We start from the raw sequence: 72,089 nt of genomic DNA on the forward strand, positions 1-72,089 counted from the left end.
AGGCAAAAAAGCAAAGGTTTTCTTTTTCACGTGTCCTTGTATGTGGGCTGCCACTAGAAGGTGTGGCACAGATTTCAGAAATGATCTAATTAAGAAAAGCTCTCAAAAATCTGGCTGCACCTGCTGGCCACTGAGCCTCAGGGGTGCACCTGTCTCTGCCCCGCCCTCTCCTCTAGCACTAGGATCATAACCTGCACCACCATATCCAGCTTTTCTAGAAAATGGAGATGGTGAGGATCCAAACTCCTCCTCATGCTTGCCTTGCACAGCAAGAATTGTACTCACTGAGCCATCACACCCGCCTTCCTCTACTTTCTATTAAATTTTTTCCATAACAAAAAAAAAAAAAAAAAAAAAAAAAAAAAAAAAGAAGAAGAAGAAGAAGAAGAAGAAGAAGAAGAACCTTAATTTCAAACTTCATCTTATATTTACTGAAGGTTGGAGGCAAAATAGGGGAGTTGCCTTAAAGGGGAAGGGGACTCACACACCCCATCTCTAACTGAGGAGCTGTTGACAGTGGATGCATTCGGGAAAGGAGAGTCAGTTTCCTTCAAAGGTGTGGTCCCCCTAGGTCAACTGCCCTCCAGCGGGTGCCCTCACACACTGAGGTGTATTGGCAGCACAAAGTGGACTCAAGGGGTTATGAAGAAGCAAAAGAGAACACATAAAATTGGGGGTAAGTAGGAAAGAGTGGGTGAGCCTGGGAGGAGTGGGTGTGAATATGTTTAAATACATTCTATACATTTCTCAAAGAATCTATAGAATGTTTAAATTTTTTATGGAATTATATAATGAAATATTCCAAAGAAATAAGCTACCATTGCTAGTAGTGCTGTCTTTGAATCGGGATATTTTGAATTAATTAATCCAATTCAGCCATTCCAAAGGTATGCGTATTTCAATTAATCCTGAGTTATAATACACGTATACACATTTTATCAATGAAAATGGGGTAAAAAAGCTTGTCTAAAATAATTGTGAAATATATGTACACCAATTCGGATTTCAGACTCAGCTCATTATCAATTTTTATTTTATGACTTTGGAACTGGAATTTCAATATTACTATGAAAATAATTTCTTTTAAACTATTTTTTGGAAATTTCTTATCAAACTGGTTATTTTCCTTTTTCTTCTTTCACTTCCTCCTCTGGCCCCTCCCCTCCCTGTCTCTCTCTCCCTCACCTGCCTCTCTGTTTCCTTCTTAGTTTTTGTTCTTGTTTGTTGTTGTTACTGTTATTCGAGACAGGGTTCCTCTGGGTAGCCTTGGCTGTCCTGGATTTGCTTTGTAGACCAGGCTGGCCTTGAACTACTGTAATCCACCTGCCACTGCCTCCTGAGGGCTGGAATTACAGGCATGAGCCACCATGCCCAGCTGCTTCTTAGTTTTAATAAGCTCACAAGTTCTTGCCATGTAGCCCTGGATGCAATCCTGGAAAATCAACATCCCTTTTGGGGTTTTTAGTCTTGATAAAAGAATTTAAGAATGGATTCAATCAAAAGTGTAAAGACCATTTTACTAAGTTAAAAACAAAACAAAACAGGCAGGAAAGTTACAAATCGTAGCAGCTACCTGGAAGAAGACAGAGATAAGAAAGAAGAATCCGTCTGAGTGAAGCCATCATGGAAAGGGGGTCAGCCACATGGCAAACGAGCACCACATGGTGCGGAGGGGAACTTTGCAGAAAGAGAAAATGCCCAAAGTACCAGAGAAAGCACACTTAGGTTCTGAGCCAAATCAAAAGAAAAACACAAAGGAAAAGAAAGCTGCACCAGGCAGAACCAATGAAATCTTCTCCCACCAGCGAGGGTGTTCCCTTTCTTCACATCCTCACCAGCAGGTGCTCTCACTTGAGTTTTTGTTCTTAGGCATTCTGATGGGTGTGAGATGGAATCTCAGAGTCTTTTGATTGCATTTATGTGATGACTAAGGACTTTGAACATTTATTTAAGTTCCTCTTAGCCAGTAGGGATTCCTCTGTTGAGAATTCTTTGTTTAGCACTGTATTCCATTTTTAGTTGGGTTATTTAGTTTGTTGGTGTTTACTTTCTTGAGTTCCTAATATATTTTGACTATTATCCCTCTGTCAGATGTAAGGTTGGTGAAGATATTTTCCCATTCTGTAGGCTGCCTTTTTGTCCTATTGACAGTGTTCTCTGCCTTGCAGAAGATTTTCAGTCTCATGAGGTCCCATTTATTAATTATTAATATTAGTGCCTGAGCTGTTAGTCTTAGGGTCAGAAAGTTGTCTACTGTGCCATTGTATTCAAGGTTATTCCATTAGATTTAGAGTATCTGGTTTTGTGTTGAGGTCTTTGATCCACTTGGACTTGAGTTTTGTTCAGGGTGGTAAATATGGATCTGTTTGCATTCTTCTACATGCAGACATCCAGTTAGACCAGCACCATTTGTTGAAGATGATCTCTTTTTTCCATTGTATAATTTTGGCTTCTTTGTCAAAAATCAAGTGTCCATAGGTGTGTGGTTTTATTTCTGGGTCTTCAAGTAGGTTCACTTGATCAACCAGTATATTTCTATTCCAATACTATGCAGTTTTTATTGTTTGTTTTTTATTGCTCTGTATACAGCTTGAAATCAGTGGTAGCATTATCTCCAGAAGTTTGTGTATTGTACAGGATTGTCTTAACTATTCTGAATTTTTTTGGTTTTCCATATGGCATTGAAAATTGTTCTTTCAAGGTTTGTAAAGAATTCTGTTGGTGAGTGCATTGAATCTGTATGTTGCTTTTGGTAAGATGGTCATTTTTACTGTGTTAATCATACTGATCCATGAGCAGGGGAAATATTTCCATCTTCTGATACCTTCTCAATTTCTTTCTTCAGAGACTAAAAGTTCTGATCATACAGGTCTTTCATTTGCTTGGTTAGAGTTACACCAAGATATTTTATGACTTTTTTTGTGACTATTGTGAAAGATGTTTTCTGTTTGTTTGTTTGATTTTGTTTTGTTTTGTTTTTCTGGGTACTGTGTTTACAGGCATGCACCACCAAACCTGGCTGGGTGTTGTTTCTTTAATTTTTTTCTTATCCCATTTGTCATTTGTATACAGGAAGGCTACTGATTTTTTTTTTTTTTTTAGTTAATTTTGTATCCAGCCATCTTGTTGAAAGTGTTTATGAACTGTACAAGCTCTGTGATAGAATTTTGGGGTCACTTATGTATACTATCATGTCTTCTGCAAGTAGCGATACTAGGTATCTTCCTTTCCAATTTGTATCCCCCCAATTTGTACTATATTGAAGAGATACAGACATAGTGAACAGCTTTGTCTTGTCACTGATTTTACTGGGACTGATTTAAGTTTCTTTCCATGTAATTTGATGTTGGCTATTGGCTTGCAGTATATATACATATAATAGATTATACACATATATGTATACACACACGTTTTTTAAAAAAGGATTTCTCTGTGTAGCATAGGCTGTCCTGAACTCCCTTTGTAGACCAGCTTGGCCTCAAATTCACAGAGATCCACCTGCCTCTGTCTCCCTGAATGCTGGTATTAAGGGCATGTGTGGCCAAGCCAGGCAGTGTTCTATATATTGTCTTTATTGTGTTTAGGTATGCACCTTGTATCCCTGAGATTGCCAGGACTTTTAACATGAAGGGGTGTTGATTTTTTTTCAAAGGCTTTTTCAGCATCTAATGAGATAACCATGTGGGTTTTTCTTTTAGTTTGTTTATATGGTAGATTACATTGATGATTTTTGTATGTTCCATCCCTGCATCCATGGGATGAAGCCTACTTGATCATGATGAATGATGTTTTTGATGGTTTGCCAGTATTTTTGTGTCAATATTCATAAGGGAGATTGGTCTGCAGTTTTCTTTCTACTTTGGTTCTTTGTATGGTTTAGGTATCAGGGTAACTGTAGCCTCATGTAATGAGTTTGGACATGTCTCTTCTGTTTCTATTTTATGGAACAGTTTGAGGAGGAGTAGTATTAGCTCATCTTTGAAAGTCTGGTAGAATTCTGCACTAAAACCATCTGGCCCAGGGCTTTTGTTGCTTGGGAAAGTTTTAATGACACCTTCTATTTCCTTAGTGGCTATAGGTCTATTTAAATTGTTTACCTGATATTGATTTAATTATGGTAAGTCATATTTATCAAGAAAATCACCCATTTCATTTAGATTTCCCAAAATTGTGGAGTACAGGTTTTCAAAGTAAGACCTAATGATTCTTCGGATTTCCTTGGTGACTGTTGATATGTCCTCCTTTTCATTTCTCTCTCACTCTCTCTCTCTCTTTTTTTTTTTTTTTTTTTTTTTTTTTTTTTTTTTTGGTTTTTTTTTTTTTTTTTTGGTTTTTTGAGACAGGGTTTCTCTGTGTAGCCTTGGCTGCCCCGGACTCACTTTGTAGACCAGGATGGCCTTGAACTCACAGTGATCCGCCTGCCTCTGCCTCCTGAGTGCTGGGATTAAAGGTGTGCGCCACCACGCCCGGATCTCATTTTGTTGATTTGGATACTGAATCTCTGCCTTTTGGTTAGTTTGGCTCAGGGTTTGTCTCTCTTGTTGATTTTCTCAAAGGACCAGCTCTTGGCTTTGTTGATTTTTTTGTATTGTTTTCTTTGTTACTATTTTGTTGGCTTCAGCCCTGAGTTTTATTATCTCCTGCTATCTACTCTCTTGGATGTATTTGCTTCCTTTCATTCTAGAGCTTTCAGGTGTGCATTTAAGTTGCTAGTGTGAAATCTCTCCAATTTCCTTATGAAGGTGCTTAGTACTATAAACTTTCCTCTTAGCACTGCCTTTATTGTGTCCCATAAGTTTGGTTATGTTGTCCCTTTATTTTCATTGAATTCTAGAAAGTCTTTTATCTCTTTGTTTATTTCCTCCCTGACTCAGTGGTCATTGAGTAGATAGTGGTTCAGATCCCATAAGTTGGCAGGCTTTCTATTGTTTCTGTTTTTGCTGAAGTCCAGGTTTAATCAATGATAGTCTGATAAGATACAAGGGTTTACTTCAATTTTCTTGTAACTGTGAAGGCTTAATTTGTGACTATATGGTCGATTTTGGAGAAGGTCCCATGAGGTGCTGAAAAGATGGTATATTCTTTTGTGTTTGGATGAAATGTTCTGTAGATATCTGTTATGTCCATATGATTCGTAACATTGGTTGGTTACATCAGACTGTTTAGTTTCTGTCTCTATGACCTATCCATTGGTGACAGGGGGTGGTAAAGTCTCTCCTACTATTAATGTGTGGTTTGATGTGTGATTTAAGTTTAGTAATATTTCTTTTACAAATGTGGATGTCCTTGCATCTGGGGCATAGATGTTCCAAATTGAGATGTCTTCTTGGTAGATTTTTTTTTCCTTTGATGAGTATGAAGTGTCCTTTTCCATCTCTTTTGATTAATATTGGTTGAAATTTTATATTATTTATTAGATATTGTAATAGTTACTCCAGATCACTTTTTATGTCTATTTACTTAAAAAACCTTTTTCCAGCCCTTTACTCTGGGGTAATATCTATCTTTATTGCTGAGGTGTGCTTCTTGTGTGCAGCAGAATGCTGGAACCTGTTTTCACAACAATTCTGTTAGCCTTTGTCTTTTCATTTGGGAATTGAGTCCATTGAAGTTGAGAGATATTAATGACCAGTGATTGTTAATTCCTGTTAGTTTGATGTTGGTGGTGTTAGTGTGTGTGTTTGTGCATGCTTCCTTTTTGTTTTTGTTTGTGTTGAATTATTTATTTTCTCTGTTTTCTTGATATAGTTAATATACTCAGGTTGGAGTTTTCCTTCCAGTACTTTCTGTAGGACTGGATTTATGGTTAGATATTTTTAAATTTGGTTTTGGCTTGGAATATATTGTTTTCTCCATTTAGGGTTATTGCTGGGTGCAGTAGTCTAGGCTGACAACTGTGGTTTCTTAGGGTTTGTAAGACATCTTTGTAGTCCCTTTTAGCTTTTACACTTGACAAGAAGTCAAGTGTAATTCTGATAGGTCTGTCTTTGTAAGTTATCTGGTCTATTCCCCTTTATGCTTTTGATTATTATGTCCTAAGAGACTTTTCTTTCCTTCTTTTTCTTCTTCTTCTTCTTCTTCTTCTTCTTCTTCTTCTTCTTCTTCTTCTTCTTCTTCTTCTTCTTCTTCCTCTTCTTCTTCTCCTCCTCCTCCTCCTCCTCCTCCTCCTCCTTCTCCTCCTTCTTTCTCCTCTTCCTCCTACTCTTCCTCTTCTTCTTCTTCTCTTTTCAAGATAGGGTTTCTCTGTGTGACAGCTCTGACTGTCCTGGAACTTGCTCTGTAGACCAGACTGGCCTTGAATTCATGGAGAACCACCTGCCTCTGTCTCCCAAGTGCTGGAATTAAAGGTGTGCGCCACCACTGCCTGGCTAAGAGTTTTCTTTTCCTGTCCAGTCTAATTGGTGTTGTGTATGCTTCTTGTACATCTGTAGGCATCTCTTTCTTTACATTGGGGAATTTTTGTCTCTGATTTTCCTGAAAATATTTTCTAGTCTTTGGATCTGGCACTCTTCACCTTCTTCTATTCCTTTTAATCTTTGGTTAGCTCTTTTCCTAGTATCCCAGAGGCCAGCTGCCATCAGGGGCCACTAGAGGCCATCATCCCTCAAGGACCACCAGCTCAGCCTCCTTCTCTGGAAGCCTGCAGTCACCCAAGACAGAAAGAGGTCTGCAGCCAGTAGAGAACACCAGAGGCCTCTGGACATCAGGGATCACCAGAGATGAACAACACCTGCTGCCTGACACTCCATTCTCTGGCCCACAACTCAGATCTCATTACCTGAGTCCTGCCAATAGCAGAGACAACCAGATATCTAAGGGCCAGAGAGAGAACACAAACAACAAGAACCAGGGCAATATGGCAACACCATAATCAAGCTATAATACTACAGCAATCCCAGGGTATCTTAAAACAACTGAAGCACAAGAAAATGACCTTAAATCCAGTCTTATGAAGATGATAGAGGCCTTTAAAGAAGAAATGAATAAATCCCTTAAACAAATACATGAAAATACAATGAAACAGGTAGGGGCCTTTAAAGAGGAAACAAATCACTTAAAGAAATACAGGAAAACACAATTAAACAAGTGAAGGAAACGAGTAAAACTGTTCAAGACCTGAAAACGGAAGTAGAATCAGTAAAGACAACACAGGCTGAGGGAATCCTACAGGTGGAAGACCCAGGGGAGAGCAGGAACAACAGACCCAAGCTTCACCAGCAGGAACCAAGAGCTAGAAGACAGAATTTCAGCTTTAGGAGACACGACAGAATAAGTTGATACATTAGTCAAAGAAAATGTTAAATCTAAAAAACAATTCTGACATAAAACATCCAGGAAATCTGGGATACTAGGGAAAGCCCTAAACTTAGAATAATCGGAATAGAAGAAGCAGAAGAGTCCCAGCTCCGAGGACCAGAAAATATTTTCAACTAAATCATAGAAGAAATTTTCTTCAACCTAAAGAAATTGGATTCACTCTTAAGAGAGCATACTAAAGCCCCTCTTCTTGTAAGGGTAGATTCCACTCTTTTCTGTGTCTGCTGGGCTGGAACTCACTATGTAGCCCAGGCTGACCTTAAATTTATAGAAATCCTTTGGTGTGAGTCTTTTACTGCTGAGATTCCAGACAGGTTAATCCTGACTAATTTTGTTTTTGTTTTTGTTTTTGTTTTTGTTTTATAGTTTTTTGAGACAGGGTTTCTCTGTGTAGCCTTGACTGTCTCGGACTCACTTTGTAGACCAGGCTGGCCTCGAACTCACAGCGATCCACCTGCCTCTGCCTCCCGAGTGCTGGGATTAAAGGCGTGCGCCACCATGCCCGGCTTGTTTTTGTTTTAAGAAAAAGAAATAATGTGGTCACTAAGAGTAAATATCTGTGAGTTAAAGACCCTCCTCTTCTATAAAAGGAGTTCAAGATAGCCAAAGCTACACAGAGAAACTCTTCTCAGGGAAAAAAAAAGAGAGTAAAACTTTTCTGTGCCATTAATTTAAGTCTTTACATTTAAATTTTGAATTACGTTAAATTGTTAATGGTATGTTTTGGATCGTACAAAGCTTCATCTAAGATTTGTGAGGTCTACTTTTTATTTTTACTATCAATTTTAACTCAATATAATATTAATGTAATGCATTTATATATTTAAGCAAATGAACCTATATATCACAGGAGTATGCATTTCCAAATTGCTTTCTGATGAGGTGCATATACATTTAAACAAAAAGAGAGAAAGAGACCAATACCCTAGGAGTCATCAAGCTACCTTCAAGATGAAATACAGCTCTTTTCAATATTCTATTAGCTTTCACAGAAACAGACTCTAAAAACTATATTGAGATTCCATCTTACCCTTGTTAGAATTTCAGTCAACATCACTCACTAAAAAGAAAACTCATAGTGAAGATGTGGACAAAAGTATTTATTCACTACTGGTAGAAATATAATCTAAACAAGCTGTAAAACTAAATTGTATTCTCCTGGCTCAACTGTTATCTAGGAGACTAACCTAGAGGAAAGAGGAGGCTGCTTTTTTTCTGCTAACCTAGGCCAAGTCCTTGAAGCCTCTAGCCTCCATACAATCTAACCTAGGCCTAGAATGTTTTCAGTCTCTGAGACTTACTGCTTGATAAGATCACCCTTACTTGTTCTTTCTGAGCTCTGGGCTGGCTGGTTCAACTCAGCTGTTCTGGCTCAAATTCTTCTCCCAGCTGATTTAGTCAATCTGGCTTCTCTCTTGGCCCATAATTGCTCTGCTTGGCCTCAAACTAATTCAGCAATCTGCTCTAATCTCTGGCTTCTCATTTTCTGGCTTGTTCTGTCTTTACCTGAGTTCTCTCTCTGCAACCCATCTCTCTCTATTACTGTCCTGAAAAGCTACCTCTTCTCTCTGAAAATCTGCCTCTCAAGTAGCTTCCCTTTCCTCTCTCTTCTCATAACAGTTGGGCGTATCCTATTCTGTCAAATCATCTCTGATTCATTACATTTTCTGCTACTCAACTAGACATCACTTTCGGACATGGGTGCTTCCTTCTACAAACTAACTTTACCTCTGTTTGGGATTAAAGACATGTACCACCATGCCTGGATCTAAGCTTTTCTTTACCACATAATTGCTCTATACCAGGCTGGCCTTGAACTCAGATCTGCTTGCCTTTATCTCCTGGATTAAAGGCGTGTTTGTTATTCCAGCCAGATCACACAGACCTAGAAGGTCTTTGCATGTGATCTCTTGCCAGAGCAGCCATGTTCTGAATTAACACTCCTATACAACTAGCCTGGACGGATATGAGTATGAAGCCTTCCAGGAAAACCAAAAATGGAACTGCCTTGCAGGTCAACAACAACAACGACACCCTAGGCATTTACCTGCAGGGCTCCACATCATGCCAACACACAGATACCAGTATATTGACGTTTATTACAGCAATATTCTCAACAGCTGAGTTATGGAACCAAGCTAGGTATCCAACAATGGAGACGTGTATAAAGAAACCGTGGCATACACACACACAATGACATGTTTTTCAACCTTAAGAAGAATAAAGATGTATTGTTTGCAGGAAAACAGAGGTCAGCAATTTCAAGCCAGTCGCACAAAGAGAAGTACTTGTTTTCTCTTATTTGTGGCTCTTAGATTTTACATCTTCACATAAAGAGCGTGCATTTACATTTAGCATGAAAGTAGAAGTGAAGCTGTCCAGGGACATAATGGGGACAAACAAAAGGGCTGGAGGCGTTCCCATACAAAATATATCTGCGTGGAAGATTTCTTTTTCTTTTTAAGAATAACATTCAAGTGTGGTTTGCTTTATTTTGTTTTGGATTTGACAGGGTCTTGCTATGTACCTGACACTGGCCTTGAACTTATGCTCCTTTGTCTCAGCCTCCCGAGTCACTGGAATTGGAGGCATGTACCACCATTCAGCTCAGCTCTTAGAAAGGTTTTAAGCCAACCACATATCGAAGAAGTTGTAGAGTTGAAACATAGTGCATGCAACTAGCAAACCACTGTTCCTTAACTTGATCCTTCGCAGGCAAAAGGTGAAAATGGTTACTGGGAGGAGGGATACTGCCTTTGTATGAAGGCAGGATTCAGGAGAATGGAGAAGGGGCTGGTGAGATGGCTCAGTGGGAAGGCACCAGTGGCCAGGCTTGACGATCTGATTTGTTCTTTGGAACTCACATGGGGGAATAAGAGAACTCTTCTGACCTCTACACAAGATCCATGGCATGGACATATGATGACAGACATGTCCATGGTCACACCAGGCATACACACACAATACATACAAGTAAAAGAATTTGAAAAGAAGTGAGATAATCACAGCATCTCAGGAGGAAAAAAAAAAAAAAAAAAAAAAAAAAAAAAAAAAGGCCTGTAGAAATGTTTTTGTTTGATTTCATCCAAACACATGAGTGTGTTCTTCAGAGTTAATTAGGCCAAAGTATCTTTTCTTTTCTCTGTCTTCAAGTATTATTTTTTCCAGTGATACCTGCACTAACTAATGTACTGATTGGCATCATAATTTAACTCTAAGAATAAGGAATGAATAACCTTGACATTGTTGGCTCTGTTTTTTAACAATTAACCTTTATTACACAACCCAACTAGCTTACACAAGAAGGAAAAAAGGTTAAAGGGACAAAAGAGCGAACCTTCCGGTATCTGTTTCATGGGACAGGTTCTTAGGTGTCTCTCTGGCCCACGTGCTGGTCCGGCCTGTTCGCTGCTCCACAGGCGCCCAAGCCTGGGCTGAACCTCTTGTTCTCTCCTCCTCACCTGCCTGAGTCACATGGGCAGGGCGGTCTCCTTCTCCCGTTGAGGGTCAATCAGAAAAACAATAGCCCAGTTGGGGTTCCCAGGTCTGCTTCCTGAATTTCAGGCCCAGGATGGCTCTACTCAGTCTGTCACAAGGTATTTATGGGGTGCCCCAACGGTAAAACCCACCAAGACTGCTTCCACCTGTGACAAAGCTTAATCTTTCCCACATGACATATTTGATTTTTGAATACAAGAGAAAAATACAGTGTTTCTTCTAAGAACTTTCACTCAATCATCAACAAATCTCACGACAGCAGGGTGAAAATAATCCTCTTTCATCGCGCAAAGAAACCACAAAACATCTGTTTTGATAGCATCTTTCCCAGATTGGAAATGGGGTGACAGCTGCTACATTTGCTATTTTGTGAAGCTATTCAACTATTGATTGACCTCTGTTTAACTTTCATGTGGCTTTATGTTTTGCTTGGAAAAGGAAAATCAGTTTTAGTAACTCCAAGACTGAATTACAGGCAACACACAGAAACACTCATATTAATCAGCAAACTACTGTTTAGAAAAGATGATTAACTCCAGATAAGTGAAAGTGAACAACAACAAAAAAAACCCTCAAACACAGCAAAGGTCCTGTATGAATCATCATGTGTCCATCTTTTTTTTTTAAGTTTTTTTTTTATTAATTTATTCTTGTTACATCTCAATGGTTATCCCATCCCTTCTATCCTCCCATTCTTCCCTCCCTCCCCTTTTCCCCTTATTCCCCTCCCCTATGACTGTTCCTGAGGGGGATTACCTCCCCCTGTATATGCTCATAGGGTATCAAGTCTCTTCTTGGTTACCTGCTGTCCTTCCTCTGAGTGCCACCAGGTCTCCCCCTCCAGGGGACATGGTCAAATGTGAGGCACCAGAGTACCTGAGAAAGTCATATCCCACTCTCCACTCAACTGTGGAGAATGTTCTCACCATTGACTAGTTCTGGGTAGGGGTTTAAAGTTTACCGCCTGTATTGTCCTTGGCTGGTGCCTTAGTTTGAGCGGGACCCCCGGGCCCAAATCTGCCTATCATAATGTTCTACTTGTAGGTTTCTAGGATGCTCTGGATCCTTCTACTTTGCTATTCTCCCATGCTTCTCTCATCTAGGGTCCCAATAGGATGTCCTCTCCTCTGTCCCAGTTTCCTGGTAAGTGAAGGCTTTCGTGGGACATGCCTCTTGGGCTAGTATGCAGATATAAGTGAGTATATACCATTTGAGTCTTTCTGCTTCTGGGTTAACTCACTCATTATGACCATTTCTAGCTCAATCCATAACCCAATTGAGAAATGGGGCTTGGAACTAAACAGAGAATTCTCAACAGAGGAATATCAAATGGCTGAGAAACACTTAAAGAAATGCTCAACCTCCTTAGTCATCAGGGAAATGCAAATCAAAACAACTCTGAGATTCCATCTTACATCCATCAGAATGGCTAAGATAAAAAATTCAAGCGACACCACATGCTGGCAAGGATGTGGGGAGAGAGGAACACTCCTTCATTGCTGGTGGGAATGCAAACTAGTACAGCCACTTTGGAAATCTATCTGGTGCTATCTCAGAAAACTTGGAATAGGGCTTCCTCAAGACCCAGCTATTCCACTCCTTGGAATATACCCAGAAGATGCTCCAGCACACAACAAGAAAATTTACTCAACCATGTTCATAGCAGCCTTATTCATAATAGCCAGAACATGGAAACAGCCTAAGTGTCCATCAGTAGAAGAATGGATAAAGAAACTGTGGTACATATACACTATGGAATACTACTCAGCCATTAAAAACAAGGAAATCCCGAAATTTGAGTTCTTTATACATTTTGAATATTAACTCTATTCAATCTATAGTTGATAAAAATATTTTCCTATTTCCTAATATATATCTAAATGAAATTCCCAAATGATAGCGGACACAGAGCCCCAACAGGACATTTCTTATCACTAAATGAAGCTTCCAGTACCGAGACTGAGGTACACCTAATTAATTGAGTTGTTAGACAAACACACTAGATTCGACTCCATAAACAGACAACAAGGTCCCATTGCTTAAGACAACACTTACACGACCTTTTGAACATGGAGAAGTTGAGCTGATGCCTACATAGAGCCTTCACTTCACCTCTGTGTGCTAGTTAGTGTCTTTGGTACAGGAAGTTACTCTGCAGTGTACCAAAAGAGAAACGTAAACACAAAGCCAGCCACAAACCATTTGATCTATGATGGTGTCCTGCATGCAGAATATGTTAGGTGAAGGCTGGCACAAAGCTTTTGGGAGTAACCAACCAGTATCTGATTTAACGTAAGACCTACTCAGTGAAACGGAACCCATTCCCAACACTGCCTGGATAACCAAGAACCAAAAACCAAAGACTACATAGCTCAGAGACCTAGGGTAAGACCAAATACTACTGCTGAAAAAAAAAAAAAAGGCAGTAAGATACTCTATACTCAAAAGGCAATGAGTATACTCCTATACTCATAGATCAGTGCCTTACTCAGCCCATATCAAAGAAGCATCCTCCTGCAGCAGATGGGGTCAAAAGCAAAGAGTCAGAGCCAGACGTTATGTAGAGTGAGAGACTTCGGAACACTCATCCCCGAGTGGCATGTCTCTACCAAATCCCTCCCCTTGGAACTCAAGGAATCTTGTAGATGAGGAGGCAGAAAGAGTATAGTAGCTAGAGAAGATGGAAGACACCAGGAAAACAAGGCCCTGTAAATCAAAGCTCCTGTGAACTCACAGAGGCTGATGCAGCACGCACAGAGCCGCAAGAGTCTGCAGCAGGTCCTCGGTGTATTTGTTATAGTGCCAGGTTGGTTTTTTTTTATGGTATTCTTGACTGTGTAAACAAGTGGATCTCTGATTCTTGTGCCTTCTCTTGAGTTCTTTCTTTTTCTGTTTGTTTGTTTTGTCCCATTCTGAAGGGTTTGTTTTTGTTTTATCATATTATATTATTTTATATTACATCATTAAAATGGAAAGAAAAAAGATTATTTGATCTTAGTGGTATTTTGCAACTCATTTTTGGGTCCTCCTGGAAGCAGGGAGCTATTTGTTGCTTCTCAAAACACTCTGAAGAATTTTGTTCTCTGTCCTCCCAGTGGTGAGATGACTAGTTCTGGGAAGGAAACCCTCAACAACAGTCCTGAGATGTGTAGGGGTAAAAAAGCAACTTTTATATAGTGCCTGCTCTGGATAGTGATATGTCAAGTTGACACTAGTTGAAGTCACTGTGAGGAGGGAACCTTAATTGAGAAAATAGTTCAACAAGATTAGGTTGTAGGTAGGTCTATTGGGCTATCTATCTCATCTGTCTGTCTGTCTGTTTATGGCTTTTCAATAGTGGCTTTCTCTGTGTAGCTCTGGCTGTCCTGAAACTCCCTCTGTAGATCAGGCTGGCCTTGAACTCACAGAAATTAGCTAACCTCTGCCTCCTAAGCACTGGGATTGAAGGTGTGTGCCACCACAGCCTGCAAGGCAGGGCATTTTCTTAATTTGTGATTGATGTGGGAGGGCCCAACTCAATGTGGTGGGGCCACCTCTAAGGAAGTGATCCTGGGTTCTGTTTTTGTTTTAACAACAACAAAACAACCACTGGCACAACAAAAATAGCTGAGCAAGCTATGGGGAGCAAACCAGTAAGCAGCACCCCTCCATGGCCTCTGTATCAACTCCTGCCTCCAGCTTCCCACCTTGTTTGAGTTCCTATCCTGGCTTCAAGGACTACAATATTGAATTTTTAAGTCTAAAAAACTCTTTTCCTCCAACTTGCTTTTGGTCATGGTGTTTCATCACAACTATAAGAATCCTAGCTAAGACAGTACACAAAGGACAAATACACCCAAAACATTAATACAAATCTTGTGGGACCCTCTTAGAAGGTTGATGTCTAGTGTTTCCAGATAGGCTCTGAGCTCAGTAAATGGTGACAGACTCCCTTTCTCAGTGGGGTCCCTTCTTTGCCTGATTGGGGGAACTCTAGATACCCTAAGAGGTGTCATATAGACCTCAGGGAAGATTACACCCTGACCCTTTCCTAACAAGAAACTTGTTCAGCAAGCACCTGGGGATTCCTGGAGATACTCACCCTATGGTGTCTTTGCTTTCAACCAATAATCTGCAGGTTTCCCCAGCCATAGGATAATTAAGTACTGCTTTTTCTTCTTATTATAGGGTTGTTTTGTTAAATGTAGATTAAGTATGGCACCTCTAACCCCAGTGAATTGGACACCTTCACCCTCAAACCCCTCACCACCGCCCAAGGTTTATAAATCCCTGATTCATGAATAAAGGTTGGTTAGCTTGCTTGCTCTCTCTCATTCCACTCTTTCACCATGACTGTCAACTGAAATTTTTAGACAAGGCCTCATATATCAACTTGTTGGTGCTCTTGCACTTTTGTGATTAAGTTCGTACTTCAGATGAAATATTACAGAACCCCAAGATATACAGGGAGTCTGGGATGCCAGCCTCACTCTTTTTTTTTTTTTGATCTTCTCCTTGAGGGCTTGCTGAAACATTCCACTAAATTTATAATCCATGTCCCTGTGACCATCTGTTGGAAACACAAGGCTTCAAGGGCACTGACATGAATACTGGGCATGAGTCAGCACAAAATGGCTGACACCAGATGTCTCAGGACCCCAAAAGTAATGTGGAATCTGCTGTTTAGGGCAGAGTGGCATTTTTGTGTGATTTTGTATAAAGACTGTGGTAGTTTGAGTGAAAATGGCTTCATAGGCTCATAGGGATTAATACTATTGGGAAGTGTGGCCTTGTTGGAGCAGGTGTGGCCTTGTTGGAGGGAAGTGTGCCACTGCTGGTAGACCTATGCTCAAATCAGGCCTAGTGTGTCTTAGTCTGTCTCTCTGCTGCCTGCCAATCCAGATGTAGAGCTCTAAGCTCCTTCTCTGGCACCACGACCATCTGCACATTTCCATGATCCCTGCCATGATGATAATGGACTAAACCTCTGAACTATAATCCAACCCCAGTTAGATGCTTTCCTTTATAAGAGCTGCTGGGATCATAGTGTGTTTTCACAGCAATAAAAGCCTAACTAAGACAATGACCTTGAAATCAGAAGCCTTTAGTTCTGCTAGCCTCCTGTGTGTGTTTGTCTGAAGCTCTGGGTGACTACTTCCTTGCACTCTGTGTGCCAGTCTATGTGTGTGTTGTACCTGCCTGTGTGGGGCCTGTATGTGAACATGTGCCTGGGTTCCTTCAGGAGGCTGCCTACCTAGTGGTCAGTGTGATGGTGAATAAAATGTTTTATATGCCCAAGACTCTGCACAGTTTCTTCAACTTCCCAGCCTCCCATGACTCTCATCCTTTTTAGGGCATATGGAAGACCCTCACATAATTCCCCATATAAATCAAAGAATTATGTTGTGAGCTCTATGAGCTCATGAACCTACTGATTTACTTAATCACTTCCTTCCCAATATCTAGGATTATATTTAACACAAATTTGTTGCTTTGCTGATTGAATGAATAAATAGGAGATGTAGAAAACTAAGTGACTCAGACAAAATAATTCAGAATATTTGCAAGGCCTGGACTTTGTACATAGTAAGTGAGTAGAGGACGGTGGAATTATCATCAGAATAGGGACAACATGAGGAAGAGATGCTAGGCATCTGGGACACAGATGTTTGAGGAACTCGTAGCTGGCCCGGGTAGACAGGTAAATACAATAAACATAGTCAGTACCCCATCCTACTTACTGAATTGTTTTCTCTGTAATGTATTTTTTTTCCAGTCTTAACAGCATTAGGGGAATGGCATATTTCCTATATTGTCTTCCTACATTTTAGTTTCACGCATTAAATAATGTGTCATTTTGAAGTGGGGATTTGACCTTTGACTTGTAATTCAGCACAAGGCAAATTCTCTTTTCTAAATTTTCCTGGTGATCCTGTCAGCTACTCAGATGCCAAAAACTTAAGAGTTAGCCTGGGGCTAAACATTTCAAGCTAAGTTTAGCAGCTATTAGAAATAATGCAGTAGGCAGGAAGATTCTGGAAGTACTGGAGGTAAACTCAGGACATTTTGCAACATTTGAGCACTTGGAAAAAGCATAAGTTGTGAGAGTGACCTATTTCAAAGCTGGGCACAGGTACGGCTTTTATCCTCAAACCCAGATTGTCCCCATCTGAGAAACAAGAGATTGCTATCAGCAGCACTAGCTTTTTTTTGCTATTGCTGTATTAATTTAAAGAGGTTAAGTACCTCCGGTGGCATCCTAGATGCTATCTGGACTCCATCTTAGGCTGTGATTGCCTACGAGCATTTTATATTTTATATTTTTCTTTCACTCTTCCACACACACATCTTTATGGGGGCTCCTATGGTGGATAGCATGCTGGCTAAATTCCCTTGCTGGCAAGCCTAATGAGCTGCGTTCAATTCCCAAGATCCACATGGTGGAAGAAGAGAATTGCCACTTTCAATTTTTCCTCTGACCTCCATATGCACCTGCCCACACACATGTGCACACACAAAACAGATATTTCAAAAAAAAAAAAAAAATCCTCACAATATTCTTTTATAATCTGAACAAGAAAGAAAATAGCTGTAAGTTAGACAAAGTTCTCAGGTTCGTGGGACTTGATTTTCTCAGGAAAAAAAAAAAGAGACAATAAAGAATAATAAACATAAAAGTAGTACATAAGTATAACTTGAAGATATGGGACAGAAAATACTGAAGCACTAATTTAGGCAGTTACTGATCCTTGAGTACTAAGCTTGAGTGGGCTCCTCTAGAGTGTTACCTGGGTAACTGAATAAATAGCACTTGTTATTAGGCAGAGAAAAGATACCAGCAAAGGGAAAAAGTCAAATATGAAGTATAAATCTGGTAGGCTGAAGAGCTTCACAACCATGAGGCACGAGGGAGGGGGGAGAGCAGAAGAGATTAAAGAGGAAATATCATTCAGTCAAGAAGAGCTTGAAACCTAAGCTGTGCATTCAGATTTTTAAATTTTTAATGTTAGTACAAATATTTAGGATATTTTTTGTTTTGTTGTTTTTGTTTTTCAAGATACGGTTTCTCTGTGTAGCCTCGGCTGTCCTAGACTCCTTTATAGACCAGGCTGGCCTCAAACTCACAATGATCCACCAGCCTCTGCCTCATGAGTCCTGATACTAAAGGCTTGTGCCACCACACCCGGCTATTTAGGGTTTGAAGCAGGAAATTGTCTGAAAAAATTTTTTTTCCAATTCTCCCTTGTGAAGTTTTCCTATTTTCTCAAATTAACATATTCATGAATCTCTTTAAATGCCTAGCTTGCCATCATACTCAAAAGAAAAGCCTTCTGCAGGGTTGGGTCGGTTCTGGGGTCCTGGGGGCTCCCTAACTGTCCTGGGTGTGTGTGTGTGTGTGTGTGTGTGTGTCAATTCTCGGCTTTGTTTCCATTCCTGTCAAAGATGATCTTAGACTCAGGCTGGAAATCGCCCATTTTATCCTGGTCTGACAAGATGAGTGGTGTAAGGTTGGGGGCGTGGCTCAGTGGTGGAGTTCTTGAATAACCTATTAGAGGCCCTGCTTTCGTAAGGAAGGGCGTGGTAAGACAAGGAAGCCTCAAGGGAGAGATACAATGAGGCAGGAGAGCTACTGACTAGTGGAATCTCTCTGCGGAGACAATTCTTAGGCTTTGTGCTCTTTCTCCCTTTCTCATTTTTGGATCTGATGTGGGTCAGGTACAAAATACTGGCTTCTCAGAGAAAAGCCTAAGCTGTTCTTATAAGGGTCAGCTTTGTTTTAGGGTTCAAGAAAGTTGTATGGCCTTACTGAAGGAGGTGTGGCCTTGTTAAGGGAAGTACGTCAGTGGCGGGGGGAGGGGGGGTGTTTGAGGTCTTCAATAATCAAGAATGCCCAATGTGACACACAAACCAGTTTCCTCCTTTCTGCCTGTGGACCAAGATGTTGAGCTCTCAGCTCCTTCTCCAGCACCGTGTCTGTCTGGATGCGGCCATGTTTCCACCACGATGATAATGTTCTAAGCCTCTGAAGCTGTACGCCAGCCCCAAGTATACATTTTTCTTTGTAAGAATCACCTTGGCCATGGTGTCTCTTGACAGCAATGGAAACCCCAACTAACTAAGACAAGGCTTGAGCCAGGTTTAAGGCTACTGTGAATCTTAGAGTCACATTACTTCCCAGACTGCGTTCTTCAGCGTCTTGCCTTACCACTTGTCTTCTCTACACTCTATTTCCCCCATCTGTGCATTTCTCTGTCATAAAAATGCATAGTATGAAAAAAAAATACCAGGCATGGTGGTTACACTTTTATTCTCAGCCTTTAATCTCAGGAGGCAGAGGCAGGTGGAGCTCTGTGAGTTCGAGGCCAGCTTGATTTATAGAGGGAGTTCCAGCAAGCCAGGGCTACACGGAGAAACATCGTCTCAAACCAACAAATCAAACCAACAAACAATACTATTTGCGTCTATAGTACCTTTCTCTAGTACAAAGATATCACTTGTTTTCGAATTTATCTTTTCTACTGAACTATTAATTCCTTCTGAGTAGGACTGTGACTCATAATTTTTCTTTCCAAGACAGGATTTCTCTGTGTAGCCTTAGCTGTCTTGGACTCCCTTGGTAGACCAGGCTGGCCTTGAACTCATAGTGATCCACCTGCCTCTACCTCCCTGAGGGCTGGGATTACAGGAGTGGGCTACCACACCCAGTCTCATTATCTTCTTGTGTACTTAGGTTCCTCAGCAGTGTGTAGCTCACAATAACGTTAAGTAAACAATTGTGTATTTTGTGAAATAATGGAAGAGCTGAGAGTTGAACACATGCATATTGATTTGGGATATCTGAACGCTGTCTAATCATTGTGTTAGTATCCAAGGATTTCCATGACACAACCCACCAGTTTTAACCTGCCAGTGATCTACTCTTGAACCTTGTGTGGCATATTTCAATTATCTCCTCAGGATTTACTTCTGCTTTTAAAACTTCTACTGGATTGTAAACATTTTAATATACAGGGATGCCTGGATTAAATCTTCCTTTAGTTTAATTGAAACTCTTTATGGAGCCCATGTAATAACTTGTCAGTAAATCATATATACATTTTTACAGAGTACTTCATAAATACGTATGCCTATTAAATTGTTACAGTATTATTAGGTGAGGTATTGATGCATCAAATTGAAAGACCCAGAAAACCAGAACATTCTGACCTCTCCCTTAAGTCTTCTTTGTTTTTTGAGATAGGGTTTCTTTGTGTAGCCTTGGCTATCTTGAAACTAGCTCTAGAGACCAGGCTGGCATCAAACTCATAGAGATCCGCCTGCCTTGCTTCGGGAGTGCTGGGATTAAAGGCGTGCACCACTGATGCCTCGCTTCTTTCCCTAAATCTTAACTTTGTGCTCGAGTGCCTTCCAATCTGACTAAAGGACACCCAGACTAAAATGCTGCATTTTGGGGTCGGCCCACCCTTCCCTATGAAGCAGCATCAAGTGTGATATAGGCATTGTCATAACACTAACAGCAAAATCCCTTTGCCACTGCTGTTGCCTTTTCAGTGTACTGGAGAATGGAAAATGAAAAAGTTGCTTTCCTTTCTTTCACTCTCTCTTTCTTTCCTCCTTCCTTTCTTTCCTTTTATAGTGAGAGTGTAAGTGTGCTTTATATCTTCATTTAACTTTCAACAGATATCACTAAGAGTGTCTTTTCAAGATAGCCTGGTTCAAGAGTCTCACGCACAGCAGTGAAAACGGCGGACTTAGGACCGCGCGGAAGCCAAGTTCTCTACGTACTTGGCGTCCTCCAGGCCCTGGGAACTCGCGTCCCGTCACGTGACGTCACCCGCCTTCCCGGAAGTCCCGTGAATGACGCCGGGGGCGTGTCTTCAGGCCCCTCCGCGTGCAGTTACCTGAGAGACGCGCGAGTTTTGGTTCCGCCGCCGCGAGCCAGAGGAGAAGCTCGAGTTGGTGGTGGGCGGCCCGAGCGCCGCCATGGAGGTGGTGGAGGCCACCGAGCAGCTGCAGACGCTCAAGTTCGGCGGCTCCGGCCAGGCCTCCGCAGCCCCGCCGCCACCTGAGGAGCGCCGGGACGCCGAGCAGGCCGAGCACGCCCCGAGTTCCGAGGCCGGCGGAAGCGCGCCGCAGCCGGATCGGCCGCAGCCGAGCGAGGCCCGCGCCCCCGGCTCCGACGCCGTGGAGCTGCCGCAAGTGCTGCAGGCCTCGTACTCCTCGGACTCGGATTCGGATTCGGATTCGGACAGGTCGAGTGCACGCGAGCCCTGGGGGGGTTGCTGCAGGGACCCGGGGCGCGGGGACGGGGGTGGCGGGAGGAGCCTAGCTGGTACTTTGCGCGAGCGCTTTGCCGGCCGGCGCAGCTGATGCTCAGGGCGTGCACGTGCGCCCTGGGAGCGGGCACCCCGGCCTGGCCGCATTGCTTTTCCACGCTCTCGGCTGGGTTCTAGGAGTTGCCATTCTCCTCCCAAACTAGATAGTCCGCAGAGACACAGGTACAGTCAGTAGCCTGTTTACAGTGTAGAAACCCCGACATTTGTAGGTTATTTTTGCCGTGTTAATATCGTAGCAGCTCAGTGTAGCGTATGCTTTAGGCTTTATAACTTTTGACTTTTGTTTCAGTTCAGAATTGCTACTTTTTCCATCGAGTCTACTTTTTTCAAATGTTAGTTGAGAGTGAGGAAAAGGAATCCTTTCTTTTTAAAATGGTAATTATTTCTGCACATTAGTGTTCTGCCTGCGTGTATGTCTGTATTGAGGGTGTCAGAACCTACGGAATAGGACTTACAAACAGTTGTGAGCTGCCATGTGGGTGCTGGGACGTAAACCCGGGTCCTCTTCTGGAAGAGCAGCCAGTGCTCTTAACCACTGAGTCATCTCTCCAGCCCAACTTTATGTTTCAAAGTCGATTCCCCTCCATTCCAGCAAGGGTCTCATATATATCCCAGGCTGGTCTACAGCCTGGGACGATGACGTTGGTTGAACTCCTGATCCCCCACCACCCTTCACACACTAGACAGTTAATGTTAATTAGGGAGCAGGATTCTATGAGATTTGCTAACCAGTATCTGGGGCGCTGTGCTTTACACAGACATTTCTTCTGTGTCTTTTTTTTATAAGATCCAATGTTATCAAACTACAAATATTTGAGCAAGCATAGGGTGAGGGGGTTTTCTTCTGAGCAGGAGGACAAGGTAGACACATGATTTGGAGACGCAGCAGTTTAGAAAGCCATTGACTAAGGGAGAATAGGTTTCTAGTAGAGGGAGAAGGTGCGAAGAGATCGGTGGATGGAGTTAGGCCAGTTATGAACCGCTTGGCCTCTTAGCCGGTCTAAGATGATAGTCCATCTTGTAATCAGAGCCTGCACTGCTGGGAAAGTGACACAGGATGCAGATCAGGAGGCGGGTTTTGAAGCCACACATGAGCTGTGACGCAATAGTGTAACTGAATTAGCGTTTGGAAATGTCTTCTGACCCTTTGGCAGAGGGTACCAGGTATTTGAAGAAAATTGAAAAAGGTACATTTTGCTGGTGTGCCAGGTAAATGACATCTTGTCAATAAATCTCAAGGTTTTGTTAGATGGTTCCCCCCCCCCCCGCCTCCACCTCCCAGGGAGACATGAACAGACATCTCTTCGTCCCAGATAGTGCACAGTAACAGGCAAAGTTCCACCCAAGCCTAGCTTAGGGAGCAGCGAGCTTGTTGTGCTTGCATACAGGAATACGGGTGACTCTGTCACGGAAGAGCCCTGGAGCTCTGTGCTGTGGTGGCAGCTCTGCCAGAAGGCTCTGCCTTGCAGTTACTGCTTTTATAACTTCAGGTTAGGGCCTTGTGAGTTTCACTAGTTTCTTGAGTCTTCTGGGGCCCCTCTCCTCCCTCACAGAGGCAGTGTTTCAGTTGGGAGGAAATGGCTACACAACGGTACCCCAAAATGGCTTTTAAGCTGTGGACAACCTGCATTTTGAAAAATGCTCTGGAGAATAGGGAAGGGAATAACTTGGTAAGTAGGGGGTTGGCTCAGAGCAGCTAGTATTTGAGTTGAAAATGTAGTAAGGGATACATGTTTTCTAGGCTGAAGGTACCAAATTGAAGATACTAGGAGTTTGGTGGATGGTAGAAATAGGTTCCATGTGAGGAGTGGGAGGAACTAGGGTCTGGATGTTTCTAGAAACCTGACATAGTAAGGATCATGTCTTTATCTTGTTCACAGTATAGATGTTTTGGAGGAGCATTAACATTTTTCTGTATGTTTGAATATTTTCTTAAAGTACAAACTCGGACAGCTACCATCTTGGTTTAACAACTGTTAGTATTTTGGTATAACTAGTTGCATGTTACTGGACCATTTAAAACTAGTTTGCTGCAGACATCATGACATTCAAATATATCAGCATGGCATTCTTGTTATAATTGAAAATGTTTCTTTCATGTAACATATTCTGATCATGGTTTGCCTCCCTCTTCTCCCCCCAGCTCCTTTCACCTATCCCGAGTTCACACCTTTCTCTGTCTCTTTAGGAAACAGACAAAGAGAGCATTCCCTCCCCAGGGTCTGTTAGCCGAGGGTAGCTTCAGAATTGCTGTGTAGCCAAGGGTGACCTTGAGTTTTGGATTCTTCTGCTTCCAGGAAAGCTGAAGTTTCAAGCATGTATCACCATGCATGGCTTAACGTAGATGTTCTTTTATATAAACACAGTACTGTTACTAAAATCTTAAGTCTTATCTCTTGTCCAGTCACAATTTTGTCTTTTTAAAGCAAGAGCAGGAGCTCATTTGGATGCGAGGTAATGAGAAGGTCAGAGTAGCAGCAGTGGGATGAAGAGTCATTGTGGAGAGAGGCCAGTTTTGTTGTTGTTGGTATACCGCTATTACAGAAAATGTGAGGTGAGAAGCAGTGTCCTGAAACAGGGCATTGTGGGAACAGGAAGTAGAATGGATTAGGAGATTAGACTATTATGAGTGAACTAGGATGAAGTACTTTTAAAACGATGCCAGGGTCTCACCTGCCTCAGCTGGATGGAAGACTGAGTAGTGAAATAAAAAGAGGCGGTAAGGGAAAGATACTCATTGAGTAAGAAGAAGGCGTTTCCCCCTTGCTTTTAACTTGCTGGAAATAGGAGTGAGGTGTGTAAGATTCATATAGTTGTGATTGCTATGTACCTAGGTGTTAGTAATGTCAGGGCTGAACATGGAGGCATTTATCTGCATGTGGATAATGATTGAGATCATTGAAATGAATGTTTTATGCCTGAAGAGTGCAGAGAAAAAAAGGTGACTGTGGGCGAAACACTTGAAAATAACATATAGAAACTGGCTGAAGTAGGGGGTCTGGTTGAGTCAAGCAAAGTTTTCAGAGTGAAGTGGTCACCATGGCAACTTTGAAGCACTCCCAAGGTGGTGACTGAGAAGAAACTACTCATTGAATTAAGTAGCCCCATCCATAGGTGACTCAGACAGGTGCTTTGCCTAGAGTTACTGATAGCAACTGATTGTTGTGTGCTACATTTGTATTCTTCTCATAGAGACTGCATGTGACACTCTTGGCCCAGAGAGGGCCCAGGCTTTATATATTTTTAGTCGTCATATATTCAATGCCAGAAATAGCATCTTCCCACAGGTCTTCATGGCACTGCTATTACATTGACCTTCTCATGACCTTTTCATTCTAATGAGCCTTGTTCTTGCTTTAGGTCAGGGAATTCAAAATGAACAAAAAAGTCTGGGTTTGGTGGTATACACCTTTAATACTGGCACTTCTGGAGACAGAGGCAGCCAGATCTCCGGTTCAGGGCCAGCCAGGTATACAGAATTCCAGCACAGCAAGAGAGTTACACAGAGCAAGAAAAAGCTAATTGTTTCCTACTGGAAACTTGTTTGTTTGTTTTTAACGAAAGTACCTGACTAAGTTTTCAACTTTTCCTCTACAGTGAAACAGATTCAGATAGTTCAAGCTCCTCCTCTTCCTCTTCCTCCTCTTCTTCCTCCTGTGTATCTCTTCCTCCAGTGCTGTCAGATGGAGAGGAAGATGTACAAGTCGAGAAGGAAAATAAGAATATCCCTCTTAAAACAAAGGATGAGTTGCTTCTTAACGTAAGTACCTATTTCACATTGCTTGCTCCACGAGCTCAGTGCTCTTGCTGGCTTTTTGTATGTATTTCTGCTGAGCTTTGCCATTCTTCTGTAAAAGAGTCATGTGGGAAGTTTCTGAAGCTTCTTCTAACCCTGACACATGAGGCATTGCCTTCATTTTGGTGACTGCCTTGTTTTAAGCCTTTCTAGGCTGGACACAGGGCAGTCAGGTTCAGGCCACTTGCTTATTAGTATACACAAACAACCCATGGCCTCGTATTCATTCGATAGCACTACCAAAGCAATGAGAAAAATTACTGTATGAGCTGGTTTTCTGTCAACTTGACCCAAGCTAGAGCCATCAGAGGTGAAGGAACCTCACTTGAGGAAATGTCTCCATGAGATCCATAGCCATAAGGCTTTTTTCCCTAGGCTGGGTTTCTCTGTGTGTAGTCTTGGCTGTCTGAAATCTCGCTAATTAGTGATCACTCGAGGAGGGCCCAGCCCTTCATGGGTGGTGCCATCCTTGGGCTGTTGGTCCTCTGTAAGAACACAGGGCATTGTGGCGCACGCCTTTAATCCCAGCATTTGGGGAGGCAGAGGCAGGTGGATCAGTGTGAGTTCAAGGCCAGCCTGGTCTACAAAGTGAGTCCAGAACAGCCAAGGCTACACAGAGAGTCTCTGTCTCGAAAAACAAAAACAAACAAACAATAAATAAATAAAATTATAAAAAAAGAAAGAACACAGGCTGAGCAAGCCAGTAAACAGCACTCCCCCCTCCCCCCCAATAGCTTCTGCATTGTTTGGTCCACAAATCGGAAAGCTCTCCCATAATAATCAAAACATTTTTAATTCCTTTTAGAGTTGTAGAATACAAAATTCACTGGCTTTAATGTGTTTAAACATTTTAGATTACCTAGTCACTTGAAATCTTGTATTATTTTAAAAAGTCAATATTGGGAAACATGGTTTACATGAAATGGGTTATATTGGTGCCTTATTGAGGTTGTTGGCAAAATTTTTTGTGGGGTTAATTTACCTTAAGTTGTATAAACAGACAGAATAACAAGGTTGGTTGAAACCTGTGAGAAGAAAATAGGCTCAGAAATTAGAGTAAAGGCCAAATTGCTTGTTTTGGGTCTAGTCCATGCACTTTGGTTATTATCGATGCTTCTTAAAAGTTTGGCAATTGTTAGCTATAATTAGTGTAAAAGACTAAATTGATGACATCCAATAATATGAAATTTGAAGATTGTGTATTTCTTGGCTGGATTCTACCAATATTACTTGTTGCTCATAGTAATTTTTGTATCATTTATGCTTGACATAGTAGGCTTTTGGGGTAGTGTGCCATGGTTCAGGTGTTAGTTCATGATGAATTCTGGCAAACAAAAGCTCATAATCAAGTATTTTCTGAAAGTACAGGGATCCCTGTTGGTCTGTTTTACCTGTATCCTGATGATCTTTCGGAAGTCTTCGGATTATAAAACCAACAACTAGAAGGTCATAATTTTTAAGAAATACATCTGTATAACTTGATTTGCCCTATTGGGTCTGAATTTCTTAACATTGGGAATCTTTTGAAATTTAAGGCAAAATCTCACTGTATTGACACATGCACTCAAGGGGGGACAGTTTTCTGAGTAGAATACTGAGACTTTCGTGAGAAATCAGACAGGGTCTTTGGCCACACAGGCTAGCAGCTTTGTTCTTTGAGGACTGAGTTCATAACTGGTTTTTGCATCTCCCTGGCACTCTGTGACATAGTTGACTCTGATGGTAGGTTCATGGTCAGCAGTAGTGATTTCAAGAATGAATGTGAGTAGGTATTTTTTCTTTATTTGTTCTCAAGAAATTGTAATATATCTGTAACATATGCAAAGTACTTTAACAAAACCAATCATGTTCCCACTTTCATAGTATCTAATGGAAAGACAGTGAATAGAACAGAGACAAATTCTAGGAGTGTTGTTGAAGAACTTGTATTTGGCTCAAATGCAAATTGCCTGTTTTTTCAAAGTACATTGTTGTCCTTTAGAACTCTGAACAGTGCTGGTGTGTTCCTTTTTTTGCCCTGGAACTGGAGTTACAGACGAATAGGCGTGAGCTGGCTTGTAGGTGCTGGGAATTGAATTCTTGGTCTCCTAGAAGAGTGGCCAATGCTCTTAACCATTGAGCCAACTCTTCAGCCTCTGTTTATTTAGGTTTTTAAGACAAGAGTCTCTACATAGCCCTGACTGTTCTGGAACTCACTATTGTAAACCAAGCTGGCTTTGAAACTCAGAGATCTGCCTGACTCTGCTTTCTGAGTTCTGGGATTAAAAGTGTACACCATCACACTCAGCAAGTTTTTAATTTTAAAATTAATTGTTTTTTTTTTTTTTTTTTTTTTTTTTTACTAGATATTAACAGTATTAGGAAAGAAAAAACACACTACTGCTTTGTTGCTAGATGTAGTGGAGACCTGTCTCCGGTTTGCTCTAAATCCCTGACTCAGTAAGGATCTGTTATGACTCTCAAAGGATTCAACAAGTTCAAGGCATGAGAGTAGCTTGGGGGAAAAAATCTAGAGGACAGGGAGGGAGAGAGAGAAAGAGAAAGAAAGAGGGGCAGGGAGAGAGAAAGAGGTCCACTGATATATGGCTGTTTTGTTTTGTTTTTAATGAGAGATTTAACTTGCTGCCTATCGGGTTACACAGCCTTGAACAAACAATGGAACCCATGGAACACATACTAAGTTTGCTTGGCTTGAGCTTCATGGCCATCCCTGTTTGTGTGGGCAGGTCCAAAGAAGGCCAGCATGTGTAGGAAAGTGAAAGCCTGAAAGGCACGTGGACTAGTGTTGATAGTGGGAGTGCCTGTGAGCCAATTAGCAGGAAGGAGTGTGACCGTGCATCTGGAAGAGGGTGGCCATTGGGTTATTGTAGTGTACAAGCCAGGTGGGTGGTTTTCTGACAAGTAATGCTGCAGTTGGATTATCAGTGTTAACTGATAGAGGCAAGTACTCTCAAGTGAGTGATGCTAGGCTAAGGTAGAACTCAGTATTGTGAGAAGACAAGACTCAGCTCACCTCAAAATAACAAGATGACTGTAAAATTGGGTTGGAAAGTCATGGGAACTAAGGCAGCTATTGGGTCATTGTTTCCACGCCCGCTGGCTGTTCTTCAGTGTGATTTTTGTCTTTCCACACTGTGTTCACCTCTAGCCTCGTGGGCTTCTCTCTCCTCGCTCTAACACAGCACTGTCTTGTAAGCGCCCTCCACTGGCTAGTGTTTTGTTTCTTTTAGAACACTGTTATTAGGTTTTTGGTTTTGTTTTGTTTGTTTAATAACATGTTTATTAAGTATCATTCTTCTGGGAAGTGTCCAGTGTTTGCTACAACTAGTTCTATGTGCTGTTGGTTGTTTTGTTAAGACCTTGGATGGGTCACTGGCACTCTTAGGCAGTGTTAATTGCATGTCTTAGCATGGAGGTGCTGGATATAAGCAGTCTATTAATTTAATACTAATAAAACTGAAGAAAATGAGTTGTTTTGCTAAGTGCTCCAAACAGTTAATGGCAGCTTTCAGTTTCTATGGGTCCTAGGGGTGTCTGGATCATGGGCATGCCCAGTTACATTCAGGTCTATGTCCTATCTGCTTGTGAAGTGTTTCATCTCTGAGGAGTGTTCTGTTCAGATGTGCAAAGCTTCCTCTTTACTTACTTTCAGTCTGATTTCAGGCAAGAATGCTGCCTCTGACTCAGTCTCCTTAAGTCTATCCTATTGTTTGAAAATTAGAACTCACTGATCTGCCTATAGGTTGAGCACCCTTAGTGGGGAAATCTGAAACTTTGCGACTATTGACATATGACTTTTGTTTAATGTATAAAGTTATTTGAAACATTACATAGGATTACGTTTAGGCTATGTGTGTAAGGTATGCAATAAACAATGAATTTCATGTTTAGGTTTGAGTTCCAGCCCCAGCATATCTCATTCTGTATATGCAAATAGCCAAAAGTCAGAAAGCCAAGATTATTTCTGGTACCAAGAGTTTCTTATAAGAGACACTTGGTCTTTACTAACTGTTGCTCATGAGTTACAGGTATCTGGAAGTAACAGTGAGGTAACTTGGAGATTATTCATTTAGAACTAAACCTTATTGGCAGTGTTTTTAAAATTGGATCATAGCCACATTTTGTCATCCCAAGAAAATTAAAAATAAAAGACCATGCATAGTATCACATACTTGTAATCCTAAGAGTCAGTTTGAGCAGTGTAGGTACTATGTCTCAAAAAACAAAAGCCGATGAGGGAGGTGGTCAAGGGAACAGGGAAAAAGAGATTATTAACCATAGAGGGACTGAAAAGGGAGTCCTAGTTGGCCATGTTGATGATGTCACAGTTACAGACTCTGATGTGTGTTGCAGGATAGTTTTCCTCTTGGCCCCAGGCTCCTAGAATAAAGACTCATGAGATTCAACGTATATTTATAAGTATATAGGCCATGTAGCTAGGTACTTCTCTGACTAGCTCATAACTTATAATAACCCATTTATTCTAATATACATTGTGCTATGTGGCTGGTCACTTGTGCGCAGGTACCATGCATCTAATCCCACATCTTGCTAGTGAGTCTCCCTCCTCTGGCTCTCTCTCAGAATCCTTTCTGCCTCCCAGATGTCCCACCTCCTATTTCCTATCTAAGCTGTAGGCCATCAGATTTATTCTTGGCAGGTGGTATATGCATACAATACGCAAGATATTCCTCCTACAGATGTGTTATTTAACTGATTGCATTTCTTCAGCATAAAGGTTCTATAGAGCCTACACAAATGTAAGGCAACATATGCATCACCACCTTGGAGTTCTGTTAACCTTCATAGCATTGATTGTGTGTCACTGAATTAGAAAATTAGACTTTTTTGAGAAATTTCTCAGAAACTTACACTCTGAGCACTTTCTTCATTCAAATCAAATATAGTTGAAAATTTGAATTATTAAAAATGTTAGGGATGGTAATGTTGCAAGCTATAAACTAGAAATGAATTTTATACATTGTTGCTTATTTTCTTGTCTTAAAACCTGAAAGACTTGAACATTTTAAAATTGTGACTTTGGTCTGTGGAGATAAAGGGTGGTCAGTATTCAATAGGGATAATCATGTGTATCCATGCATATGGTGCAGCATGACCAGGAAAACACTAAATGTTGGTCAGCTATCCCTGAGAAATGAAACTTTCTAATCAAGACTGCCTTTGTTTTTTCTAAAAAAAATGTACTTCATATTTGGGTTGAGTATACTTACTTATTTACATGATTTTCTTATGCAGACACATTTAAAACATCTTCACATGAAGGAAAAAAAACTATCTGGGCCACCACAGGTTGTTAGAAGTTGCAGTGAACTATTTCATGCCTGCTTGATGTCCCAGCTCTTGTGAAATTGTGTTGAATTATGGTCTACACTAATCATTACTGAATATGTATTATTTATCATTTTGTTCTAAATATAGGGAAAACCTTCTTTAAGTTTAAGCTTTTTATAACTGGGTAGGTTTGGAATTTACTGCATTCTAATCTGGATACTAGTGAAAATTATCACAATACCTGGTGTTTAAGGAACGTTTTTATAGACTTGGAGAAAGATGATTTTTAATTAGTATTTGATATTATGCAATCAGAATTTTTTAAAAGGTTTTTGTCTTTCACTATACAAATGATTACATAAAGCCCATTAGCAGCATGCCAGAGATGCAGCTGTGATAAAGCCCCTGCCTTAATGCTCACAGGGTCCCAGGTTCCATCTAGCAGTTAATGAGTGATTTAAACTTCAAACAAACATTTCCATGCACTAGAGTATCTTTACATTTCCGGTGTATGTATACATGTGTGGTTATAATCACATGGATCCGTTCCGTATTGTTACTTTCACTGGTAGACTTTAATAAGTAATTTGTCTAGCTGAAGTGTGAAAATACCATTAGGTTGAAGGAGTAATAGTTACAGATTGTCAGAGGAGTGCTGTGTATTAAGCTGTAGGACTGAGAAAAGGAAGGCAGTTTGCCTCACGTTAAGGGAAGGCATCAGGGCTGAAAAGGCTTGTGAAGAGGGTGTGAACTTGTTCAAGGAAGAGTGAGTCTGTCACATGGCAGTTGTAGTCTCATTGAGTAGGAACTCAGAAAATGATAATTCTGTTTATTTATCAGCCACACAGCTAATGTCAGTAATAAACTGAACCTTTTTTTCATGTTTTCAAATGTGAGAAATGTGTTCTGTGGCATTCGGCAGTGCCTTTTCTCTTAGTTTTATGTAAGAATTTTTTTTGGGGGGGTGCCATGGGGCAGTGTTCCAAGACAGGGTTTTTCTGTGTAGGGGAGGCTGTTCTGAACTAACAGGCATCACTGCCTCTGCCTCCAGAGTGCTGGGACTACAGGTGAGCGCCACCACGCTACTTTTAGCAAGATCTTTTAAAAATACATTTTATTAATTTATTCACATTACATCTCAATTGTTATCCCATCCCTTGTATCCTCCCATTCCTCCCTCCCTCCCATTCTCCCCTTACTCCCCTCCCCTATGACTGTGACTGAGGGGGACTTCTTCCCCCTGTACATGCTCATAGGGTATCAAGTCTCTTCTTGGTAACCTGCTATCCTTCCTCTGAGTGCCCCCAGGCCTCACCATCCAGGGGATGTGGTCAAATATGGAGCACCAGAGTACGTGTGAAAGTCAGTCCCCACTCTCCACTCAGCTGTGGAGAATATCGTGTCCATTGGCTAGATCTGGGTCGGGGTTCAAAGTTTACTGCATGTATTGTCCTTGGCTGGTGCCCTAGTTTGGGCAGGACCCCTGGGCCCAAATCTACCCATCATAATGTGATTCTTGTAGGTTTCTAGGACCCTCTGGATCCTTCTATTTCCCCACTCTCCCATGCTTCTCTGACCTAGAGTCCCAATAGGAAGTCTTCCCCTCTGTCCCACTTAGTCTTCAGGTAACAGAAGATATGTGTAAACTTGTTTGTTGTTTTAAATTTTTTCTTACTGAAGTATAATTTCAACTTAGTTTTATATTTGAGTCTTTTGCAGAGTTTTTTTTTATGAAGTGTTTTGTTGTTTGTTTTTTGTGGTGTTTGTTCGTTTGTTGTCTGTTTTTGAGACAAGGTCTCACTATGTACTATGTAGCCCATTGTGGGCTTGAACTCTCAGAGATCTGCCTCTCTCTAAGATTAAAGGTGTGTGTCTCCATGTCCATTCTTGAACAATGATTTTGTTGACAGTCATGTTAGAGGAAAATAGGGTGAAACCATAATCGTCAGAAAAGAAAAGCTAAAAGACATTTCAAGAATCATTGACCTTTTTAGGTGCAGCTATCTAATGAGTTGGCCTGAGACTGGTTTGTATCATTTAGCAGTAATTAACGAGGGCACTAATTGTGCACTGTGGAGATGGCTGAGTTCACAGAACTCTGAAGCTTCTCCTGAAGAAGTTGAAAAATTATAGACAAAGTACTAAATATGCTCATAGTTGACAGAAACTGTACAGATCTAATCCACTCTTTTTTCCAATATGTCTTAGCAGATATAGGAAAAATAAAAATTCACTCTTGGCTCTCAGCGCTCCAGAGATTGGATCCTACTTTCCAACCATATCTGAAAAGGGAAGGCTCACCTAATAGTGTCAGGTAATTGGCATGCATTCTTCTGGGGTAATAAGAGAAAAGTGGCCAAATAATTTATTCTACTTTCCCTACTTTTCTCAGTTCTGTCCAAACTAGTAGCAGAAGGGGTTGGTTTCTGTGGAATTTCTGCTTCTTCCTCCTAGAGCCCTGGGCTGTTCTTACTCCATTTTTGTGAGTGAAAACACAAATAAGAGTCTTGAGAAAATTTTACCTTACATCACCAAATGGCCTTTTTTTTTTTTTTTTTTTTTTTTCCATAGTAAACCTTCAAATAAGGAGCTAGAGAAGTCAAAGCCATTGTAAAGGATGAGCATCATGTTTTAGGGCCTACTTTTGGCACAGTAGCTCTTTACATTTTTTGCTGAAGTTTTTTTGTTTTGTTTTTTAAATAGGATGCATTTTGAATGTTGTGTACTACACATTTTGAGTACTTCGTTGAACAGATAACCTTGTATACCTTACAGATGTTTCAAGAATCAGAATGTAATATTCTTAGAAGTGTTGTTAGGGTCTTTTGTTTTTTGTTTTTTTGTTTTGTTTTGTTTTGTTTTTGTTTTACTTTACTTTGCTGTGGGGCAGCCTCACTGTTTAGTTCTGGCTAGCCTGGAACTCTCAGTGTAGATCATGCTGGGCTCAAAAAAGGGCTCCACCTGCCTCTGCCCACTGTTAGTATTAAGGGCAGGCACCATCTCATCATTCCTGGGTCTTGACATTTTATGACTTGCTTATAAGGAACTTTTCAGAACATCATAGTGATTTTTGTTCCAGTCTGGTATGGAGTTTCCATTCTCATTACACTGCCTTTTTGATGGTGATTCCTCAGCTTCTTGTAAATTGTGTTGTTGGACATTTGTGCTAAAAGCTTTTACTCAGTTTTTTGCATTACAGAGACTGATAGCAGAAAGACTTTGCTGAGAGCATGTTAAGTAGGAGGAGCAGATTCGGAGCTGAAGGTATTGACAGCTAATGCCTAGCCACAGTGGAATCCAGTCTCAGTTATTTAATGGTATTATTTAGGTTTTGAATAATGGAGGATTATTTTGTCATGGTGAGTGAAGGAGTTTTGTTTAATGTAAGCTTTCTTAAATTGTGCTTGTATCACTTTTGCCTCAGAAAAACCTTTGACTTAGCTGTGGGATGTGTAGGAAATAAATGACTTGAACTTACTTAGTATATTGAATTTTTGTCATTCCTTTACCAGAAGAGGGGCCTGGTGTAGTGTATGTTCAGGTAGCCCTTTTGACTGAGGATGTCAGGCCTTACCTATTCTGTATTAACCAATACAGAAAATAGTTTAATTCTTTGGATTTTGAGGCACTGGGCATTTTATGTATATTTTTAAATAAGTAACATCATAAGTGTTTGTGTTTAGTTGCAAATAATGTACATGTAAAACAAGCTTTTAATTTCTTTTTTTTTAATTTGGGGAACTAAAGTATATATTATTCACAAATCTTTATTTCCCAAGTGGAATACTTAGGTTAACATTAAGATGATTCAGTAATGTGGTACATGCTATTGTAATATAATTTTAAATTTTCACCTGTGTTTGTGGCTGGTAGTAGATCTATGTGTCCTGTGCTGCTTCTGTGTGAGAATGTAAAGTGACTTTATGCAGAGGACTTAAAATGCAGTGATGAGAATGTTTAAATGTGGTTGGACTGACTTGAGACAGGCTCAGTTACATTCCAACCTAACCAGTGGGGTTGGTTTCTTTCTATTTACATATGTAAAATGGAGGAGATTGTTTACAGGTGTTCCAAAGTGGATGTAGGGTAATCCAGCTGGGTTAGTTTTTCTAATTTGCAGATAAGTACCCTTGTCTGTTCAGTATCCTGGGTTTTGTTCATTACTTAATGGTGAAGGTTTTCCTGTCCCATTTTCCTTTCATTATCTCTGCATTGGATAATTCAGAGATGCCTTCTAATTCTTTTAAATCCTGTATGCAGTCAAGATAGCCACGCCCATCAGTATGTATTCCAGCTGTTTTCCCCCCTAAGATTGATGTTTGCATGTTTTTCTTGTCACATGGATAACCTTTTACCACCTAGAGAAGTAAAGTGTTTGGCTTGTGTTTCCTTTAATAGAGGATAATATGCCTCTGAGGAGATTTACGTATTGTCTGACCAGGGCAGCTGCTGTATTATCCTGGAAGCCAGGTGTTAATCTAATTGTAGTAATGCTTGCTGCTGCAAGCTAGAAATATTTGTGCATCATTCTTGGTAGTCAGTTTTCCTAGGCAGCTTTATTTTATTTTGAGGTGGTTGGGTTCAGGTGTTTTTCCTTCCTTGAAGTTTGTATATTGAATTATATTATAATTTTCTGATTTATTTTCTCTGACTAAAGTAATCATTGATTTCTGAGATCTTTGATTAGTTTTGAGTGGTAGCATGGGCCATTTCATTTAATAAATAATATTATTCTAGTCCTTGTTCTGGATGCTACAGCTCAGTAGGCCGCAGTTACGGGGTTTGTTTTCTCACTAGGGATGTGGACAATAAACATATAATGTTAGTATGTTTTGAAGGAGGGAAAGGAGTAGAATAGTCTGGTAAGTAGCCTTGGTAATCATGCAGCTCTTTAGATTTAGTAGTCGGGTAAGAGATGGCAACACTTGGAATCCAAACATCAAGACAAGCCTTACTAGTGCTCTTTTGGATATGGCAACCCGAAGAACTTCCTTTGATGTTCCAGCTGATAGAACTTGAGATATTTTTTCCTTTTTTTTTTTTTTTTTTGCCTCCTATCATGTTTATTTGAAGGAAATAAACATCAATTTTCCCTTGATTTTTGTATAAAAATGTTCGTCATTCTGAAAGTAACTTTATAGCTTGATTTAGCTGACTTTTGAAGGCACACTTTATAATAAGCTTTTAAATTGGAATTGTGTGATGCTAGCTTCATTTCTTACCTCTTTAATTTTTTATGTACAGTATTTAGTTAATTATGTATGCCTTGTCTTCTGTAGAGTGTCTAGGATAGAGGCTTTGTTTAAGGTGCTGTGCTATCAAGGGGGCAGTGATGTGTGTCTGTAGCCCTGGCCCTGGGAGGGAGACTGTAAACAAAGGCCTGCAGCTTGCCAGTTAGCTAATCAGCGAGCCTCAGTTAAAAAAGACGCCACGCCTAGAAAACAAAGTGAGAATGATAGAAAACACATGTCAGCCTCTGATGTCCATACAGACCTTCATGAACACACACACACACACACACACACACACACACACACACACACACTCACTCACTCTCTCTCTCTCTCTCTCTCTCTCTCTCTGATTAAAAGTGGACTTAATGCTGAGGAGGTATGCATTTTCATGATACAGGCTCCTCAGGATTGCTCAACTGAAATTGGAAGTGTGTTGACAATCACAAATATCAGTCTTTATTTGTTTTTTCCCTGTGTTTATTTCTAAGTGCAATCAAATGTCCTACACATGTTTAGTTGGAAGTTTTCATTGTTACAACAATGATGGAAATAAGGTGGTGAGAGGCCTGCTAGACTCCCTGCTGACCACACTAAACACTTTCTTTAGAAATAGGCTGGTCCTGCATATTTTATTTTCTTCTTCTGCTAGTAGTCCTTAGACTTGAGTATTAGGACTTTATCTCGCTGTAGACTGGGAAAGCCCAACCTACAAAGATTGTGTGAATACTAATGTCAAAGTGATGAAAGGACTGTAAAACTCACGGGGCTTCTTTTGATTAACCTTAGAGTTATGTATTTCTTAACCTTATTAACATAAAAATCAATGCATAATTATTAGGAACTCTTGTAACGTTCTTAGATTTAGGTATCATGGCCACTGCTATACATTCTGGACTCTAAAGAGTCTGAAAACATAAAGCCCTAATGTTACAAAGAGTGTGTCAGTTATGTTCTTGTAAAGAATCAGAAAAGGCCAAACGTGGTGGTGCACATCTTTAACCCCAGCACTCAGGAGGCGGAGGCAGGAGGATTGCTGTGAGTTTGAGGCCAGCCTGGTCTACAGATCGAGTCCAGGACAGCCAAGGCCACACAGAGAAACCCTGTCTCAAAAAAGAAAAAAAAAAAAAAAAAATCAGAGAAAGCTGGCCATAGCAGTACACATTTAATCCCAGCACTTGAGAAGTAGAGCTAGGCCAGTCTCTGAGTTTGAGGACAGGCAGGGCTATGTAGTGAGCCCCTGCCTAAAAAGAACAGGGAGGAAGAGGGGGGAGGACCTCACAGCAGCGTGGGCACGACACAGGCTAAGTAGTAGGAGCTTATGATGGTGAGTAGTGAGTAAAAGAGTATATGTATACCAAGCCTAAGTGCTTATGTAGATTATCAAAACTACTATACTGTGAGCTCAGTCCATACTAATGGGACATTTCTGAAGTTCACCTAGTAAAATAAACATAAAAGCAGTTGGAAAAATGTCATCGGGACAATATTGATGGAGGTGGAGGTGGTAGGGTATCAGTTCTTTGTGAACAGATGAAAGCCACAGCCATTCATGTACTGATAGTGTCACACATCAATAGCGCTAAGGTGGAATTTTGTTTAAAAAAAAAAAGCCATGCAAGGATAAGTATTTAGTACATTAAAGTCTGGTTCTCACGTTGGTCTAGAAGATTATAATCTTTGCGGGTTGCTGGCTAGTATTTTGGGTAGCAATAAAGCTAATTTCTACTTTACTTTTATACAAGCATAACATAGTGAATGGAACAAATAAACAAATATTGACTCCTGAAACTAGAGAAGTGAAGAAAATGCCAGTGAGTTTTTAAGACAACCCAGAAGTGTCAGGTGTGTACCAAACGAAGTGCTAGGCTCAGGTGACGCATGTTTGCTACACATATGAAACAAGGAAAATACTCTTAAAAGTCCGTAGGTCTCAGAAAAGTTCTCCAGAAGAGACCTGCATAAATGCCACGTGTAGTTCATAAGTACATACAAATCGCCAAGAAATTTGTAAAGTCTTATCAAGTTCAAAGCAAAGTTTAAAAGCAAGATACTGTTTTGTATTATTTTATATCAACTGGCAGATTTTCTCAGTTTACTTTTCAGTAATGGCATGATGTAGGAAATGTGAATTAATACCGTGTAGGATAATATAGAAGCCTCCTTACCACAAGAGCTACACAAAAACATGAAAAACCTGTGTGACAAAGACTTTTAGAGAGCATGTAAATATAATACATGCTTGCTGTGTTAGAGTATGGGACACCTACACAGGACCACACAGCAGGTGTGAATTGTGATGGGGTGGACATTTCTGTTGTGGCGTAGGAAAATGTGCAGGCCATAAAGGAGATAGCTAATGTGCAACAAGGGTATTTCAGGACAGTGAAACGTGACAGGTTCCATAAAGCCTGTGTCTGCATGGTGAACGTGTTAGCAGGAAACACGGGCTGCTGGCAGGAGCTTGTGTGGCGTTTTGGCAAGGATGAAGTCCTTATTTTACTTTACATCTTGTACTGCTAGAGGGTGGTCTTTTTGTTTGCTTGCTTGTTTTTAGCATGAACCTATATTTTACAATTAGAACTTAACTTTGAAAGACTTTTTGATGCCTGATATCCATACTAACATTTTCAAAGTAGACTCTTGCCCGAAAACCTCCTTCTGTCATTATTGTGTTAAAATGCAACTTGAGGACTGGACAGAGTTAAGAGATTCTATTTCCAGCACCCACTTGGTGACCGCCACCATCTCTAACTCAGGTTCCAGGGATTTTGTGTGCTCTTCTGGCCTTCCTGAGCACCAAGCACACACCTGATACACAGACATACATGTAGGGAAGACATGCATATAAAATAATAAATGACAAATGGCAGGTAGTAGTTGTCTCCCTAAAAGTACTCAGAAGAAATCTGACAGTTGAAACAAGATTATTTCTTCTAACACTAGGCATGTTTTAACCGTTCTGAGGCATATTGCTGCATTGTATTAGCTGAAAATCTTCATGTATCTCTTAGTAAATAATTTTTAATTTAAAACAAACAAAAACAGCTTATCTCAGAAGGAAGTATATTTTAGATATATGGTTAAATGATTCTTTTAAAAACTCAAGTTTTCACAGGGAAAAATGATTACTCATGTCCATTAGCATTATATTTTGTATTATTTAGATTTTTCTCATCTTTCTTAACATTTCTCCAAATGTTATCCTGCTAATAATCACTAATGTCATTGACAGAGCCTTTGGCTTCAAGTCTTATGCAAGAATGATGCTATTTGGTCAAGGGTCAAAAACAAAAAGCTCTGTTTATTTAATATGAAAGTGAATGTCAGTTTTATTCTTAGGTTTTGCTTTAACTTCGTCTATTTCAGTATTTAGTTTCTATAGCAACCGAGGTATGGTTTACAGTTGGGTCAAAAAAGAAATCTGTAGGTGTTAAGAAACTTTTTTTAACCTGGAAAGAGAAGATATGAGATAACACCTTTTTAGCTTTCACAGGCCACATCTGTGTATTTGATTGATAGATGTCATTGTCAGACTTTCACTCTTCACACAGTACCAGGAAAGATTGATGGAAAATAAAAATATTTATTTTCCTATAATTAAAGTCACATTAATTAATTAATTATCCAAATTAGCCAAACAACTCAGAGAACACTCCTGCTGTGGAGGAATTGTAGTAGTAGGTCTCTTCAAATGGAATGTCTCTGGATTCCTTAATAAAGCTTTTCTTTGAAGAGGTCATCTCTTATCAGATGTGTTTGGTAATATTTAAGTCTGTATTCTTGTCTACCTGGACTTATATTTTAGTGAGTTACTGAGCCACGTGAATGGCAGAAATGTAAATGGTTTAACACTTGGTGTTACATCTTTAGCACTTTAAGTGGAAAATATTTCTCCTTTTTTAATTTGCTGAAGCAGGAAGATTAATGTTTTCCCCTATATTATAGGAACTACCTTCTGTTGAAGAACTCACTGTTACTCTGCCTGAAGACATTGCTCTAAAACCTCTTGGAAAGGTTTCCAGCATTATTGAACAATTAGGTATGTAAGTAACTTATATTAATAATACTTATGTTCAAGTATGCACTAATAATAGGCCAAGGACTTGGTATATTACATTTTCTTTGAAACATGTATACTTTATCTTAGTTATTAAGCTTAAATGTATAATATTGGTTTTAGTTAAACATTTTTTCTTGTTTTTGCTGACTTTTTTGAGATGTTTTTCTTTGATTTCATTTACATTATCAGCTGTAACAAGTTGACACAAATTGTGTTGACTTAAAACACCACAAATTTGCTATCTAACAGCTTTGTAGTCTGATACAGGTCTGGTCCTAGTAAGCTACAATCAGATGTCTCAAAAATGCTGATCCCTTTCTTAGGCTCTGTGTTCTTGGTTTCTAGGCTTAGCCTGCATGTTTCTTGTCTCATGCCTCCCTTTTTCATTCTTTTTTTTTGTTGTTGTTGTTTTTTTTTGTTTTTTTTCCAGTTTCTCAGTGTAGTCCTGGCTATCCTGAAGCTTACTCTGTAGACCAGGCTGGCCGTGAACGCAGAGATCATAAAGCCAGAAATGTATCCTCTGTGATCCTTTGGTCACCATTCCATCTGTTTTTTACTATCCCTTGGAAAGGTTTCCTACACAGCCAGCCAGGAGAGTTAGTAGTAGTAGTCCTGAGGTTGAAGATGCCTCTTCTCTTCTTTGGCCAGGAGAAAGCATGGAAGCTATTCCTTCTTCCCTAAACCTGTATTATGTGTACAGAGTACAGAGATTTACCCAAGGATGCGAACTCCATCCTCTCCCAGTAACCCTGGATTTTCTCAGAAGTTTGCAGATTTTCTTAGAAACCAGAGGATAAAGTAATTGACCCTACAAGGCCCTGAGTGAAGATGTTTTCCTTTCAAAACTTAACCTTTCTGTCCTACAACCAAAGTGTATTGGAGTCTTTGGTGGTTGGATCTTAGCATCTTATTATATGGTAGGCAACCAAGAATAACTGCTAATTCTTAAAATGAGATAAATCTGAGAAGGTGCAATTGGCTGAGAAAACTATAGGATTTTTGAATTTGAAAAGGCAGCTAAATCACGAGTCCTTAGTTTATAGAACCTACATAATACAGAATTCAAGTCTTACTCCTTATCAGTTGTACAAGTAGCTGAAATAGAACTTTATCTTTTGACCCTTTCCTAACACCTATATCAATAATAATAAAAATTAGAATGAATATTCAAGACTAATGAGCAATTAATATTTTCTGTTCTGTTTTTTTTCTTATGGAATTGTAGCCTATTAGAGTAAAGTAACTATAACCCATGTCCCTTTGCTATTTGGTAATTAAGACTTTACTAATGAGGAATGGTTGGGTAAGTATGTTAAGTCACCTTAAATTTTAAGTTGTATTGCATTTAATGCTGAGATTATATTTAAAATTCTAATTTATCTTCTTTTTAAACTGTAAACTGTTTTTTGTTTTTGTTTTTGCTTTGTCTATTTTTCAGTAATAATTGAGTCTGTGACTAACATACCTCCAGTTAATGAGGACACTGTCGTTTTCAAAAGTGATCGACAGGCAGCAGGAAAGGTTTGTGAAAACTCATACAAGTTATTGCTACTTTGTTTTCTAGTTTCTTTGTCTTTAGAGTTTAGTAAACAGATCATCAAAGTTTATTTCATGCTTGATTCTTCATGTGTGCTATAAATTGGCTTACTATCCCTTAGAAAATTTGGCTGCATGAATCAATTCACATGTGAAGATTTTTTTTCCATAGTGTTTGTCAGATACTTCAAGGGGAGAAGTTCTAAACGTGAGTGCAACATTGCTTCTCTTTCCACAGATACTGCTGAATAGAACTTCCATAGTGTAGTAATGGTTCTTCTTCTTCTTTAAGTTGGTGGCTTTGAAACTCTTCAGATGAAAGTACAGAGTGGAATTTTTTTTTAAAAAAAAGATTTATTTAAGTATACAGTGTTTCACCTTCATGTATGCCTGCCCACCAGAAAAGGGCACCAGATCTCACTGTAGATGGTTGTGAGCCACCATGTGGTTGCTGGGAATTGAACTCAGGACCTTTGGAAGAGCAGGCAGTGCTCTTAACCACTGAGCCATCTCTCCAGCCCCAGAGTGGAATTTTTTTTAATGGAAAAAGATTTCAGCAACAAATTCAGTGTTGCTTTACACACAACCTAGGGTGTTATCAATATGGGTTTAGTAGCCATGTCCATAGGGCCCCTTTTATCCTTTTAATGGGTAACCATGCATATCGATGCTTAATTTGAAGACCATACACTTTGCCCAGTAAGTAAGGTAATTGTGGACCTCTTAAGTTCAAGAGTATAAGTACTGAACAAGTGTTCATTTTTAAATCAGGTGTGCTGAGTAAAAGTGTACCTGCTTGAAAACAAACCTGTGGCTCTCTGCAACTTGCTCTTAGAATTTAGTTCTTCCCACGTGAGATTTGTTGTTGTTGTTTGTTTCAACGGATTGGAGTAAGTTACATTGAGTCAGAAAGAAGAAAATATTCCTGACAGAACTCGCATACCTTTTTCTGTGCTTTGCTTTCTCCACTGTCTTACTTTTTTAAAAGGGTAGCATTAATATTTTATTGTCATTTATAATCAGGTGGCAGTTGGATATAGACTTCCTACACTTCATAGTTGTTTTTGGAAATTAAAAAAGTTTACAAGATTTAAACAGCTGGTGGCTGGTTAAGCTTTTCAGTGTGTGATTAGGCAAACTCAGTAATAGTGGCTTCAAGCTCTTCCTTGTTAGCACAAGAGAATTCATCTGTCTTTTGACCCTTTTTATAAAACTGGAAGTTTGGCATGCGTTGACTTCACAGTCCGCAGCAACATCCTGGCCATCATCCACGTATACGTAAGGAACACCACAATGGAATACTTTCCAGAGAGTGAGTGAAAGAAGGGCTTGATTATTTTGCAAGGTCCACACCACGTGGCAGAAAAGTCCACAACTACAAGTTTGTCTCCTGCAGGGACCAGGGCCTCCTGGAAGCGTCCTTGCCCTCCGTCAGCTTCACCATTTTGGCTGTCTCAGGGAGGGACCACACGAGCTTCTGCCAAATCTGGTGGAAATGGATCTCAGACACCCAACAGCGCTTGCACCTGTTTTAATTTTAAAACAGCTTAGAAAGGATCAAGTTTTATCAAGTTCTGTCACCTTTCACCACCTACATATGTTAAATTTGGCGGGTTAGTTTACCATGGCCAATTGCAAAGCAGTTGGGGACAGGATTTATTGGCATTGAGAACCTTTTATTCTGGGGAAGGTTTGTGTGTGGAAACTGAAGTGCTTCCCCTGTGAAATGCTTTTGGTGCCATTGTGCATCTCCACATGGAGAAAACAATCCAGGGTGGAAAGAGGGAAGGAGTGTTAGAGACTGCATGGCCGTGCTGTCCGTCGCTTTCTGTGTCCAGGGCACTATTGTAGGAGACACCAACTTTGCCCGAGTAAAAACAGAAAGTTTGTTGCTGTCCTTGAGGAAGTGGTAATAGACAGGAGAGGGAAGAAGCAAGGGAAGCCTGCTACTTGAGTTTTCTTTTAACCTGAAACAAAATTACTAAGCTTGACTGTTTTCATAACATCTGCTTTTTTTCTTATGCTGTCTTGGGCAATTTGAATCTAAGAATACATGTTTTGCAAATTTAACCCTAAAAATGGCTTTTTGTTTGTTGTTTGAGACAGGGTTTCTCTGTGTAGCCGTGGTTGTCCTGGACTCACTTTGTAGACCAGGTTGGCCTTCAACTCACAGAGATCCACACGCCGCTGCCTCTCAAGTGCTGGGATTAAAGGTATATGCCACCATGCCGGCCTAAAAGTGGCATTTTTGTGCTGAAAATATATGTGCATTTTCAGACGAGTCGTCATTCATACACATTAGATGAAAAATCTATGCATGGAGGTAAAAATTACATCTGGGTTTAAATTTCACTTAGAGAACTTTGTAAACTTGAAAAGTAGTAGGTAAGCTTGCATTCAGTGGTCTGAGCAGAAGTGAGTGTGATCCTACCTCGAAGAGGGAAATAAAATGTATTTATAGATCTAAACACCCATTTTTCTGAAGTGGGGTTGAAGCAGAGCTAGGTAAAGATATTTGTGAAACCAGTGACCAGAATTAAAAAATACAAGCTTCTTTAGGTCTGTTTCCTGACAGATTTCTATTTAGAGAAAGTCGGTGTAACCTGGTCTGGTATGGACAGAGTCTGACCTGGTGAGTGACGAGAAGGGGAGATGTAGCTCATTCTCCATTAGAGTCTGTGCGGTGGCTGGGCCAGGTGTCTATACCCTCCTGTGTCTTTGCCCTGCTGCACTCAGGACAACTGAGAACAGCTCTGCGGAGAGATTCTGGCACAGCACACCCTGTTACTACTTGTTTCCTAACAGCTCTGTATGTTATACAAGTGCTGTGTTGTGGTGGCATGTGTTCACTGCTTTGACAGGAAGCCTTTGTATAAAATGTTTGCAGGATATATCTTATTTAAGATAAAAAGATGCACCGGGTAGGGGTGACACACGCCTTTAATCCCAGCACTTGGAAAGCAGAGGCAGGTGGATCTCTAAGTTTGAGGTCAACCTGGTCTACAAAGTGAGTCCAGGACAGCCAAGGCTACACAGGGAAACCCTGTGTCAGAAAGCAAAACTACAACAATAACAACAACAACAAGAAAGAGAAAGAAAGAAAGGAAAGAAAGAAAGGAAAGAAAGAAAATACAGAGTTGCTTGTAGGTGGCTCAAAGTAAATGTCTCAGTTCTTCCTATTCTAAACTTTGTTTTTTATGCTTTTCTCAGTCTTAAGTTTTCCTGTTTTAACTTCACATTGGGTATGCAGTTACAGACTTTCCAAAGGTGAATAGAATATTAGAGCAGGGATGCAGAGAACTCTTAGGGACTCTGTGACAAGGTGACACTACCCAAGACCAACTGTAAAGCTGCTTGTCACAGTTTCGCCCTCAGGTGTTGCTCAACATCAGATCTATGCTGAGGTCCATAAGGGGTTTTTTTTTTAATTTTTATTGTTTCTCTGATTTATTTTAAAGTAATGCTACTACATTCTTCTTTTAAATAATCCTTATTAGGTAAATTATTTCTTTGAACTCAGCTAAATTTTTCTGTGGCTGAAGTACAACCATGAACACCTACCATACTAGTCCTCCTGCATGCTAAGTCTGTGATAACAGTCCCATTACTTGCTACACGAAACTCTTTTTACTTAAAACTTTGTAATGGCTTAATTGTAGCTGTGAAGGAAAAATACTTCAGATCCTAAGGGAAGGGTTACTTTAAATGTGTGCAAGAAATTTCAGTGTCTCAATTTAGTATAAGCCTGAAGTTTCATAGGGAGCCTCTGGTGAAATCATTGCCATGATTAAGAAATAAAATCATACTATCTAGAGAATTAGACTCTGGGGATGAGCCTTATGTACCAGGTTACAGTGATTACCATATGTTATTAGAGTCATAGTTTAGTTTTTAATTGATGTATATTATCACTATTTTATCTAGAAAGTTAAAAGTTTTGAATTACTAAAGGTAATGAGTTACTTGAGGTGTCCATAGCATAGACTAGGACGAGTGATGGACTGACAGCCCTCCGTCCCGTGCATTTTTTTTTTTTTTTTTTTTTTTTTGAGACAGAGTTTCTCTGTGTAGCCTTGGCCATCCTGGACTCACTTTGTAGACCAGGCTGGCCTCGAACTCACAGCGATCCGCCTGCCTCTGCCTCCCGAGTGCTGGGATTAAAGGCGTTCACCACCATGCCCGGCTCCGTGCATTTTTTTATCGGATGAAGTCAATTTTTCTAAACCCTTTCTATTGTTGTTTTAGTTTTTAAATTGAAAGGAGTATTAATATTGATGCTACTAGTTTTATTTCAGAATGTTTTAATTTTTATTATTTTAATTGCCACTGCTTATTTTAGAGAATTCATAAGCTTAAGAATAGTCTTATCTTACTAGGCTAGCAGCTTTGTTCCCAATGTAGATGAACAAAAGATTGAATCACAAAATGAGAACACTTAAGAAATCAGGCACGCTCAGTGCCATTAGTTAGGTAGTTGGTAAGGACTACTTTAGAGTCTTTAATCAGCCGGCTTTCAGCTGTGACAGTTGCATCTCTTCCGAATCAAGACTTAACGTGATTTCATCACCGCATGTGATACTGAAGAAATTTGAAACCCCCGAAACTGCCTTAGATAGTACAAGTTAGTAAAGTGTGCTAGATCGTGAAAGAGGCTCTTTTTGTCTACTCAGCACAGCTATGGATTTGCAGCAGGTCTCCAGCTCCGGCCTCCCTTGGCTTGGATTGCAGCCTTACAGCACTGGTCAGCTGCTTGGCTCCTCTCGAACCTGGAGAAAAGCCATAGCTCCACTTTCCAATTTTATGAAAACAGCATAATCGACACTTTAGCATGGTTTTATGCTCTCCATCATAAGATCCAACTTTGGACTGTGTCCTATAGTTTTGTGTAGCATATAACTCATGAACACTGATAGAAAGCTATTATTTGCATCTAGTAGGTACTACTGAAATGATTTGAATTTACCAAAAAACAAACTTGCTATTGTTTTATTTGCAAAAAAAAGGCTGTACGTAGTAAGCTATTGCATTTGTGGTCAAAATAAGAAAACTTCAGGTGTAAAAGTAAAATAATTTATTATTGTAATATAGAATTGCCTTGTTTTACCAATTATCAGTGTGTTTAAAATTCTTGCCACCTTTTCAAATCATTATTGAGGGATACATATTTATTGTCTTCTGTTTTGTAGATATTTGAGATATTTGGACCTGTTGCCCATCCATTTTATGTATTGAGGTTTAATTCTTCAGATCACATTGAGAGTAAAGGTGTTAAAATAAATGACACTATGTACTTTGCTCCGTCAATGAAGGACTTCACTCAGTATATATTCACAGAAAAACTCAAACAGTAAGTGCCTCGTTACTATGTTATTCATGTGTCAGTCATTTATATTTTACGACTGATTCTCATAGATGGTAATTTCTTATACATAAATGGTGGCTATGTTCTAGACAGCTTTCTTTTTTAATGAATATTTTTGAGAGCTATGATTTGTCATCAGCATTAACACATAGGGAATATGTAATATTAATACATAATAGTTAGCCACTAGGAACATAATGAATTCTAGTTTATTGTTTTTTCCCATTATATATTTTATTGTACAAACTACTCAGTGTTAGTATTACTGCATAAGAAAATTATTTACAATAAAGTCATAAGTTTAAAGAAATGTTTTTAGTTTGTTGTTTGTTTGTGTAAGGCAGGGTATCTTTCTGGACCCATTTCTGATCCTCCTGCCTCCATCTCCCAAATGGTTAGTTTACAAGTTGGTACCACTATGCCCCGCCTTAAAACAAGCACTATTCTCATCTGTAACACCTAAGAAGTTTTTTATACCACTTTCATATTAAATCAGGTTTCTAAATTTCATTTACTATTTCAGAAGTAAAAATTTTGGTCTTTGTAATTGACAAATCATTTGTAAGAATCTGAACAGGAACCATTTGGCCTCAATTTTATTTTTCCAGCTGTGGGTGGTAATTTTCCTACATGAAGTGGTAACAGGATTTAATAATTTAAATCGATACTGAGTCATAAAGGCATTATTTATATTTTAAATAATGCTTAGATAATGACCTGTTCATTCTCTCTTAAATATTAAGGTGCTACCCATGTATGTGCCACATATGTAACCTTTAACAAATACCCAGAAAGGTTTTATGAAAATGCTTACAAAATAGTTATATAGAAGCAGTACTTTATTCTTATATTTCATTTCTGAGAAGAAATATGAATAAGCCTGATAAGGGAACAGTGAGACTGTATGGTAGAAGATGTACACATTTATTCATTTGATGTCTCCTGAATGCAGAAGTTGGCTTTTGGAGTAGAGTAGTTCACCCCCTTTGCAGTTCCACCCTTAGCGAGACTAGTTAAGTTAGCTTTCTGTCACTTGCAGTCTTGTTCCTTGATCTTTCCTTGATTTGGGTTTCTTATGTAGATACATGTGCTAAGGAACTTTGCTGTTAATCTTTATGAACTCCAGTTTGCAGATCCTACACATCAACTCTAGTACTGACTATTCAAAAGGAGCACTGTGTGCATGTGCGCTGAATAGGTTAATGACAGCTGACTGAATGAAAAATAGTCATTGATAAATACCATATATAATGTCAAAAATCTCAGTGAAAATTTTAAAGCAATTTACCGTTCATCAGTGTGATTGGCAGGCTGAAGTTAGTGGCACTAATTCTGGAGCATCTCATTTATTTTTAAGATCTAATTTAAAGTTTGAGGCCATCTAGTCAGAAAAATTTGCATTAATGTAGGAGCAAGAAAGATGGCTGAGACCATGAAACAGTTAAGATTAAAAAGACTTTTAAATGAAGTTTTAGAAATTATAAATATTCTCTGATACTTAGACTTTTTCACATTGTATAATTTCCCACCAAAAGTTACTAATTTCGTCTCTAATGACTCGTTTCATATAGCTGTCTGCTACACTGCAGTGTCCTTCAGAATGTCTCGTCATCTTCCTCCCCAAAGTCACCAGTCTTTCCTTAACCCTTTTGCTTAGAGTCCCCCACAGAGACTTGGTGATATTAGTGAATTAAGGGGAAAGAGCTGTCTTTGCCTCTGCCTGTTGCAGTGAAGCACTAGAAAGGGAATTGCTCGGTTACTGTTCATAGCATCTGCAGCAGCTGGAACATCTTCAAGTGTGTGGCTGTGAACAAAGTTTTATACAAAAGTCAGGCATCTTGAAAGTGAAAATCAAAAGTATAGAACCACTTACTCTGTTCAGCATACACAGTCTTCTCAGTTCCCACAGTGCCGACACATGTGCCCGTGTGTGTGTGTGTGTGTGTGTGTGTGTGTGTGTGTGTGTGTGTGTGTGTTTCTTATAAGGCACCCATGTTATTTGAGGTTGGTAAAGGACACAAAATACAATCTTTTAGTTTCTTACTGTTTGCATATAAAAGTAAAGGTTGGGCTCACCTAATTTTCCATAGTGTTAGGTTCTATAAGCACTTACCAGAATCTGATCCTTTCTAGGGACCGAGGATCAGATGCCTCCTGGAAGAACGATCAGGAACCACCTCCAGAAGTTAGTATGAGCCTTCCATTTACTATTTTACAAGGCAGCACGTGCCTTGATCATATACATTGTTAACTCATCCCAACCTACTTACCTTATAATTTGCATTTGTATCAACTTTGTTGATAGGCAAAATGTTATTACTTAACATTGAGTTTTTTTCTTAAGTTTATTGAACGGCAATGTGGGACCTAGTTGCATTTGGCTGTGATGCAAAGTAAGCCACTCATTAGGCGTGGGGTGGAGCCACCAGCAGGTGCCAACTCTGCTCCCTCATGTTTGTACAGCACAGTTACTCTTTCGAGACTCCAACTCTTGATTTTGTGCTTTTTTTCTGTGTCAATAGGAGATAGTTAGTTTCATCTCTAGAGATGGCTTATGGTTTAATCTTTCTAGAGCATTTGGGAATCATATGCAAATGAGTCATGATTACTTGGTTCCACTCCCAAGTGATGCAGAACAGGGTATTCTAAAGATTTTGTGTTGTTTTGGTTTAACTGGAGATTTAATTTCTGAATACTTCAAATGTCTCAAGCAGTCCTGAAGATCATGGTATGTGTAAATTTCTAACCCTTTTGAGGTATGAGTCAGGTTTATGCCCACTTCAGGAGATTTTAACAGGCATTAATCACTTAACTTAGGGAGTGGTCTATCTTTGTATGTACACCAGAATGTTACCTAGTGATGTTAAGAACGGATACTCACTCCACATTGTGCTGTGCTTACAGCATCTTAATAATGTAATTGCATGTTTTTAAAGTGTGTGGATATTCACGTGGACCTGTTAAATCCCTATTTTAGGCCTTAGGTTTAAAGCTAATAGTTTTGGTAATATTAAGTTCTTAGGAAATTGGTTTGGTTCAATTTGTTTTTTACAGAATTATATCTCACATGCTATATGATTGTGGTTTTTTGGGAGGGTGGGAGTGGCAGACTAGTTGATAAAAAACCATTGGAATTTAATTTTATATAACTGTTAATGACATCTTACAGTCTAAAAGAGTTCTCTAATTTTAGACCAGGACAAAATGCTGGACATATATAAAAGACATAGATTTCTTAGAAATACATCTTAGTCATCTTTATTTGCAATTTAAATATTCCCTGAATGCAAAATTGAATTTGTATAAGAAAAATGATTTTAGGAGTGATAGCAAATTTTATATAAAGCAATCTGTAAAACTCCTCCCAATTACAAATTTTTCTCTCCTGAGAAGATAGTTATCTGACAATACAGTGCTCTGGTTCTATTGTATGAAAGAAAAGCTTTAGTTTGCCTTACGGTGCCTTTTTACTTTTGAGCACTTTTGACCGTGTGCATATTATTCCACTGCATTCTGCCTGTTGTCCTCACCCAGCCCTGCACTCCTAATACTGTCAGTGTTTGTGTGTCATATTGCATATTGTGAAGTCGATGAGCTTGATGGACAATGCCTGTGTCTGACTTCGAGTGAACGAATAGTGGGATGTCTCTCATTTCTACTTTGTATCTGGTGGTCTGTGAAAATAGCTTAGTCTTCATTATTGCTTTTTTTCTTTTTTCTTTTTCTTTTGGCACTCATTGGCAGCTGGCATGATGATGAATCTTAAATCTAAGCAGGAAGTTGGACTTCTGGCCAGGGAATGGAATATGTATTTCATATCTCAAGATTTCTAATTTTGGCATTTTAAACTTAACCCATCTGAAGCCTTCTAGGAATTAAATAGACAGGGCCAGGGGGGAGGGGGTAGTATCCAGCTTAATAAAGTTACTAGGGCTTAAAAACAAAGTAACCAGAAATTTTTGCTATTACATTATATGCTACTTCACGTATTAATAGGCAATATTAAGTTGAAGTGAGTTACCTTTTTCTCATGGTCAGTGAGTAAGTAGCAGTTTGAGCCTCAAGTACAAATGCCTACCTTTTCATTGGTACATCAATAGTGAGTGAATCTCTACTTTTATCTGCAAGGCTTTGGATTTCAGTGATGATGAAAAAGAAAAAGAAGCCAAACAGAAAAAAAAATCTCAAATTCAAGGCCGGAAAAAACTGAAATCGGAATTGACTGAGTCAAGTGAGTATATTGTTATTTTGTAGTCATTTTTTGCCTTCATCTACAAATATGTAAGTAAACATTAATGAGAGCATCACTGTTCTCTCCGTTTATCTCCCGATACTCCTCGTCTTGGAGGCACCACACAGCATGGACTAAGCTGAGTCTGTTAGAGGCAGCTGTGCTTACAGCGTGGCTTTCTCAAGAAATGGATTTACCCAGGTTTAGAATTCAGTAGTATGGCACCCACAACACATATTTTGACTTTTCCTGTTTATAATCTTTTATTATTAAAAATTAAACTTTTTGAGATAATTATAGATTCATATAATTGCATTAACAACAAGAGAAATTAATTACATGCCCTTCACCACGTTTCTTTCTCTTAAAACATCTTGTAAACTTGCTGACTCACATCTAGGATTGTTACTGAGATAATGTCCTCAGGGCTCAGTATATCACTGACAGAACAGAGTGTTCCTTAGTCCTTCATTTGCTTTCTAGTTGTGACTACTTATGTCTTTCTGACCTCTGTGTCTGTCTCTGCTCCTTGCTTCCCTCGGTCTGCTTTGTAATGCTAACAGCGATCAGCTTCATGGCCTTCCATGTGCAGGTGCTACGCCTCTGGCCTGCTCTGTCATTGCTAGTCTCCGTTTCTTAATATCTGATCATTCAGGAATGTAACTGGAATCCTTTCATGGATCACACAAGGGTTAAGATCACATATTTGCTTTTGCGCTGATCATACTTCCCTGGAAATCCATTCAGGTTGCTAGATGTGCAAATTATTTGTTTCTTTACAGAGTCCTGTCCCTTGAGGGGGATTTGTACCATACGTTGTTTAACTACTAAATCCATTAAGTAACATCTGTCTTGCTTCTATTTTTTTGTCAGGAGTAAATCCCCTATAAATATTTTTTAAAATAAATTTTCATTTCTCTAGGACAAATACTAAACAAGAATGTAGCCTTCCTGCTCAGCCTTGAGTGTGGGTGGGGATAACGCTGTGTGGTTTTGTGGGGTTTGGATACAGCTACTGGTAAATGTTTTCTGGGTGCCTGGCCTTTCCTAATTCCTAAGCATTAATTTGTGCCTTTCAGTTCACTTAAAATTGAGTTTTCCATCATGTTAATAACTTAAAGGATGGAAGTCATTTTTTACAATGATCTAGATATATTAACTGAAATATAATTTTGCTTTTATTTTTGCCCTCAAAGGTGAAGATGTTGGTGAAGTGCATCAGAATTGGAATGCCTATGGCTCTCCTTCGGAACATTCAAAAGGATATCACAACAGGGAATTCACAAGAGGCTTTCCCAGGGGTAGATACTCTCAAGGAAGCCGCGGCAGGCCTCCACCTCATCAGTTCTATAACTCAGATCATATGGCATCTCAAGAGACTTTGGCATTTCCACCTCAGAGACAAGATAATCCTGTCATGACGCACTATCCCTTTCCCCCTCCCATGTTTGATATGCATAACTTTCCACTCCCACCACCGCCCCCGCCCCCACCCCCATCTGTAAACATGGGGTGGGCTGCACCTAACATGGCCTCTCATCCCTTGCTTAATTTACCATTTTCCCTGGCCCCACCACCCCCTCCTCCACCACCTCCCCCTCCCTCTCCCGGGGAAAATAATTCTAATCATTTTGGACCTTACTATTAAGTGTATGCTTGTATTTCAGAGAAATATGGACTGTTCAGATTATATGGTAAAGGATTTTTAAGGAAAATTATTATTGAACTAGATTTTTAAAAAGCATTGTAAAATTCTAAATGTAATGACCCAATTGTATGTTCATATGTATTTTAAATAACTCAGTTATAAGTTCATATATATTTGTAACCTTCATGAAAAGGTATTCATAGGTACAGTTCATCTCATTCTTTGAGAAAAATCCAGTTCATGTGATAGTTAAGTAAAATGTTGAGTCATGCTGTCCACTACCCGGCTCAGGAGACGGCATGCGGTATGGAGCAGCGTCAACAGGGCCTGTCATATGCTCAGAGCACTGTGTGTCTTTCCTATAATCTTACAGTAAGATGTTGATGTCCTACTAAAAATCTTTAAAATAAAGTATTTTTTATAAACTTGACACTGTTGGAATTTATTATAAGTGTGAGAATTCTTTAAACTTGATTTTCTTAGTCAAGGTAAGTGTGTGAAAGAGGAAGACTAAGCAGAAACTCCTAGTAGCTGGTTACTATTAACTGCATTGACAAACTTCCATTGTCTGTGTAGATCTGTCTTCATTGCTTAAGGTGTTACTTAGCTTTGCTGTTCATTCACTCACAGTAAGGTGTGTATGTGCCTTCCTTGTCTGTGCTTTCCAGTATCTAACGTGGGTGACATGCCTATTAAATGTATGTTTAATGACTGAATGAGTTTACAGTTTTTAATTTAATGAGTGTTGTTTGCCAGCATTGGTATAAATGTTGAGTAATTAAGGAATGTTAGAACTTGAGGAGGCCTTCAGCATCGCTTGTACGCCCCACTTAGTAACTTGGGAGCCTGAGTGCTTGGAAGAGGCTCTCATATAATCGAGGCCACTTAGCTATTACAGTGGCAAGGAGCTGCAGCCAGGCTTCTCTTCTTTCTCAGCACTTCGCTTGGTTGGTGTTTGCTAATTTTCATTCCCTGACATTCTTAGAATATTGTGTTTGTGTGGCACATGAGGAACTTGGAGATCACACTTCAGTTGTAAAAGTGCATTTAAAATCACCTTGGCCCTAAGCTCTAACCTGAAAAGGAAAAATATATTGTTTCTTACTTAAAGTAGAAAACCCTTCATCTTTTTCTACACCAAATCTGGATACTCACAGGGGTTACATGCAGGTATTTGTCTCTACAGTCTACAGTTAATAAATATAGAATGTAAGTACTGTTGATGATGGTTTTGTTTTTTTTTTAAGCTGAATTCTTGTTATCTTTTAGAAAAAAGATAGTGTGGTTCGTAGTAATTAGATATGTACTGATTAGAAATAGATGTTGCTGGATGGAGAGATTGCTCAGTGGTTAACTCTTGCTGCTCTTCTAGAGGATCAGAGTTTGGGTCCCAGAAACCATGTTTGACCACTTACAACCAACCAGAGGAACCCATGCCCTCTCTGGCCTCTGTAGACACCCATAAACAAGTGTTTTGAGCATGAATTTTGAAAGAACCAAGGCCTTTTGAACTGGAGTAAACAGCAGTTTCAAAATGCCTTACTTGGCAGTGTAACAGGATACCACAGAGTGGGCAATTCATATCAAGCAACAAGGCTGCCCCACAGTTTTGGAGTCCTGAAGCCCAGCCGGAATGCGCCAACATCTGGCAAGGGCCTTCTTGCTGCTTTATCACATGGTGAAAGCAATTGGGGAAAAGGGGGTATTTTGTTTATTATACCATTTCGAGCCCATTTTTACAGATCCCACTTACTAGTACTGTTCCAATAAGAAGCATGAGTTTGGGAGGGGACAGTCAGATCATAGCAGAACATTTTGTAAACATGATAGAAGTACCAAAATGTCTATGTCACTCTGTAGTGAGATGGTTAGTAAAGGTCGCTCGTTATCAGTGCTAAGTGGAACAGGAGCAGTGTTTCCTCTTTCCCATTTTGCACTACGCTACTCCTTTACATGCTCTTTGTTAGCTTTCTATGTTACTGTTTTTGGTAATAAGGTACCGTTTGATGGGAATCTGAGCATTGCCATGCTAGGTCTTAAGTGAAGAGGGATTGAAGGTCCCAGTATTTAAAACGCTACTTTGTGTTTATCGACAGCAATATTCTCAATCTGTGCTGTTTTCTGGAGACACAGGTACAAGTATAGTGTAGCACTTACGTTTTCTTTCCATAGTAATGACTAGTTTTTATTTGATTTTATGGACTTAATTCATTTTAATATTTTTGACTGGCATTGGTTTTTCTGTTCTTTCACAAAACTTCTCATTATTGAGTTCCAGCTATTAAACACCTTTCTGTTACACTATAGTCTGCCTAACCTCCAAATGACTTAAGTTAGGGAGTACAAGTTCAGGGAAGTAACAGTGTTACTGGTGTGTGAGTGTGTGTGTGTGTGTGTGTTTGTGTGTGTGTGTATTCTTCACTTTCTTCATCTTAGCTAATATCCTAAGATGTGAATAAAAATTTTACATGGAGTGCTGTCATCACATACTTGGGGTGCTCAGCATTTCTTTAAATAGTAAGCCATGTTCTGCTATAATTGTGTGCTAAGGACAGTAAGTAGATGCCTTCTTAAATAAGAGTCCTTAAAATTCAAAACTTGACATTTGCAGAATGAATTAATGTACATGCTCACACAGTGAACCTTTCTAAAATACATGCTCAGACACTGCGTCTTTGACATAAAAGAAAACCTGTGAGGCATGCATGCATGCACACATGCATACACAAAATTTCAGTGCGGTTTAAGCTGAAAATGTAAAATATCAAAAGTGTGTTTATAAAAACTTGTCAGGTAGTGTTAAAGCTGAACTGTTTATGTCCTCATGCATTCTGGATTGGAAAGGAGAAGCACGTATCAATGTCCTTTGCAACCATTACAATGCCAACACTCTGTTTCACATTTTTAAGACTTCAGATTCTTATGTATGTAAATATAACAGCATATGATAACAGCTGAGATTCTGTGCGGTTGTGGCCTGGGATATTAAGAATGCACTACTATACGGTGTATTGTATACGCTATACAACCTTGAAAGCAGGGTTCAATATTAGCTCAGTATTTTCTAACAGATACTTTAAGCTTCTAGCAGCAATAACATCATCATATTTGTCTACACTGTGTACCTGAATTCTAGTGAATTAGGCAGACACAACTACTTAGTGTACTGGAAAAAAAGGTCCAAATGTGTATCAGTTGGTAAAGGAATAATGAAAACACAAATGAAAAATAGTACTCTTTAGTCAAAATTAAATACTACACCATTGTGTGGACTATGTTTCCATGCTCTATACATGTTTATTATTTGAAACGTGGTATAAGAAGCCTCGCCATGACATAGTTCCCAGCTGTTCATTGCTTCTCACCTTTCTTTGTAAAGTTGATGAAAGGTGAATACATTTTATATTGTAGTACCTTATACTCGGTCTTACTACTTTATCCCCAAACAGAACAAGTTGACCTCGTTCATGTGGTAAAAGCTTTTTATTTTTATGTTTTTTATTGAGCATAGAAAGAGCCAAATGTTTTTTCCAACAAGAAATATGACCCCAAAGATAGCAAACTAGAACCAATACAAAGGGATAGAATCTGTGCGAATACTGCCCATTGAAATCCAGAAATAGATGGTGGCAGTCACAGTGTGGCAATGGTAGAAAGGGACTAAAATGTTCTCGGTACTAATTGCCAGTCATTGGGCAAAACCTATTAGCATGCCTCTCTAAAGCGTTGACGGTGTGCTCCTATGGCATGCAGGAGTGCTGGAGAACATTTGTTCTTTCCCCTCCAACAGCTCTTGAAAATATCTGCTTGATGATGTATCTTGCAGTGTTTTGTTTCAGACATGGTTTGGCACCATCAGACTCAATTACGGAAGCGGTCTCTGTGTATGGTTCATTTGATGTAGATAAATTGTAATGCTTTGGATTTTGACTGTGTAATTATTGGTATATTTGTTGGTAACAAATTGGTAACCTGTTCACAAGTTGTGATCAGAAGTGGATTAAGAGAATAGGTGAAGGCATTAATTTTGTTAATGTATTCTAATACTGTTTCTTTGAACCATACAAAACTGACTACAAGGTGGCAGGCAGGTGGATGTGGTTCAGTCTAATGCATAGGTTGTGAGGTATGCTGCTTTCATAAAACATTCCCTGTACCAGTGCCCCACAGCACATTGCAAAGTGCTGTCAGGATGTTTGGCAGGAATTCCTGGGTAGGATGTTGTGATGGTTTGAATGAGAGTGACCCTCATAGGCTCATATGTTTGAATTGAATGCTTGGGTTCCAGTTAGTGGAACTATTTGGGAAGGATTAGCAGATACACGCTGTTGGAGTAGGTAGACTTGTTGCATTTCTTTCTCTTCCTCGCCTTTCCTCCCTTCTCTCTCTACCTTCAGAGATGTAAGCAAATGCCTATTAAATGCAGTATTGTGCCTGCATGTACACCTGCAGGCCAGAAGAGAGCATCATATCACATTATAAATGGTTGTGAGCCACCATGTGGTTGCTGAGAATTGAACTCAGGACCTCTGGAAGAGCAGTCAGTGCTCTTAATCTCTGAACCATCTCTCTAGCACCCCCCCCCCCCCATTCTTTATTTAAGGAAGATAAGTCTGGGAGGTTTTTTAGTTCATCTCTCTGTCGATATTCCAGTAAGACTACCCAAGCTGCTGTGTTTGTGACGTCACCTCTGGGACAGCTGAACGTTAACAATGCCATCTAGAGCACTGACCATTACAATTGGCAAAGACTGTTGGATGATGCAGTCTGTGTATATCAGGCTGCTCAGCAGCTTTCAAGGATAAGATGATCCATTCCCAGAGATTTGTTTTTCCCTCCAGGTTTTCTCTACTTTGTACAACGGCTTCAGGATGAGGAAGACTCTGGAGGCACTGCACTAGATTTATTTATAAAATATGAAAAAGAAACGTTTTAAAAGAAAAAATCTGCAAACCTCTTGAAGCAGCCCAGGGGAGTTGTTAATGTTTCTTTCAACATCTGTATTGTGATCATTGTCTGAGGCTAGGGCACAAGCCTTAGAGTTCAATAGCAGGAATTATGTACAGAGGACACCAGGTGTTAGCGTGCAATACCTTTGTGCAAAGTATAGTGGGAATGAGAAGTGAGGTAGGGATGGGAAGAGATAGAAGTCAGGGAATTAGGTCACAGAGGCCAGGATCCTGAGCTGAAAAATAAAATAAATTTGGGAAATCCTATATAATCAAGAAATTAAGTAGCCAGCCTTGGTGACGCAGCCAGGTAATCTTAGTATTCTAGAGACAGTGGCAAATGGACCTTGAGTTCAAGGCTGACCTGGGCTAACTGTGAGTTCAATACCTACCTGGGGTACGTAGTTAAGCTGTCTCAATAAATAAATAAGTAAATAAAAAGAAACAAAAGAAGCTCATTAAATCTCTAAACAAAGGTAAATATGGGTAGATAAAGAGAGTTAGAAGATGGAATGCAAGAAGCAGATACCTGAAGTTGGAAAGAACGGAAAGTCACATGACAAGGACATCTGGGAGCCCTACCAAGCAGTTAGAATTTACCCTGAAGGCCCCACATGGGTCCACAGTGGGTTGGTGGCACCTTTACGCCATGGCCTAGAATTGTAGCTCTCCTGGAAAATGAGGTGGAAAGGAACAAACGGAGGGTGGCCAGTCAGAAATTATTGATGAAAGCACCTTAGAGCTGGGCCACATGGCACATATCTGTCATCCCAGCACTCTGTGCCAAGGAGGGAGAAGTAAGCCTGAGTTTGAGGCAAGCCTGGTCTACAAAGCAAGTCCAGGGTAACCATGGCTACACAGAGAAACCCTCTTTCAACCCTCCCTCCCCCCAGAAGGGGGAAAAAAAAAAGGATTCTGTTTAAAGCAGCATAGAAAGTGCTGGGGAGGACTACATACAGCAGGTGACATAAGGTGACTTGAACGAAAGGAGTTTAAGGGAGAAGGAAGAAAGACATAAACAGACACGGACCTCCATGTGCATGGTTTGAGTTACTAGGTAGGACACCCTTCATGAGAAAGGGATATATTTCACATGGCTTATTTTGTAATCTCCCCAATAGTTTTGCAAGGTTAAAAAAAAAAATTAGTTACTAGCTCACAAAGAAGAAAAACAAGGACCTGTGGCGATGGAGCTGCGTGCTTCAGGGTTCTGAGCTCACAGTCATAGTTCAAGGAAGCCTCACAAGCCATCGTGAGACACAACATTTTCAGAAGTCAGAACTGAATGATAGAAGGAGTGTTACAGCAGAGGCTGGGAAAATAACCACTTAGTGTGTTTACAGGAGGCATCACTGCTTGGGAGTTGTACTTGAGACCCATCAGTGCACACTTAGCATGCACATGCTGTTTGGTGGAGCCCACACACTTTGAATAAATAGTTCAAAGACAATTCCTTGGTATCATTTTCTCTTTATTCATTCGCTTTATTTATTCATCTCTTTATTCAAGATTGCTTCATAAGGCTCTTGTGCTAGCAATTTGGTAGTTAACCATCACATTTCTAAGAATTTCGTTCATATACACATATTCATCATGTGTCTATCATCTGTTTTCATTATCTGTACCCTATTGGTCTGGTACATTGTAACGTGGTACATGTTAAAGTAATTATAAGTTGAGCTTTTAGAACTTACTTTTGAAATAGTTTCAAAAATGTTAAGCAACAAGCAATACTATATATTGTTTTAATATTAATGCACAGGGGACTAGAGAGATTGCTCAGTGCATATGAATCCTTGCTACTTTTGAGGGCACCTGGTTTGTCCTTGCTACTCTTGAGGACGCTGGAGTTTGCTTTTCAGTGCATGTGTCAACCACCTATGTAGCTCCAGCCACAGAGGAGCCTACATCCTCCTTGGGACTCCACAGACACCTGAATGCATGTGGCACATACAAACTTATGTAGGCATGTATACACATAGACATAAAGTAATACAGAAGCAATAAATGTTACCCAACTCCAGCATTAAATACTGGCCACGATATGTCAGTTTATGTGTAATTTCAGAAATTTATTTTGAATACTTTCAGCAACTATTTGGATTTCTAAGATCTGTTTGATTGAATGTCCTTTGTATCTTGAATATCTATTGCATCTTGATTTTTTTATATATACTTTAGAAGAGATACTTTTGCTTTAAGTGACAATTTGCTGTTCAAATGATGATATCAATTAATGTGATAATTTGGCAAGCTTGTAATCTTTTGTTCTGCTTTGAAATGTTTCATTAAGGAATTAGTGGGGAAAAGTTATGAAATTCTGTTGCAGTCATGTACTTTGAAAGTATTAAAACCATACAGCTTGTACTATTTTAAGTAAGAAAGAATACTACAATCTAGCAGTGACCCTGTGTCCAATCCGTTACCACAGGTAAAGAAACAACAAGTAAGTATAAAATGTAACCATAGGGTTCTCACCAAAATACCTTGTTCAGTAAAAATTTGCCAAAAATTTCAGCTTGCCAGATACTTCTGGAAAAAAAATGTTAATAAAAAGAATAATCTCTCAGCATGTTATATGATCAACAAATAAATGACAAATGACAATGATGCCTAGTTTGGCAGAAGCCACAGAAATGCTTCTTCTCCAGCTCTAATAATTTTGAACTTTATAGAAGACGACAATGAAGTATGTGCCCTTTCCTGCAATTGGTTCTAATAATTCTACTTTTTGGTGTTGCTGCTGGTGCTATGAGAAAACATACTTGACAAGTATATCCATATAATAACCATAATTCTGCATATGTGGATATAATCAAATATTACCCCACAAACGCTTCCTACTAATTTTTATAAAAACTAAATATGAAAACCTTGTCTCGAAGGAAAAAGAAAAAAGAAAAGAAAGAAAAAAAAAAGGGGGACACACAAACAAAATATCAGAGAGGCCCCTTAACTATTAAGCAGAAGCAATAACAAGAAACCAGCTTTGCCACAGAGAATACTCAGGACGACATAGGATCACATGGAAATTTCAAGCATTTTACAAACAAATATTCAATTTCATGTAAAATTTACCAGAAAATAGGAGAAGAAAGTGCCCTTTATGAGACCAATGTAACTGATACAGAAATCTGACTAATACACCGTTTTAAAAAAGGAAAAGTGTCGGCTTGATTCTCTTAGAAATATAGACATAAAAAGTCTATGGCGTATAGTGAATTAACAACATGAACCCAGTGTGCTTTTCAAAAGATAAAACACTGCCACCTGGGGCTCACATTACAAATCTAGGCTGTTTTAACATAGCATCATTCCGGTGATTGGCCATTCTCTCCCCAAACATCGTTGTCTGTACTTTATTGGAAAGTCACCTCTTGTGTTGTAGTTTTAAAAGTCTTACTTCAGCCAGCTGCTTCAGCCACCCTCGTGAGTCCAGTCTTTAGTTTCCCCTGCTACTTTCTCTTCAGTTTATTCTAATGAAGGCTTTGCTCCCACTGCTAGAGAAACTTTGTCAAGCTCATGAATGACACTTAGAAACTACAGAGACCTGAACTGATTCAACATCCTCATAGGATTAATGAAATGGTTTAAAGTGTCTGAAATGTTTCCACTTGCTTCAGGAGAATGGAGCGGCTGTATCCAGCTAGCTTTTCCTTGCTTCCCAGGACCCACACTCAGGGCAGCAGGCTGGCACACACGTGTTTTCCTCAGTGAAGCATCTCCCCTGCTCTCATATTTGTTCTCTATGTATGTATCTCTCTTCCATACATTTCTCCAATCCATCTATCTTGACTCCTTCAGGATACATTCCAACTGCCCAGCAGGGCTCCCGGACATCCTTATCATGTGGCTTCAGGCATCTGTTTCTTATATTCTAAAATGAATACACCATCTCCTTGTGCCTTGGTACCCATCCCGTTCGCATTTGACCCATAACAGCTCTTTAGCATCTTATCAGCGTTACTGTCACCTGTTCCTTTGAAGAAGCAGCTAGCAGCAGGCAGCTGTGATGTCGACTCGTTTTTCCAAATAAATTTAAATAAAGAAGCTTTCTGGGGAACCCTAGAAAGTAATTTCTGGGGTTTGCCTTATCCCGCCTCCCACCATAGATAACTGAAAAAGGAATACAAATCCTAGTTATTGTAGAGGGAAAAGTAGACTCAGCTTTATTCGATTTTTTTTGGGTTTTTTTTTTGGGGGGGGGGGTGGAGTGGGGGTGGGGTAGGGCATGTTTTGAGATGGTGTTTCTCTGTGTAGCCTAGGCTGTCCTAGACTTGCTTTGTAGACCAGGCTGGCCTAGAACTTACAGGGCTCCTCCTGCCTCTGCCTTCCCACGTGCTGGGATTATGAGCATGCACCACCACAACTGGCTAGCTCTACAAGTTTTTAATGTAACGCTTTAATCTGCTTCTCTGAATATGACTTGATGCCTATAGATTGTAGTTCTGTAGAAAATATGTTATTCTATATACACATATAGAGGTCCACGAACACCCCAAGGGAGTTTGCTCTCTGTTTCCTTCCACCTTTAAGTGGGTCTCTTGCATGGAAGCCAGATTGCCAGGCTGGTGCAGCAGGCCACTCTCTGAGCTAACTCTGCCCAGAGATCATGATGGTCAGGTTCGAGGACCTGAAATATTCTGTAAATATCTGTGTTATGAGATAGCTAGAGCTCATCAACGGTGGGTTCCAGAAATCTATTCTAGAGTCTGATGTGGTGGAAACAAAACCAGGAACACCCCAAAGCAAAACTGAAAGGCAGCCTCAAATCCATCTATTCATTCCAGAAGAAAGGCTGAAGCCCAGACATCCCACTTTGCCTTAATCTCAATGTCTCTGCCGAGCAAAGGACAGACCTCACTCTTTAAGGCAACATGCTGATGTAGTGGCTGGTGATAGGCATGGTGAGCCTGGCAACCTGCTCCAGCATTTCTACAAACCAAATTAATCATCATGATGTCTACATAGAAACCAGGCAGGATGCAGTGCACATTACATTTGCACTACGTCTACACAGAAACCAGGTAGGATGCAGTGCACATTACATTTGCACTATGTCTACGCACAAACCAGGCAGGATGCAGTGCACATTACATTTGCAGTCAGAGGGGGCAAAGGTAATGCAAGTATCATGCCTAGGCAGTGGGGAAAAAAGGTGTTTGAATAATTTTCATTGCACTTGGGATCAGAAGACCAGACATGTGTTGTTGTCCATTCAGGCTTGAGTCTATTTTAGATTTCTCTCAGACTTGTCAAGGACGAAACAACAACAAAACCCTCTAAATATATGCAGCAGTGTGTGAAGTGATTCTGAGAAATACCTTTCTGTTATAATGAAGAGAGGTTTTTAGCTCCTCACAGAAGACGATCCCCTTCCAGGCCGGAGAGGTCACAGAAGCATGTTCCACTTTGCCTTTCTAGGCTCTCCAAGAGAGCTGCACCATCATCACCTCTTTCTCCATCCCACCTGGGTGCTTTCTGTCTGTCACTGTATTCAATAACTCATTGACCGCCACTAGCGGTACAATCGGGTTACTTTTTTTCTTCCTGGGTGAGTCGAAATGGTTTGTTTCTTCTTACCTCCAAATACATAGCAACTGTAGCTCATCAGATTAGAGTAGTCAAGCCAGATTTTACTTGTATCATAAAGCATGAAATTAAGCAGTTTCATCCTGAGTTACTTAGTGGCATGAATTTCTTACGCAGTCTATGCCGTCATGAATAATGCAAGAATAGAACGGAACCCAGAGAGAGACTATTCTTGAATTGTATGTGAACATAGTTTAGTCTGGCAGTATTCTCTCATGTCTGGCAAGAGTGGTTTTATTGAGGAGGGGTTCACAGAAAGGAGGAAAGAAAGCACCAAGTAAAAAACATACAGATAGGGAGTTTTAAAATAATTTATTGTCACTACATAGGTAAGATGTGGGGAAAGAAAGTAGAGAATAGTAAACGCTCCTGGATCGAATTCCAGTAAGGGACCCTAATGGAGGGTGGGGTAGGGTGCTAACTCTTCTCTCATAATGAGCTAAAGTGAAGGAGAAATAACCAAAGGCCGACACTGAACAACTAACTGTTAATCAATGAATGATGAATGACTAATAGAACAAAAATGCAGTATAGTGTTGACTGTGTTGCTTTAAAAAAAATCTCACATGGTGCCTCATGATCTCCATAGTTAATTTTATTAGTTCATTTTATTACTCACATGAAGCATAATGAACCAAAACATCAATGAAACAGGCACCTGATTTGTAAAGATTTCTTGCTTGATCGATGAATATAAGGGAGAAAAACATGATTAACTGAAAGATATAGGTTTACATAAATCTTTAGCATTTATTATTTTCTTTTAAATGTTTTTAAATATTTGTTTTGTGAGTGTGTGTGTGTGTGAGTGTGTGTGTGTGCGTGCGCGCACGGGGGGGGGGCACAAACATCTGCAGAAGAGGGTCTCCTCTCTCCTGGAACTGGGGGCTAAAGACTCCTCTGCAAGAACAACAAGTGGCCTGAATATTAGAACCTTCTTTTCAGCCCCAGAAACTCTTGTTTTAAAGCACAATGGAGTCTCTCATGTTGAACTTAGTTTTTTTTTTGAAACAATGGGAAATTTTAATCATTGAGATTGCGGAACAAGGTCAATTAGTGAGAGCCAGCTTTCAAAGTGGATGATTTGGAAGAAACGTTGGTAAGGGGTTAGCTAACACTTTGGAAAAGAATGGCTACTGGAAAAATCTAGAACATGTCATGTATGTGTATCATCGTCTGGTGTATTTCCTTTCATTCACGTCTCCTGTGACCTTCCACTATCCTTCCTTGCTTATAAGCAGTGTCAATGAAAGTTTTGGAGAAGAATGACATGAGGATTCCTTAGGTCGGGAACAAGTGACTTCAGATACCATGACTCTCAGAAAGTCCAAATAGGCTGTCTTCAAAATTAAGTATTAATGTGTGCAACTTATTATGTATACAGAGAAAATATTTTCCTGTTGTTTTTCTCACTCAAACAAGTGTGGTATTCGACGCACCCACAAAACACCCTGCCTACAAGATGTGCAGGGATAAAGATAGAGCAGACATAGTAGACATTGAGGGAATGTCCAGCCAATGCCTGGCCCAACCCAGACCCACCCTCTGGGAGAGAACCAACCCTTGACACTATTAATGATACTCTGCTATGGCTGCAGACAGGAGCCTAGCGGAGTTGTCCTCTGAGAGGCTCCATCCAGCAGCAGTTTGGAGCAGATGCTGAGACCCACAACCAAACATTGTGCAATAAGTAGGGAGTCTTGCAGAAAAGTGGAGGAAAGGAGAAAAGCACCTGGAGGTGACAGGAACGTCACGGTAAGCCCAACAGAAGCAACTAACCAGGGCTTAGAGGGGCCTGCTGACACTGAGGCACCAACCAGGGACCTTGCATGGACTGGAACTACGCCCCCCACACTGATGTAGATGATGGGCAGTTTAGTTTCATGTGGATCCTCTAGTAAGGGGAGCAGGGGCTGTCTCTGATGGCTACTGTCTTGCCAGAGCTTTGATCACTTCCCCCTGGTGGGACTACCTTCCCAGGCAACAGAAGAGGACACATTCAGTCCTGATATGACTTGCTGAGCTGGGGTGGATGGGAAGTGGGGACTCCCCTTTTCTGAGGAATAGGGAAGGGGGGACGGGGAGGAGGGGGGCTGGGAGCATGGGACTGGTAGGTAAGGAGGAATGGGGCTATGACCAGGATGTAAAGTGAATAAATAAATTAATTAATTAAAAAAGAAAACCCAAGTGTGGTATTGCAATGTGTATGCTAATGCAATGTGACACAAGTAGAGGCTCCTGAACGTACTACCTGTCCCGAGTACTTCAATTCCTATGTATCAAGCATTATCAAAGGGCAATACTGCTCCCAAAGACATAAACCTTGATTCTTGGAAAACAGAATGCTCTTTATTGTCTTATGTATAAAATATATCTACATAGAATTGCAATAAACATACCATATTTGGCATACTGAATTTTATGGTAAAGGGTTAGGAAAAAAATTCATCTGAAAAGTCTCTTGAGAGGCACAATAATAGTGGTGATGAAGAAAAAAAACTCAGAAACACTATTGTATGTTGTGCTTTTAGTTTATTAAAGATTTTTATCCTTTCCCAGGCCCTGGCTAATGGAACAAATTATAGAGAACTAATATCTATATGGCAGCCAATTTTAAAGTGGTTGAGCCAATGTAGGGCTCTCAGGTAAAAAGCTTGTCTACAGCATGTGCTGAGGTCTTAGGGTAAAATGGGGTTACTCTTGTTTGAATTGAAGTCCGGTCATTTCTGGAGGACCTAGCTAAGCCAAAGGCAGAAAAAAGGAAAGCTGCGTCCTAGATGGAAAATTGCAGGGAGAGCTCTCTGTACCTGGACACCAGACTGAAGGAAGGCTTAGGCTTGAGGAGCCAGCTCTGGGCACAGCCTGACCATAGCAAGTAGACACACAGGGTTCCACTTTAGGGCTCAGCCATGCCGGCCTCTAGACAAAAGGGAGCATTTTATTTTTGCTTTGAGGAAGCATTCAATAATATTTCATTTTGTGGGAATGAAGTTTTGCTTATAATAAAAAAATAGCCTGCCAGTATATTTATTTGTTGTCTTACTAAAATCTGTCAATAAGTAAAAATAAAAATTCTGAGAAAAAAAATTGTTTTTGACAGGACTTTGTAGCACTTAAAAAGGCTGTCTTATGATGTCCAGAGATAACATGAGAAAGAATATTCAGAGTGTATGTTTTTGTTTTTATTTTGCTTTGTTTTTTGAGATAGAGTTTCTCTCTGTAGACTTAGCTGTCCTGGACTCACTTTGTAGACCAAGCTGGCCTTGAACTCAGAGAGATCTATCTACCTGTGCCTCCCTGAGTGCTGGGACTACAGGCGTGTGCTACCTTGCCCGGCCAGAGTGTATGTTTAATATTAAATATGGAGCATGTATTTTTGTTAAGAATAACAGAGAACGGGCTCAAAGCTATAAACTTCTGCTTGTAATTATTCTTCTTGTTTTCCTCCAATTTCCACTCAGTAGTGTAATCATTGGTAACATTTAGTAAGCATTTATGTTAGTGTACTTTTAAGCAACTATCTTTACTTTGGGTTCCTTAAGTCTCTTTCTCTCTACTCTACTCAAATTCCTTCCAACACCCCAACACCAGGTAGGGGAGAAAGATGGTTAGTGGCGAGAAGGGGACTAGTTTTCCTTAGCTGCTTCCAGCTGTTTAGGGCCCTCGGGTTCTTTGGGGCAAGTCCAATCTTTGTTTCAAGATATCTCTGCCTTCTTCTTGCCATACTGCACCAACAGCAACCAGGAGCAGCAGGGGAGAAGCACCAGCAGCCTTCTTTCGGGGAGCCCCCAGTCTCTCTTTGGCTCTGACTTTAATCCCTACTGACAAAGGCCACGCCCCCACGGGAGGTAGTTCACAGCTGACAAGCATCATGTGCCCTCTCAGGAGGCAGTTATCAGCTGTGGACAAACTGAAGCAGCCCCCATATCCCAGGCAAAAACATGTTTACATATAAATCCAAAACGTCCACAACCCATTCAAGACTACATTGGGTGCTCTTCTAACTGCTATTTTATAGAGAGTTTCTCAATACTTATTAGAATGTTATTATCTAAGAGCTATTCTTAGCTGCAGCTCATAGTGAATATCTTTCCAGTGTTCTCACAGCCAGCAAATTGCAGAGTTGAGACCTACATCAGCCTTTATCTCCGTGCAGATCCCGTGGCTCAAATCTTAACCTCAGCAGCAACTACCCCAAGAGAGCGTCCCATTATGCAACAGCACATGCCAGGAATAGCCACAGGGACTCTGCAAACTAGTGATTAAAAGGGAGGGGGAGCAACATCTCTGAGGACTCCCCCTGTAACAGGGCAAGAAGGCAGCTATTAATGATATCGGAATAAAGAAAGATTTGTCTTGAGCCATAATGAAAATTCCAATGGCTGCTTTTGTGGTTGGTTCTCTGAGACATGGAATTTCCCAACATGTGAAAAAAAAATGTTGAACAATTTGATGAGCTGATAATATAATTAAAGTGGATTCATTTTATATGCAAATAGCTCCCCTGGTTATTTATACTAAATCACCAGAATTTTCACAAGTCCTAAGCAATCACTATTTAAATTGCATTCTACCAGCATTCTGATGGGAGCCCTCGTACTGACATTACTCAGAAATGGAAACAGTTAATCTCAGTTATGTTCAAATTGTTTCATAGTGGCGTTTCATTATAACTCTGGCTAATAAATCAATGAGCTTGAAATGTAAAATGAATAAATCTTAAATACAAATGTTCATCCTTGCCACTGTAATACAGGTGAGTAATTGTAGGAATAAAAACATCAATGTTTTATGCCTGTCTTTTTCAGTAACAAAATGAAATAGCATCTATAAACTATAACAATGCTGAACAATTAGCTATTGTGGATGTCTTTATAATCTTTTCTTTTGTGTACGTTTGTGGTGTACTGACATATTCATGTGTGTGTTCACATGTGCATGTAGGTGCAATTACATGTGTGTGAGCATGTATGCAGAGGCAAGTATGTGTCACCACACCTCCTTTTTTAATACATGGGTACTGAGTATCTGAACTCAGGTTGTCAAGTTTGCATAGCAGCCCCTTTACCAACGAGCCATCTCCAACACTATCAGTTTCATTAAAGATACGCTTTGGCAAAATGCTAAGCACACTAAATATGGCGGCAATAGAAACTACCATCTACACCACACTATTTCCTCATATGTCAAAGGAGCATATTAAAGTATCTGGCCTGAGCACATTACTTGACAAAATTCATCAAGTTACAATCTCTTTGTAAACAAAGAGCTAAGAAAAGATTAGAGGGGAAAAACTCCAAGTAAATACACAAAAGGTAAGAAAGTCACAACTTCTGTAGTTCGGTCAAAGAGCAGCAGCTATTGTTTCATTAACAGAATAGTTAGCAAAGACTTCAGTGAACTAGAATTTTGACAAAGATATTAATATCCTTGAAAAAGAAGTATAAAGTGCTGAATCATTGACTCATTTTAAAATCAGGTTGTTGTAGGTTAGATTTACAATGGTTGGATCTTTTACCATGGAAGAAGTTGTATATATGTTTTTAATTTAAAAATGTTCATTGTGGGTTGGAAAGATGGCTCAGGGGTTGGGAACACTGACTGTTCTTCCGGAGGACCTGGGTTCAATTCCCAGCACCCACATGGCAGCTCACAACTGTCTGTAACTCCAAAATCTGATATCCACAGACATACATGCACATAAAATAAAAATAAATAAATTATTTTTTAAAATGTTCATTGTGAGAGTACATGATGTAGATGGACATATGGGCCATAGTACACATGCGGGCCTGGGACAGAGGACAAAGCTGGGCAGTCACTTCTCTCCTTCCACCTTCCAGAGGATTCTGGAGGTGGAACTGGGTTGCCAGGTTTTGTGACCTTTACGAACTGAGTCATCTCACTCATCTCACCGACTCAGTTATATAATATATCTTTTTCATTCATCTTGCCCTTCTTTTTGCCTTGAAAGCAAGACTGCAGAGAGGAAAAAAAAAAAAAAATCAAAATGGAAACAATTCTTTTTTTCCCCTGAGTTCATCCTGTTATAGATTAAAAAAAAAAAAAAAAAAAAAAAAAAGGAAGAAGAAACTGAGTTCCAATTCACAGTCTGCAGCATGAATAAAAAGTCCTGAGGAATATACTCCAGGAGTCTCACCAGCTCCTGCACAGCCAGGAGGGTCAGAACTGACGCACCTGAAAGAAATCGCTTCTCGGAACCTGGAAAGAAATCTAAGCAATGACAAACGCAAACAAAAGCTAAGTGTGGATTTCCTTCTTGTTGGTTTTCAATGTCAAGGGTTTGTTTTTAATTATGTACCTATGTTTGGCTGTGCAATGAATGTCCTCAGGGGGCAGAAGTGGACATTATTTGCCTTGGTGTTGAAGTTCAAGTTAGTTACATAAGCTGCTGAGGATGCTGGGAACCCAGCGCAGGTCCTCTCCAAGAGCAATATTTGTTCGTAACTGCTGAGCCAGCCATCTCTCTGGCCCAGAAAGCTGGCTTTTGAGGTTTCTTTGTTTTGCCGGAAGGTGATTGTTGCCTGTTTGAAGAGGCTAAGGTTCAGTGGAGGGTCTTTTGTTGTTATTTTGGTTTGGCTTGTGTCCGAAAAACCTAAGTGAGGATGATGAAAAGAGTGAAGAGAAAACCCCCAGCTCCAGCAGCAGTCAGCTGTAGACTGGAACAACTGAAAAAGGCCAGACTTGCAAGCCTCCGCGTGGTCTGGGAAGGGACTGGGCTCTGGAGTAGAAGGGTAAAGCAGAGTCATGAGGCTCGTTAGCTCTCCTCATTTGGCACAACCTCAGATTAGGAAGATTTCCTTGGACCCACAGTTTTAACGTGTTAATGATGAGATTTAAACATAAGTGACAAGAGAACCACAGCAGGAACCATGGGCTATTCTCTCCCTCTCTCCCTCTCTCCCTCCCTCCCTCTACATCTGTCTCTGGTTCCGTAAAACAGGATTTTATTATATGGTCCAGGCTTCCCTGGAACTTTGTAGCTCAGGCTAACCTCAAACATGAAAATCTCCTTTCTCAGCTTCTTGAGTACTGGGGGCGTAGAGGAGAAGACCGCCAAGCTCAGCTAACAAAAGCAATGCTAAGAGGAAATGTCGTGCTAACAGCAAAGTCTATCAAAAGAGCAAAGATGGCAGTTAACACTCTAACATCACATCACACACTGAGGAACCGAAATACGGAGACGCTCGGTGTGAAGCTGGCAGAAGGACAGGCATGTTAGTGCCACACACTGCGTGGAGAATGAAAGCCATAGGAGAAGCTCAACTTAATGAAAAGTTCGGTTTTTTGTTTTGTTCTTTTTTTTTTTTTAACAAGGAAAACAAACAAACAAACAAACTTTGAGCTTGAATTTAAAAACATATAAGGACTTCAATACATAAAGAAGAGGCATGCCATGACAAGGAACTAAAGACAGTAGTCTGAGAAGCTATACACCAATAAATTGGACAGACACCTTGGAAAAGAATGGGGCTGACTCTTGGACACATATGAAGGAATAATAGCAGATCAAAACACAAGGATGAGCCAGGAGTTTCAGGCTGAGATTAAGGCTGTTTGTGGTGCCACATCGCTGAAATCCCAGCATTAAAGCTCATGGCTTTGAGGTCAGCAAGAGGTACCGACTGAGTCTGAGTTCAATCTGGGTACCTCATCTCCAATTAAAAAAAAATTAAAATAATATTCTTCCATTAAAGGAAACCCTGGAAACTGCTAGCTTTACCAGTAAATTCTATCATGTATTTAATAATGAATAGCAATCATTTTTAGACTTTCAAAAATTAAGGTAGGAGAAATAGCTATATTCTTTTCCAAGGCTAGCATGAATTTGATATCAAACCAAATAAGAATATTAAAAAAAAAAGATTTATAAACCAGTCTTCTTGATGAATACAGATGCAAAACTCCCCAACCCCCTTCCCCCAAAAAAATCTAAAATAATTTAATTTGGTCATGTGTTTATTCAACCCTGAGATACAAGGATGGTCCAGTGTATGTAAATCAGTAAACATGATTTAATCTTTAACACAACACAAGATGAGAACCCCACAGGATCACTTCCTTGCATAAGGAAAACAGAACAAAAAGCCTTTGGAAAAATTCAGCATGCTGTCACAGTAAAAATGCTAGAAGAATTATGCATAGGAAGAATGCATCTCTCAACAAAAGAGAGGCCAAATATGAGACATCCAACACTACCGTTATACTCAGTACTGAAAAACTGAAGGTCCCCCAGGATTCGTAGCAAGTCAAGGATGCCCATTTTTGCCAGTTTTATTCAACACAGCAGACATATGTGTAGGTGCAATGAGAAACAGCACTACTGAATGATTTTGTTATTGAGCAGACATCATCGAACGTGCCTACACAAAGATGGCTACAAGGTCATTTGGAAGTGTAATTGATTGGCCCAGCATCATATGTGCAGTCTGCTATTGATCAAAGTGCTCATCCACAGGACTGGCCGTAAGGTAGGTCCCCAACATAGCCACCCCGGCCGGGACACAAATGTAGGGCATCCGTAACCAAAGTCAAAAAGAGAAGCTGGTTCTGTTGGTGGATAACATAATTTTATGTGTAGGAAGCTCTAGGTTTATCACTATAAATTTGATAGAAATAATGCATAAATGAGACAAAGTTTCAGGACTCAAAATAAACACATAAAAGTTGATAGGATTGCTAAACAATGAAAACGAACTGTCTAAAAAAGAAATTCCATTTGCAGTGGCTACAGAATCGAATAAACTACTTAGTAATGAAGTTAACCTGAGACACAGAAGCTGTTTCCCGCAGAGTATAAAGATTTTGGAAGAAACCGAACGGAAATAAATGGCAAGATATTCCATGCTTCTTAATTGAAAGAATGAATATTAAGGACAGGACATTCTTCACAGTTGAGTGGAGAGTGGGGACTGACTTTCACATGAACTCTGGTGCCCCATATTTGACCACGTCCCCTGGAGGGGGAGACCTGGTGGCACTCAGAGGAAGGATAGCAGGTTACCAAGAAGAGACTTGATACCCTATGAGCATATACAGGGGGAGGAAGTCCCCCTCAGTCACAGTCATAGGGGAGGGGAGTAAGGGGAAAATGGGAGAGAGGGAGGAATGGGAGGATATAAGGGATGAGATAACCATTGAGATGTAACAAGAATAAATTAATAAAAAAATTTAAAAAAGAAATCATATAAAAAAGAATGAATATTAAAATGACCATACCATCCAAAGTGAGCTACA

The 72,089-nt window shown here is 39.9% G+C and overlaps 1 protein-coding gene and 1 pseudogene across 1 annotated transcript; one reads left to right on the top strand and one right to left on the bottom strand.

The window, feature by feature from the left end:
* Positions 1-20,652: 20,652 nt before the first annotated feature.
* Positions 20,653-52,580, top strand: Naf1 (nuclear assembly factor 1 ribonucleoprotein). The gene is made up of 8 exons (XM_051169662.1): positions 20,653-21,047; positions 24,729-24,891; positions 39,399-39,492; positions 40,952-41,034; positions 46,236-46,396; positions 48,545-48,596; positions 50,540-50,642; positions 51,839-52,580. Exons 1-8 carry the CDS (start codon positions 20,779-20,781, stop codon positions 52,288-52,290), a joined length of 1,377 nt encoding a protein of 458 aa, XP_051025619.1. The 5' UTR covers positions 20,653-20,778; the 3' UTR covers positions 52,291-52,580.
* LOC127209997 (thioredoxin-like) lies at positions 42,179-42,493 on the bottom strand (annotated as a pseudogene).
* Positions 52,581-72,089: the final 19,509 nt, after the last annotated feature.

The sequence above is a fragment of the Acomys russatus genome, chromosome 27 (assembly GCF_903995435.1).
Source record: "Acomys russatus chromosome 27, mAcoRus1.1, whole genome shotgun sequence".
Lineage (NCBI taxonomy): Eukaryota > Metazoa > Chordata > Mammalia > Rodentia > Muridae > Acomys > Acomys russatus.

Excerpts from the sequence above, each read along its gene's own strand:
- Naf1 (XM_051169662.1), top strand. The coding sequence starts at position 20,779 with ATGGAGGTGGTGGAGGCCACCGAGCAGCTGCAGACGCTCAAGTTCGGC. Across the intron at positions 21,048-24,728 it reads TCGGATTCGGATTCGGACAG|TGAAACAGATTCAGATAGTT; the intron begins GTCGAGTGCACG and ends TTTCCTCTACAG. Across the intron at positions 50,643-51,838 it reads ATCGGAATTGACTGAGTCAA|GTGAAGATGTTGGTGAAGTG; the intron begins GTGAGTATATTG and ends TTGCCCTCAAAG.